Genomic DNA, 70603 nt, shown 5'->3' on the forward strand with positions numbered 1-70603 from the left:
CGCAAGCAAGAGGAGGCAGCCGGACGATATATTTGTCGCACCAAATATTGTTCATTATTATTTTTGTTTGTTTTAGTTGTACGAGATACATATGTTACTCAATCCATTCCAAATTGTAAGTCGTTTGACTTTTTTAATATCAAGTTTGACCACTCGTCTTATTCAAAGTTTTATACAAAATATTACTTTTTTTTTGTTGTGTATTGGTTTATTAATAAAAGTTCTTCGAGAGTGACTTAAATTTGACTATATTTGTACAAATTTTTTGAATAAGACGAGTGGTTAAATTTGGGATAAAAAAAGTCAAACGACTTACAATTTAGAATTTGGGATGGAGGGAGTACGATGTTTCGGATTGGCTATGTAACCATTTGTCCTCTGACCATCGAGTTACTACTATGTGCGTCATTCAAGCGACTTTGGAGACCACTGTAAGTATGCCATCCGAGTCATCCATGTCCACCTCCTCCTTGTCCTTGATCGCACCCTCCGCCGCACCGACGACAAAGTGCTCATCCTTTCGTGATAGCTCCAAGACATGCCGGAGCATGTCCTTCACCTCCAAGTCCGACGAGCCACCCTTGGTCACCGCGGCCACCATACTGTGGGCGAGCTCCTTCGCCTTGGCCCGCCGCGCCGCACCCGCTGGCCGCCCCTCGTCCATCAGCTCGGCCACCACCCTCTCCACATCGTCTCTCCCGACCTGCGGGTCTCCGGGATTCAGGAGCATCGCGTGCGTGGCCGGTACCTTCACGCCGGCGCGGACGCCGACGCCGAGCACGTCCACGACCAGCGCCTCGTTCAGGAACTGGTCGGCGAACTGCGGCCAGGTCAGCAGCGGCACGCCGTTGGAGATGGCCTCGAGCGTCGAGTTCCACCCGCAGTGCGTCAAGAAGCCGCCGACGGCGGGGTGCGACAGGATGGTCATCTGCGGCGCCCACCCGCGGATGACGAGGCCGTAGTCCTTGACGCGGGCCTCGAACTCCCCATCCAGTCCGGCGGTCTCTTTCGTCGACCAGACGAACGGCCGGCGCGACGCCTCCAGGCCGGCGGCGAGCTCGGCGACCTGCGTTGGGAACAGGCGGGCGATGCTGCCGAAGTTGACGTAGAGCACAGACGCCGCCGGCCGCGCGTCGAGCCAGGACACGATGTGCTCGGCGTTCATCGCCGCGCGGTTGCCTCGACCCGCCGTCGTGACCGCGTCGGTGTCGGTGAGGCAGAGCGGCCCGACTTCCCACACCTTCCGGCCGAGCGCCGCCGCGTAGCTCTTCACGAACGCGCTCTCCAAGGCCGAGCACGTGTTCACGAGCAGGCCGTCGGCGGTAGCCTCGGCTTCCAGCGTCTCCCGCCGGAACCTCTCCATCCCTGGCCACTGAAAGAACCCGAGCGACGTCGCCCTGTTGACAACCGTGCGCACTGGGAAGTCCGGCACCTCCAACGGCTCCAAGTCGCCGGCGGCGCGGTCGTACGCGCCGTGCTTGGCGAGGTTGTGCACGGCGAGGAGGTAGAACGTGGACGGCCCGTGGAGGACCAACCGCAGGACGCCGACGCGCCGCGCGACGCCCGCCGTCCAGGGGCCCAACGAGTCTGCGACGAGGCAGTCGGGCCGCCGGGGCAGCGACCGGAGGTACGCCTCGAGCGGCGCGGCGAGAAGCCACATGGCGTGGTAGAACGGGACGATGAGGGACATGTCCGTCACCATGTCGACGCTCTCGCAGCCCTCGGGCAGGCCCAGCGCGGGTCCCGGGAAGGCGAGCTCGGCGAACGCGACGGCCAGCCCCGCCCGCGCGGCGTGCTCCAGGAAGGGCCTGTTGCGCGCGGCGTTCACGGGCGTCAGCACGACGGTGACGCGCGCGCCGTGGCCGGCGATGAGGCGCGCCAGGTCGAGCATGGGGAGCAAGTGGCCCTGCGCCATGACTGGAACCAGCACGAAGTGGAGCTCCGCCGCCATTGCTGTCGTGTTACCCGTCGTTGTCATTGTCAGGACTGCTGCTATTGTTTGTGTGTGGTGTAAAACTCATTCACTAGTTACCCAGCAGCAAGACAAGTTCATGCTAAATACCCAAGGCCTTGTTTAGTTTCCACCGAAATCCAAAAAGTTTTCAAGATTCCCCGTTACATTGAATCTTGCGACATATGTATGAAACACTAAATATAGACGAAAACAAAAACTAATTACACAGTTTGTCTGTAAATCGTAAGACGAATCTTTTTGACCCTAGTTAGTCTATGATTGGACAATATTTGCCACAAACAAACGAAAGTGCTACAGTAGCGAAATCAAAAAAATTTCGCATCTAAACAAGGCCCAAGCTTTTTTTACAAATCTCTGATTTGATCTAACGTGGGCGTGGGCATACTTTTCAATGTGCACTACTTTGTACTTTCGATTTGACCCTAAGCGAATATCATAAACGATCAATAATTCAATAGTAGAATTTAGCTTAGTTTTATTATTGATATATCTAATCCTGAATTTCAAATTATAGTAGACTTTAGCTCTACGCTAAGCCAAGCTTCTCTAATTTTGACTAAGTTTTTAGGAAAAATCAATCACTTAGTATCTACAAGTTCAAATATGCAATAGCAAGACATGTTTTGCAGAGAATTTATGAAATCAATTTTATGCAGAAGACTCTATGCTTTTTTCCATAAAACTTGTCAAAATTAGAGAAGTTCAACATCACAAAAGTAAGAATGAACTGTAGTTTGAACCGGACAGTTAAGTAAATTACTTTATATTTGTTTATAAATATACTATTGCAGTCAAGCATGTCTAACTTTAGCCATTAATTCAAAAGGGAATATCTACATAATGCCAATGTTTTGTTTCTAGTTTCAAAGGCCCTGATTTTTTATCTTGACTTTTTAGCCATGCGATGTTTTGGAGCGTCAAGAACACAAGCACACAACTTTGACTATTATTAGTTTCATAAAGACATGGCAATGTATTATTACATTTTTATTGTTTCATAGACAACATAAACTAGATAGCATTGTGTTGGAAACGATGCCTAGGTAGTAGGTAGTGTCATCCGGATAAAAAATCTTTCTTCTCTCTTTTTAGTATTTGTTTGATAGCTCGTAAACATGCACCTTATTCAATGAAAATGAAGTGCACTGAGGTTGGACTTACTTACTAAACTAAAAAAAGAATAGGAACTTTTGCATAAATAAATGTAATTTCAGATGTAAATAAAATTGCGATTGAATAGTACTCCCTCCGTTACAAATTATAACCAAATTATAGATTACTTTGGATTTTCTAAATACATAGTTTTTGTTATGCGCCTACTTATACGCTATGTCTAGATGCACCTAGAAAAATCAAACTAACTTATAATTTGAAACGACATAACCCTTAAGGCACTTTTTTCCTTAAAAACACCCTTTTGGGGAGCAAATCATAACACAATATAACTTCGGTCTATAGGACTCTAAAATTCATATGTTTTGGTGAAATTTTGGTTTTTCCATTGAAAACAAGATATTTGGGTTGGTCATTGAAATCATATAGTTGAATTTGTCATCCAAGATTATCTGATAATACAGTAAATTATATTTTTCTCAATTTTAAATAAAAATTTATGACCAAGATTGTATATACTCCGTTTGAGACTAAAGTGTCCTAAACGTTATGCACTCATGGGCAAATTTAGTTTGTGTTTGAAAATTAGAGATGTCGTAATGAGCAAATGCTGTGCGCAGACGACTAGAGGCGGGAAAGGAAGGGGGAAAAAAGGCACGTTAGGGTAATGGCGTGTGCAAACGCCTGTTTAGTTCGTTGTGGAAAAAATTTCGCAACACTGTAGCACTTTCGTTTGTTTGTGGTAATTATTGTCCAACCATGGACTAACTAGGCTCAAAAGATTCGTCTCATAAATTTCGATCAAACTTTGTAATTAGTTTTTATTTTCGTCTATATTTAATATTCCATGCATGCGTTTAAAGATTCGATGTGACGGAAAATCTTGAAAAATTTTGAGGGTTTTGGAGTGCAAGTAAACAAGGCCTAACAGAAACCAAGAAGCATCTTGCCATCCATCATCCATGCACTTTGTAGCCACGGGAAAAAAAGGTTGGTCCAGCAAAGTGAAGTGATTCTTACATTTGAGGGGAAAAAAAAAGTAATTCGTGGCCAAAAAGCATCTAGCCAACATTCGCATAAAAAAAAAACCAACGGTGATGGTGAGTCGGTGACGTGCCGCATCATTGGCCGCTAGGGCACGGCACGGCAGTACTGCCAGGCCGAGGCCGTCGGCCGTCCGTCCAATGGCGGCAAGCCACCAACGGCGACGGGCCGAAGGTGATGATGCTCATGAGTTGAAACTTCGCTGCCTCCTGGCGCATCTCAGTGCAGATAGGTACTTTCTGGAAAGGGAAGATTGCCTCAACGATAGCGCACAAATCCCCGGGCTGGGGGCGTGGCCAAGCCTGAAAATAATTAGAAAAAAATAATTACCTTAATTGGCTGCTTTGGGATTTGTGAAGTTTTTAGTTTTTGATACTATAATATTTTCATTCGTAACTTACAATTATTATCCAACCATAGACTAATTAGACTCAAAAGATTCATCTCGCAAATTATAGCCAAACTGTATAATTAGTTATTTTTTTTATCTATGTTTAGGAATCTTTAAAAGTTTTTGGATTTTGGAGTGAACTAAACAAGACTTGTTTTTATCTCCTGTTGGTAACAGACAATAACACTAGGCCTTGTTTAGTTCCGAAAAGTGAAAACTTTTCGGTACTGTAGCACTTTCGTTTGTTTGTGACAAATATTATCTAATCATGGACTAACTAGGATCAGAAGATTCGTCTCTTGATTTACAGCTAAACTGTGTAATTAGTTTTTGTTTTCATCTATATTTAATGTTTCATGCATGTGCCACAAGATTCGATGTGACGGAGAATCTTGAAAACTTTTTGGTTTTTAGGGTGAACTAAACAAGGCCTCGATGGATCTCTTTGTACGACTCATTCATGGTCCTTATAGAAACCCCTGCCGTCATCATATCAGAATGTGACTTTGTAGTCTTCGATATGCCTTCCAGATGGAACTTTTAAAATGACATCAAGTTGGGACTGACTTGTAGTCTTCCACGATGTTGTTCGCTTAAACTTATCAGCCGAATCTGCTAGCCATTCTACAGTGTTTTTCTCTTACAACGAATCAGTGAATAGTATTTTCTATCATCGAACAAGATTTTTTTTAGAGATTTTTTACAGTGCTTGGAAGGAACGTTAATCTTTTTTGCGGCAGCAATTAATTATAACGATTCTAATTAGAGGATAGATTAGTACTTTTGGTACGGTACAAATTGTCAACTCCGTAACCCACTTCAACCAAGGCACAAACCGCTCGTTACCCGTATATTCGCGAGATCTGCGTCGGCCTCCCAGCTCGCTGCCTGCCTTGCCGCCTCCCAGTCCCAGGCCCAGCCCACCGCCTCGCAGCGCAGGTCATCGGCACGCCGCCTCCCAGGTCGCCGGGTCACCGCCAATTGAGTCGGCACTGTGCTCACCAGTCACCACCATGTGGCCCGCCTCGGCGCCCGGCCTCCACCCGCCGTCTCGCCGCCTCTCCGGCCGGCTCGCCCCGCCCTCACCAGCACCACGGTCCTCCGTACGGTGATAGGGTCGCCACGCCACCCGCCTCAGCGCTGCCCGCACGCGCCTCCTAGGTCACCACTGCCCGCCCGCTGCTCCAGTGTACACAGGTTCAATATCTCCCATGGACTGATCCTATGCTCCTGGCTTTGTGATCTGAGAGACATAGCAGTTAAGATTTTGTTTTTGGTGTGAAATCATCTAACACTTTATGTGTTTTTTTTCTTTCTGTGAAATTAGCCTACGCTATATGAATTTACTCTCTAGCCTGTCCTTTAGCTGGTGGCTGTTAAATTTGATGACAAAGAAGGTAGCAAACAAGAAATGCAAACCAATGATGACATGTGTGTTACTGTTTAAACCGGTTGCACAATACATGTGTATGCAATGCAGCTGCATATTTTGCACAGTTCAGGCTCTGTTGTCCATATTTACTTGTAGTTGTCACTTGCCTGTATGCTGCAGCTGGTGGTCTGATCGTATATATAGTTTAATCTTTCATGGAAAAGATTGCATTTCCTTTTTTATCTAGATTGAGTTTCAGACATATATACTAGGTTACTAGGTTCCGTAACTAAATTGTTCAGTCAAAATTGTGGAGCTGGACTTTATTCAGTCAAAACTCAAAACTACTGAGTTAACAGATTTCCTTTTCTCCAAGTAATGTTCATGCTGGCTACCATATGTTAGATTGTTTTGCTATTTGATTGAGATACCTAATGAATCTTGTCATGTTTACTATCGAGTGGTTCTGACCAGTTTACATTATGCAGGAAAAAACGGTTGATCTGAGCGAAGAGGCTCTACTAAATTAGCATCAAATTGTCAGCAAGACGTTCCGTAGCGAGGAAGAAGGGTATGGGTTTTACAACAGCTAAGCACTTGATAGAGGGTTTACTGTGAGGAGATGCTACGTGGAAAGAGACACGACAACAAAGAAATTATGTCTAAGGAAATTTCTGTGCGATCGTCAGGGGTTCCATGAAGCTAGGCACATGAACAAAGCGATTAAGAAGAGAAAGCCACAGAATTTGAGTCATTGGGGGTGTCTAGCCAAAATGCTGATTAAACTCAACAAGGATATAGGACAGTGAAGAGTTTAGAAAATTTCTATACGTTCTATAGAAGAGGTTGAGAGGAAATGGGACGAATTTTTAGAAAGGAACAAAATTTCAAGCAAGCACGAGTGTCTGCATCAAATGTACCAGATTAGGAACCTATGGTGTGCTGCATATCAGGTGGACCGATGTTTCTTAGGCTTGAGGAGCAACCAACGCAGTGAAAGTCTTAATTCAAAACTGCATAGAAATCTGGATAGGAAGATGATGCTATTAGATATGTATGAACACTATGAGCATTGCTTGGCCAATCTGCGTCGAAATGAGACATATATAGATGCTCCAGCATCTTAGTCTATTTCATTCAGGGAAAAGCAAGCTGATCCTATGGCGAAACATGTTGCTGAAGTTTTTACACCTAAAGTATTTGCATTGGTGAAGGAAAAATGGATTCTGTAGGAAATTATGTTATTTGGGACATACAAGATGGATGTGACAGCACACCATATGGCATTAGTGTGAAGAACAGAAGGGAGTGGAAGTTCCAGGTTCATTGTGAAATCAATGATGAGTCCACAATAAGTCTGATTCGGTGCTTTTGTTGTAAGCTGGAACGCGATGGCATACCTTGTGGTCACATCTTCTGTGTCTTGAAAGTATTGCGTGCAGAATGAATTCCAAGTTGCTGTGTGCTTAGTAGGTGGTCCATGATTGTATATTCTGTTTTTGTATGCCTTAACCATAGTTATAACTTTATATGCATATATCTATATTCTGTGAAGTAGTCATCTTATAGTTTCATCGACACTTTCTGTAAATCATGAGTTTGGGCCTTGTCCTTCCAGTAATTTTCACTTGTCCATTTGCAAACTGCCTATGCTATACCTTACTAAATCCATTTGCAAACTGCCTTATTAAATCCAGTTTTGAGACCAACTTACATAATCTTTCTTAGTCAGATTTGTTTCGTTCAAAGCTAGTCTTAATTAGGAATTCTCAGACATGCTATTAGTTAACCTTCCTTTTTCCTTTTCAGTTCTACCAGCCTTTCTTCCTCTGGAGTCCAGGCTATGTGATTCCTGGAGCTATGGAGGACCTGGAGCCCACTGAAGATTGCTACCTTCCTCTATTGCAAGCCATGTAGCGATCCTACTGCCTAAATTTGTTTTGTGTGCTTCCTCATAATTTAGTGGACAATTCAATCCTTGATGTAAGATATGCAACCGAACTTGTAAATATCATGTCAATTTCAGTGTGATTCACCTGGCAGCTAAACTAAACTGTGTTCTGCTTTATGCTTGTGCATGTATGCCCTGGTAATTAGTAAGTCTAAACTTCTTAATGCAAAACTAAACTATGTTCATATCCTTTATGCTTGTGCCTGTATGCTCTGGTAATTAGTAAGTCTAAAGTTCTTGATGCAACATACGTCCAAAGCAGAAAGAATGCAACCCTCAAGTGCAGCAGAATTACCTGATACACCTACTTGGTGTGTTATATTTAGTCCCATGGCCAAAATATCAGCGCCGCATGTGAGCACAATATCTGCCACGGTAGGATCTCCAAATGTTTGTTGATAACATGAACTCGGTAAACAAGAAGCAAAGTGATGCTCTGCTTAAGCATCACCTAACTTTGTATTATCTCAATCGCGGTACTTGCCAGCTCATCTGCAGAGCTTTTGTGAAACTACTTACTTACCCGATAACTAAGGACTATGTAATGCAACATAGAAATTAAAAAGAGAACCCTCACATTTGCCTCAGCTGCAGGGCCCATATTTCCATTAATCGAATACACAAGCCAAGAATAAAGAAGCCAGACAAGCTAAACCACAAGAGAGATATACGAGATAGGTGCATCCAGTGTACCAGCTCATAGTAGTAGACAACTCTAACACTACAGGTCATTGTGTAAATGAATCTTCAATTGACAGATGCAACAACAACAGATAATCTTAAGAATTGAAAGCTCAGCATTAACCGAGGTGGATGCCTGCGGCTGAAGTTTGGGCAATAGACCACGGGCGCTTGCTTGCTCGTGTACACTTGCAGGCTAAAACTTGAGCCGACGACTCGAGCTGGAGCAGCAGCAGCTGCCGCTCACCTTGGATACGACCTCGAGGCCTGGAGCAATTGCCGCCGGAGCTGGTGGACCAAAGCTCGTGCACTAGTCAGCCCTCGCATGCTATGAGGGAGGGAGGTGCAGGGCCTGCCCACCGGGGGCCACACGCTGGTGAGCACCACCTTGCCGCTAGCCCAGGTCGCTGGCTCACCACGCGCCTCGCCGCCTCCTAGATCGTCGGCTCGCCGCCCGACTGCCTCGCTGCAAGTTGCATCAGCGCCCCCCTTCACCACCACGTCACCCTAGGGTGGGCGACCGCCTCGCCGGCTCTCTGGGTCGTCGCTCACCGGTCAGCTCCGCGCGTTAGGAGAGGGATGCAGGTGCGGGGCTTGCCCACCGGGGGCTGCGCATCAGTGAGATCCCGTGTCGCCGCCAGCCACTAGGGGCCACGCGCCAGTCACCACACATGCCCAAAGAGGAAGGGAGGTGCGGGGCCTGCCCACCGGGGGCCGTGCGTCATCGAGCCCCCACACTAGCCACCAGGGGCCACGCGCCGATGACCACCCGCGCCCGCCAGGAGCTTAGAGAGACGATGAGAGACAGAGATCGCACATGCGGATTTGAGAAGCAGCTCCTGTTCGTGTGTGGATGAGAAGTAAGCTCCTATTTCTGTGCGGATGAGAAGCAGACTTCATTTTTCTGATTCAAAGAAGCGACAGTGGAGATGTCAAAAATACTGTTATACCCTTCTTATTTATTTATTTATTTATAGACTAGTTCCGAATCCACTTATTCTTTGGTTTTGACCCACAACTTAAGTTCCTTCCATCTGGTTCTTTCTATTTTTAAACCATTGGATGTAACAAAACGGATGGCTCTCATTTATTCCAAGCGTAGTAAAATTTCTCCAAACTTCATATAAACAATCAATTAATGTGAAGCCTATTTGATGACTGAGCTGAAATGTTCAGTTCACAGAAAGTCTGACAGCTCGTAACAAAATATATATTTCTTTCATTGCACTTACCATTTAGTAAATGTCTCAGTACATTATAACATAACTCAGTTGGCCAAATTATTCACTTGTTATACATTTCTGGCAGATACTTTCAACTACTCTTTGCTAATTCAATTGCAGCCAAATTAAGTAATCTTGAACTCTTCCCTTAAATAATCTTTATGTCCACCAATATAACAAGAGTGAACTGCAGAACACTTTTCCACCAATAACACTTTTTGACCAAGACTACATATTCAGACCTAAATTTTCTCCATGGGTCCCACTGGTGAAAATGAAAGACTGAACAAGTGCCTGGAAAAACAGGCAGCACATTGAGTATCTTCCTTTGCATACCAGCTATGTATTGTCTTAATGAATTGGAGTCAACGGGTTGAGCCACGTCGCCCCCAATTCGCGTCCAATAAATTGGTGCCCCTCCCTTCTCGCAAAAAAAGCCTCCCATGCCCGACCTCCCCCTCTCCTCTCGCACCACGCTACCGCCGTCGTTGCCCTAGCCCGCGCCTCCCCTTCCTCTCCCTCTCTATCTCTCCCTTGATGTGGCGGCACAACAACAAACCCAAGTGGTGGCCGCCCCCAGGCCGCATGGGCGCATGCTGCAGCGCCAGTGGGCAATGCCGGTGGCTGTGATTGTCGGTCGCCCCCTGCTCTCCCTGGGTGGCCTCCTGTATGCATACGCGCGGTTCCTACTCGACTGCCACGTATTCAATTAAAATGTTGTGCTAACTGCCTTTCAGTTAAGTACATGTTCCCAGACAAGGTACTTTTGAATATCTAAAGTCTTTGCCCGTGGTGTAATAAAAATTCCTCAAAGAAAAGGTGACAGGATTAGAAGTAATGAACCATATCAATTCACAAAAACGGATAAGGGGGTGTGCATCCATAAATTAATATTTGTAAGCATGCAGAGGCAAGCTATTTGTACACATAATTCTTTTTGTTATTTTCACACAATACTATTTTTTCCACAGCATGCTGTAACATTTAAGTCTGCAACAGTGTTGATATATTTTCAAGAACTTGTATATAATCTTAGCGACAGTTAGGTTGTGATAAAAATGATATGTTTTTTGTGATTGCCTTTCATGTGATGTATATATTGCAGGGGTGCATGTGTGATAATTAATACTAGAATGGTTCTAGTGCTCCTATCACCTGGAGATAAGGGTCCTCCCATTAATTTGTGATATTTCATAAATCAGTTCTCTCCTATTGCAATAAATCTTTCTCCAGTTATAAAATAATGATAGGCTTCAAATCATGTATTCTTTTACTTTATGGAAACAAAAGAACAGAAACCTATGGAACTTATCAATGAACATGTTCATGCACAATTGGTCCACTACAGTTTGATTATTAGCGGCTTCTTTTTATTTATTCTCTGTATATTCGGTTCATTCCTTGGATTAGGATGCAGAGCATTGATAAGGTTTTGTTTGCCTTTTCAGGCTGAGCACTGTATTCTTTGCAGATTCTTTTACGGAGTGAAGATAAAGGTACAAATTTTCAGTTTACCATCTTTTCAGTTTTCTCAGCCTAAGTGAACCAAGTTGTACTGTTAGAGTACGTAAGAGACCTATTGAGCCTGGGCTGGTGCCATAGCCCATTAGTATTAGGGTTAATTAAAGATAAGGGTCGCTTGCTTAGGGGTCATGTAAGCCTTGCTTGTAAGTCAAGTAAACCACTCTATAAGAAGAGGAGATGCATCAATCTAATCAAGTAAGAGATTAGAAGGAAATCCCTTCTCTCTTGCCGGCCGTGGGCAGAGCTCCACGACCGGCGTTCCCAGCGCCCAAACCCCCCTCTCTCTCATAGCCTCCTCCCTATAAACAGTATCCGCAGTACTGTAGCGCAGGTACTGTTCACGCCATCAACCGCCGCTCCTTAGATCACAATCCATCTTCCTCGATCCCCAGCAGCCACATAAAATGTACACATAAATATAAATCTGTATGCTATTTTTTAGATATAGTGCTACATAAGCTTACACATGAATGTGAATCTCTATGTAGACTACTAAAAGAAAATTTCTTTGGTGCGATTATAATTTTTTCTCTCTACCCAATGGAGCGATTATTGAGCAAAACTTGAATATGGCTCCTATTGATTTTTTTTTTTGTATAGGGATATTTTACGAGCCATATTTGAAAACCAATATATGAAGTATAATGAAACAGAAAGGACAAACTGTAATAGAAATTGAAGACAAATAGTATTTTAAAAGTAGCCATTGCTGTTCCATTTTTATAGCTTCCTCACCGTTGAAAACAAACAAGATCTTACGAGTAGCCATTGATGTTCCATTTTTTAAAGATTCCTTAGCTAATCTTGCTAGTGCTATTGGGTGCTTTAGGGTTCACTGATGGTTGTTATGCTACCATTACCATGGTTAGAAGATTAGATAGAGCACTGAAATTTGTACAGTCATTGTACTCTTTCAGGATTACATATTTTTTATAGTTTTCCTTTAGTCTCTGTTTTCTTTAGTGAGCCTCGTCTCAGCTTTCTCAGCTCTCCAGACATTGCAGACATTGTTTTCTCAACTCTCCAGATATTGCAGTCTCTGTTACCATGCGTGCGATATTAATGCTTACAGGCTATCTAGTATTCATAGAAAACTTTGCTAGGCTAAAAAAATACTTCACCCTTTGTGTTATTAATTGGGAAGATAAGACTTCAGGCAATAATATTGAACTGGTGCCTTCTGAGACATTATAGGGTGTATACTTCATTCTTCAACTGTAGAGGTCTCTACTGAATAATATTGGTGCCTACTGTATGGTGTATAGTTCATTCTTATTTTTAAATTGCCATATTTATTTCAAGATAATAGTTATGTACTGTCTGATTCTTCTTATTGCACATTTGTCATATTTTCACTTTGTCAATTTGTGTAGAAAAGCAAATATGTTTTGAAACTCAATTCGAATGAATTTTTTCCTAGCCTTTCAGTATAATGACTAATTCTAACAATCATATAGATATAAAGAAGATAGAAGACCACTATGGTAGAGAGAGAACCACAACTGTGGTAGCTGCAGATAAACTTCCACAGACCTACACAGCGGAAAACACAGAAGAAATGAGGGTCATGAAAACTCGGATGTTAAGTCAGCTTCTATATAGGTGTCATCCAGTTCGTCACTAAGGCGAGTTTGTCTACCCATTTTGATTTGGATGTTTGAGAGGTCCTCGCTGATTTGGATGTTCGTCTTTGCTAATCACACACTAGGTTGTGTATTGTACCTACTCAATGTATAGTTTGTTTTAGACTCATGTTGATTGGAACTCTGCTGAACTGAACTATATTTTGATTTGTTGTGCACGACCGGAACAAATTAATACGCACAGCTTAGATATTGAATTTTCAATGGACACAGATAATATTCCTAATTTGCATGGAAATTTATAGGCTGAGACAAATTTTATGCATACCTACTTATATATTAGGGTGGCTCAATATGGTGCGTACTCTAATTATATACATTAGCGGTATATCTAATGATGTACCGTATAAATCTTAGCTGTACATACCTAAGATGCCCACTTATGGTCGTGCGCAAATGCGCGCGGTTTATCCTAGTTTTAATATATAAATGATCGGACATCGAAGTCGCGTTATGTTTGGGTTAGGTTTTAAATAACACAAAAGATCTTTCGACGGGCAAAAGTCTGAACCCGACACCGCCATGTGTGGATCTATATATTATACATGGTGCGGGCACATCCACAAAAATATCAAAAAATAGTGATTATGATCAAAATTTTATCATATTCACGCCCACATGGTAAAATTCTACATACTCACGAGGCAAGCGTATCCCCCCTCATATTTGCTCTAGCTCCGCCACTAGACACCGCCCCGAAATTTTAGGCTCAAGACCATAGGCCACAAGAATTTTAGATGACGATGAGTTTAGGACTTCCGTTTGTATTTGACAATTATTATCTAACATGGACTAACTAGGTTCAAAAGATCTGTCTTGCAAATTAAGGACAAACTGTGTAATTAGTTATTTTTTATCTATATTTAATACTTCATATATGCATCTAAAGATTCGATATAATTATAAATCTTGTAAACTTTTGGAATTTTGAAGACATTTAAACAAGGCCTTCAATGACACTGTTAGTCTAACCCAAGCACTACACTGCTGTATCCCAACATCCAAAGCGAACACTACTATCGATTCATATATGTGTTTGCGCCTCCTCATCTTCTTTTTTTACAAGTAACCACATTCATTGATTAACAGCAAGAACTATTACAGAGTTTATGGTTACATATTGAAGCGTCATAAAAACTGGGCACTCTTGTACATGCCGAGGGTTAGTACAAACCCCTGAGAAATTAATATGATTGATATGGAAAACAGTAAGAACCTATCTAGCCAGTAAATCTGTCATTTGATTTTGGGATCTTCTAATCTTGTGAATGGAAGAGCTTATGCCTGCTAAGAGGGAACTGATCATTTGAGTATACGGTTTAATTCTCCAATCAGGAGGGTTGGAGAGGTCGGCTCCATTTAAGAAATGGACCAACTGCTGATTATCAGACAATAAAGTTGCATCCTGTAGATCCAATATTTATAGCAACACTGTTGCTAGCATTATAGCTGCTGATTCCGCCATCACCTTGATGAAAATGCTTAATGGGGAGACATCTGTGTATTGATGATGAAAACTCCAATCCTCATATGGAAGAGAACAAAGACGTTGTCAATGCACTCATTCGTGCAAGTACCCTGTTCTCTGATGAAGATCTTCCACTTCAAATGTTGTTATATTAATACTCAAATATAATACACCTTTTTATTTTCCGTAAAACCGCAATGGTTATAAAAAGAAATAAAAATTAATATAATGTTATCTTTTAGCGCCCCAGGAGCTAGTGAACATTACTAGCTACTTGCTCTATAATATAATAAATAAAAGTTAATAAATAATCATCAATATTACCTAAAACTTTATTTGGAACCAAGACGCCAAGACTTATTATACATATGAATCTAACTGCACTTATAATTATTAAACCTCATTAAGCTCCTCCCCCTTGAATTCGTAGTCGTCGCTCTTCCTGACCACGACGAGGAGCGGCTCCTTCTTCCTGGTGGCGAGGCCGAAGCACTCGTCGAGGTTGACGTCCTCGGCAGCGACGCCGGGCGGCAGCGCCCACTCGAAGTGGTACAGCAGGCTGGCCAGCGACACCTGCACGGTGGCCAGCGCGAAGGTGTACCCGGGGCACCCCCTCCGGCCGCCGCCGAACGGCAGCAGCTTGTAGTCCGGGTCCTTGAGGTCGATCTCGCCGCCGCCGTTCTCGAACCGCTCCGGCAGGTACTCCAGCGGGCTGTCCCAGATCTCCGGGTCCCGGCCCATGGCGAAGGTGTTGATGAAGACGCGGGTCTTGGCCGGGATGTCGTAGCCGCCCAGCGTGCAGGGCGCCACCGACTCCCGCGGCACCAGCAGCGGCACCGCCGGGTGCAGCCGGAAGGTCTCCTTGATGATGGCGCGCATGTAGTGGAGCTCGCCGACGTCCGCCTCCTCCACGCGTCCCTTGCCACCGACGACGCGCCGCACCTCCTCCTGCGCCTTCCTCAGGACGCGCGGGTGCCGGACCAGCTCCGTCATCACCCACTCCAGCGTCGCGAACGTCGTGTCGGTGCCGGCGACGAACATGTCCAGGACGAGCGCCTTGAGGTTGTCGTCGGTGAGTGGGACCTCCAGTTCCGGTGACTTCTGGACTCGGAGCAGCACGTCAACGAAGTCCTCGTCACGGTCGCCGGGGATGCGCTGGCGCTTGCCGCTGATGTGCTCGTCCACGATCTCGTCGCAGACCGCGCGGAGGTCGGCGAGGCAGCGCTTGAGGCGGCGGCGGAGGCCGGTGACGGTGCTGGCGACGGGCTCGAGCTCCGGGAAGAAGTCGCCGATGGTGAACCCGGCGAAGAGGTCCTGCGCCTCGGCGAGGACGGCGCCGAGCTTGTCGCCGTCGCCGTGCGGGAACCGGCGCCCGAACGCGACGCGGCAGAGCACGTCGTTGGCCAGGTTGAGGAAGCACTCGCTCAGGTCCACGGGCCGGTCCGGGGAGGTGTTGTCCTTGGTGAGGTGCGCCAGGAGGCGGCGGAGCTCCTTGACCCGGACGGCGCCGTAGGTGGCGACGCGGCGCGCAGAGAGCAGCTCGGAGACCACCACCCGACGCGCCATGCGGTGGTAGGGACCCGCCGGCGCGAAGGTCACGTCGGAGCACCCGAAGGACAGGAAGTGGCCCGACAGGAGGTGCGGCCGCGACGCCAGCGCCGGGTCGTTGGTGGTCAGCGCGGCGCGAGCCAGCTCCGGCTTGGAGATCACCACGGCAGGAACGCTGCCCAGCCGGAGGCGGAGCAGAGGCGCCTTCATGGCCCGTGCCAGCTCCGCCATAGTGTGGTGGGGCATCTCGGAAAGCAGGTGGAGGTGCCCGATGACGGGCCACCCCGGCGGCGCCGGAGGCAACCGCTGCGGCGACCGACGGCGCCTCGTCGTGTAGTAGACATACGCGGCGGAGAGCGCCACCAAGAGGAGGAGGAGGTTGAGCTCCATGGCGTCCATCAGTGGCGGCTTCGGTCAAGTTTGGCTTGCATGTTGTGTGCTAGCTTGGCTGGCTTGTGTTGGTAAAAATGCATGTGTGGTGGTGCTTATATAATCTAATAAATAGGTTAATAGGTAAAAGTGTACTTACCACATTGACTTGGAGTAGGTGAGCAAGTGAGACTGCGTGTTTGAACAACAGTTTGTGTGGAGATGCTTGGACTGACTGCTTGTCTGGTACCACTACATTGTGTACTCTCTTCATCCCTAGATGTATACGGTTTTCATTTTTTAAAAAATAAATTTAATTAAATATAAATTAAAAATAATAATATTTATGATACATAATTAGTATCATTAGATAGATATTTGAATCTAGATTTTTAATAAATTTATTTAGAGATAAAAATATTATATATTTTTTTTATAAATTAAGTTAAAGTTATCGGCATATAATTTATGGTGACAAACATTTAGGGACAGATGAAGTACATTTGTTAGAGAGGTCGTGTTAGAAAAATTGCACATGTGTAAGTTGTGAAGCGAATGTGTGTAGCCAGGCCCCAGGCAATGCCGTGTCTAACTTGTGTAACTAATGTAACGCCGTATGCCCGTATCTAACTTGTGTAAGTTGTCAAGCGAAAAATGTTGGCCCTAATAAGTGAATATCATAAACGACCAATAATTCAATAGCAAAATTTAGCTTAGTTTTATTACTGATATATGTATATATAATCCTGAATTTCAAATTATAGTAGACTTTAGCTCTATGCTAAGCCAAGCTTCTCTAATTTTGACTAAGTTTTTAGGATAATGTATTAGTATCTACAAGTTCAAGTATGCAACAGGAAGCATGTTTTGCAGAGAATTTATGAAATTAATTTCATGCAGTAGAATCTGTGCACTTTTCTATAGAATTTGTCAAAATTAGAGAAGCTTGACTTAAAAAAAATAGAATGAACTGTAGTTTGAACCGGACAGTTAAGTGAATTACTTTATATTTGTTTATAAATATAGTATGACAGGCAAGCATATCTAAGGCTTTGTTTACTTCGCGAAAATTTTTAGCTTTGGCTATTGTAACACTTTCGTTTATTGTATTTGGTAATTATTGTCCAATCATAGACTAACTAGGCTCAAAAGATTCGTCTCGCAAATTACAGTACAATTAGTTTTTTTATCTATATATAATGTTCCATGCATTCGTCCAAAGATTTGATGTGTTGAAAATTTTTGGAAATTAAACCAGACCTAACTTTAGCCATTAATTCAAAAGGGAGTTCCTACATAACGCCAATGCTCTCTTCAAAAAAAAAAAACATAACGCCAATGCTTTGTTTCTAGTTTCAAATTGAGTTCGTGGCTAACCACACCTATATTTCTTGATCCGAGATTACCCAGTAATTAATCATGAGCAAATTAAAGTGTATGCGCAAGAAAGGAAAGAAAAAAAAAACGCACGTTAGGGTAATGGCGCGTGCAAAAATCAACGGCCACGTTTCCTAAAAAAAATCAACAGCCACGAACACAAGAAGCATCTAGCGATCCATCATCCTTGCACTTTGTAGCCACGGAAAAAAATTGTTCCAGCAAAGTGATTCTTAGTCACATTTGAGGAAAAAAAAAGTAATTGCTGGCCAAAAAGCATCTAGCCAACATTCGGTGACGTGCCACAATGCCGCATCATTGGCCGCCGGGCACGGCACGGCACTAGTGGCAGGCCTCGGCCGCCGGCCGTCGGTCCAATGGCGGCAAGCCACCGGCGGCGACGGGGCGAAGGTGATGTTCATGAGTTGATCGTTCGTGCAAATCAGCTACAGAGATGATTTCAAAATTTTCGCGACCATCCATAGGTGACGTTGTGTCCTCCACATTCATGGCCTTGTTTAGATGCAAAAAGTTTTTGGATTTCGCTACTGTACCACTTTCGTTTGTTTGTGGCAAATATTGTCCAATCATGAACTAAATAGAATCAAAAGATTCGTCTCGTGATTTACAGTTAAACTGTGTAATTAGTTTTTGTTTTTATTTATATTTAATACTTTATGCATGTGCCGTAAGATTCGATGTGACGGAAAATCTTGAAAATTTTTTGGTTTTGGGGTGAACTAAACAAGGCCCATGTGGAATTTCAGATGCAAATGAATGCGTTGCACAGAACTAGAACGAACATGTTCACATCGATTTCAGGCAAAGTTTGCCTTTTTAATCTCATAATATATAAACATGACTGGGTTTGTACTTGAAATTTTGAGAAATTTTGTATGGATGTACTTCCTCGTTCCAAAAAAAGAGTGTAATTTTAGATTTGAACCAAATCATTCTTTTTAAAAAAGATGAGTGGTTTGGTTCACATAGACATTTATGAAGTTTTTCTTTGGCACAAGTCCAGAGGAGTTTTATTGATTGCAGAAACATATCTTTTCTACTTTATTCTCGTACCATACAGTACGGAAGAGGAGGCATCATAGACATAAACTGTTTTTCTGTTGTTATAAAAGAGATTCAATGTTTTATATGAACTTGCTTTTATCTCCTATTGGTAGCAGATAATAACAATCAATGGATCTCTTTGTATGACTTATTTATGGTCTAGAAACCACTACTGTCATCATATCTCTGCCCTGAAAAAGAAAGTGTGACATCCGGCCTTGTTTAGTTCCGAAAAGTGAAAAGTTTTCGGTACTGTAGCACTTTCGTTTGTTTGTGACAAATATTATCCAATCATGGACTAACTATGATCAAAAGATTCGTCTCGTGATTTACAGCTAAACTGTGTAATTAGTTTTTGTTTTCGTCTATATTTAATGTTTTATGCATGTGTCACAAGATTCGATGTGACGAGAAATCTTGAAAACTTTTTGGTTTTCAGGGTAAACTAAACAAGGCCGTAATCTTCCGCATGCCTTCCACATGGAACTTTTAAAATGACATCAAGTTGGGACTGACTGCAGATGACAATTGAAGTAGTAAACAGAAAACCTATCATACCTCACGTTTATATCCTTATCGAAGTTTCTCTTGATGGCTCACATCAAACTTTATATAAACAATCAGTTAATGTGAAGCCTGTTTGATGACTGAGCTGAAATGTTCAGTTCATAGAAAGTCTGCCAGTTTGTGCCAAAATATATATTACTTTCATTGTATTTACCATTTAGTAAATGTCTCAGTACATTATAACACAACTCAGTTGGCCAACTTATTCACCTGTTATGCATTTCTGGCAGATACTTCCAACTACTCTCTGCTAATTCAACTGCAGCCGGATGAAGTAATCTTCAATTCTTCACTTAAATAATCTTTATTTATGTCCACCAATATAACAAGAGCGAACTGCAGAATAATTTTCCACCAATAACACTTTTTGACCAAGACTACAGATTCAGACCTAAGTTTCCTCCATGGGTCCGACCGGTGAAAATGAAAGACTGAAAGACAAAGCAGTTGCCTGGAAAAACAAGCAGCACTTTGAATATCTTCATTTCAATACACAGCTATGTATTTTCTTATTGAACTGGAGTCAATGGGTCAATGTTTTCAAGAAAAATTGATGAGAAAGTTGCATTCCACCAACCAAAACAGTTCATGTATTTATCAAGAGGCACAAGTTTCTTCTCCATACCTGTGTTTGAGTCAAGACCAAACAGGTAGCCATGAATGTCCGAGATGATACTCCAAAGCCACATTTCGTCTTGGTTCCGTTCATGGCGCAAGGCCACACCATTCCCATGATTGACATGGCTCATCTCCTTGCAAAACATGGTGCCATGGTCAGCTTCATCACCACCCCTGCCAACGCATCTCGGATAGAGTCCACCATTGACAGGGCAAGAGAGCTGAACCTTCCAATCCACTTTGTAGCCCTCAAGCTCCACTGCGTTGAGGTAGGACTACCCGAAGGCTGCGAGAGTGTTGACAAAGTCCTAGGTAAAGAGCAGGTCAAGATGCTTGTCGACGCCTACAGCATGTTATACAAGCCCCTCGTGTCATATCTCCATGCCCAGAGCAACCCTCCTTCCTGCATAATATCAGACCTGTGCCAGCCATGGACAGGGGATGTTGCAAGGGATCTTGGCATCCCCAGGTTGATGTTTAATGGCTTCTGTGCCTTCTCCTCCCTCTGCAGGTATTAACTACTACTTGTCCATTAGTTAACCATTTTTCTTCTTGCTTTCCTTCACATATACAAATGCGGTAATGTTTTAGGTACATCATCCATCAGGAGAAGATTTTTGAGGATATATCTGATGACAATAGGCTAATTGTGCTCCCTGGGTTTCCTCATTGCCTTGAGGTAACAAAGGCAAGATCTCCTAGGAACTTTAACTCGCCAGGGTTTGAGCAATTCAGTGCGAAAATCCTATAGAGGAGGAACGGAGAGCTGATGGTGTGGTCACAAATAGCTTCGATGAGCTTGAACCATTGTACCATGAGGCCTACCAGATGAAAATAGGCAAGAAAGTTTGGTCCCTTGGGCCAATGTTCCTCTGCAATACTGACATGGATGCAATGGAATCCAGGGGTGATAAGACATCAGTTGATGGGAAGCATTGCTTGCAATGGCTTGACTCCATGAAACCTGGGTCGGTTCTTTATGTCAGTTTTGGAAGCATGGCTCGTACTATGTTTTCACAGATCGAAGAGATCGCATTGGGCTTAGAGGCTTCAAAGAGACCATTTCTTGTTTTATCTCCCTAGCCGGAACTGATCGAGGGTCATCTTACAGCAATGTAAAGCACCTGATTGAGTATGCAATGACTAGGGCCGGGAGATAAAACAAGAAGTTCAGTGATATGCCCCTATTCTTGTACCATCTCTTCGTACAGTTTTTATTACTCCATCTGTCCCTGAAAGCTTCAATTCCTAGAGTTGTCTTAAGTCAAACTTTTTAAACTTTGACCGAATTTCTAGAATACCAAATTAATACCATTAGATTTATCATAGAATAAGATACTCATTTTATGTCATAGATATTGATGCTCTTTTCTATAAAGTTGGTCAAACTTAAAAAAAAGTTTAATTTGCACGGATTCTAGGAATTGAAGCTTTCAGGGGTAGAGGGAGTATGCGTTAAAAAGGGAACAAGTATTTATCCATATTCCATGTATTGTACTGCACAACATGCTGAGAATTTTACATGCCATTCTTGCTGAAGACCATTACTGTACTGTACTTGAAACAGTTGCCTCTTGTTAGATCCAACAGGCACTACACTCTAAGAATTTTAACTATTCTAGCACTTCAGCAACAACCATATTGTTTGGTATTTATATTAGACTTTACATCATAAAATTATTTCTGTATTTTGCTGCATACTAGTAGATCTAGTCACTATTTACTAGGACGTGTTGTTGTCCTGTAGGGATGGTTTACAATTGGTTGCATCAGAAATTGACAAAATGCAAAGAAACTCTAGCACCTAGTGGTAAGCCGGTAAAGCACCTGCACATACATATCTTATTATGTAAAGCGGCACATAAAAAATTATTGAAGAGTAACATAAGGCACTTGAAGAACATATCTTGTTATGTAATAAGGCAGCACAGTGATTGTAACATATTATTAGGAGAATAATCCAGACTCAAAATCATGTAATAAAAGATAAGAGTAGGAAAAGGATTTACCTCATTTTCCTGAGAACTGGAAATTTTCCAATCTTCAAAGGACTCTGCAGATCATTTTTTTCACTCATTAAGAGGAAGAAGCAAGTTACAAACTACATCCTCCCAGAAGTAAACCTAAGAGAATCATAGGCCACTCGTCTCTAAGGTTTATATTACATAAAGCATATCCGCAAACTGTGCAGATCATTGAGAATATGTCTTTCTAACAATCAGCACAAGTTTACCATATGAAGCAAACATGGACTTTAAACATTTTGATCATAAATAACTCTAATAATCCAGAAAAGTTTATCATAAGAACATTTTTTTGATATCTCACTGGTAACTATAACGATGGGGATTGACAAAGGTAAACTACAGATGTGTGAACTTGAATATGTGAAACTGTACATAATAAATGCTAATTAATCTTGGAGCCCCAAAACTGTGTAAACTTGCTTGGGGACCCGTGTCATGTGTCTTGCAGACCAAAAAATTTGGGAAGCATCTAAACACCTACTTGAATGTAAAGTTTACAGCCAAAAGTTTTGGGATGTAAAGATTTGGGATCTAAACAGGCCATCAGTCTACACAATGGTCCCTCCTTGAAGCGAATAGAACCCAGAAGTGCAGGTCATCAAAGCACCAATGAAGCTCCATGAACATACGAACAGTAAGTACAATGCTAATGCACCTAGACACTGAGCATCCCACATGGGTTTACCGGTACATGTGCATCCACCCAATCCTTCTCATTGAAACCATTGCACAAGCAAAGCTTGCTAGTACCACTCAAGCTCAGGCCTAGTACAACAGAGTGGCATTGTCCTCCGCACCTCCGTCCACTTTTCAGCCATCCAACCATCAATCATCGTCATCCATGGATAACGACCTCCATAGAAGTTGCCGTGTGCCGTGCCATGCCGCTGCCGATTCAAGGTAGCTGTGCCAGCCATTGGCGGTGCATCAATATGTTCCCGCACGGTGTCCATCTCTTCCATATGTATCAACGACCCGTCGCTCATGGCAGCCTGCCCCCATCATCTCGCTTAGCATGCACGGCGCGAGGGACCGCGCGCGGTGGGGAAATCTGCCGAACAGGTCCCGGGCACACGGCGCTGTAGCCGCGACGCCGCCAGCCGTGGCGTCGTCCTTGCGATGAGGAGAGGGAGACCAGCAGAATTCTTTGGATCAATCACAGACCCGAGTTACGCTAGCAATGAGGCAATGATTGATCCGGTAAACAACAGGCACACCTGAACTCTCACAGTAACGCAGCAGCAGCAGGGCTGGACGATGCAGTAGCCTTTGGGTTGTTGCTGTGGCAACTGGCAAACACCAGCAGCCAGCAGGGGACCGGCGGGACCTCACCTTCTTGCTCCTCCTGCTGGTGTTTGCTTGGGTTTTTTATTGGATGCTTGCGATTTGTTAGCAGCTGATTTGATAGTAATAAGTGCTCCCTTTGTATGTTGTGGTTAACGAGTGCTGACTGCTGACAGCCTCAGACTTCAACTAGGCTTAGTTCCATTTTTTTTTTGCAAAACTGACACTGTTACACTTTCGTTTGTATTTAATATATTGCATAATTATGGACTAACTAAGTTCAAAAGATTCGTCTCGCAAATTACATGTAAATTATATAATTAGTTAGCTTTTTTTATCTATATTTAATGTTCCATGCATGTACCGTAAGATTCGATGTGACCAGGAATTTAACAAATTTTGCAAATTTTTTTGAAAAACTAAACAAGGCCCTAGTATATATGTCTTGTCTGCGACTTTCACCTATGGCTTTTAGACAAACAAACAGGCTCTTCGTGATCGAGTATGATGGGAAATCCTATACTCGAGAAAGCAAACCTAGTAAGCTACTGTGAAAAGGTGACAAAGCCGGTGACCAAACAAGAGTAACAGCCAAATCAACGGTACCTGACCAGATTTACCACCTATCGGAAAAGTTGCTCGGCTTTTGGTCCAATTTTATCGTGTCAGTGCCATTGGAGCCGGCCTGCGTTTTGGTACAGTTTTGGCCTGTGCAATGAGTACCAAACCTCGTGCAGAAATGGCATGCATGCAGGAGTAGAGGGGGATCGGCCGATGGACACGCCACATGCCTTTTGACGTTTCTTGTGGCAGCCAGATGGCCAGACCTTTTCGTGATGAAATGGCTTTTAACTGTGAATGAATATAAAATAAATTTATAAAGCTTGTTCGAGGAACTCAGGTTTGTTTCGAGGACTTTTCTTAAAACCAGCCCGACAATATTGTTCGGTAATTTGTTGTATGGCGGATTCAGCACATGAACTCAAGCGAACAGGGATCAAAATAAACAGTTAGGTTGTGGTGTTAAATAGATGCATTATAAAACATGCGAGACTATCTCTTAAGTCCATGCTAGTTTCTTACTTTTTTCGATATTTAGCGATTAGAAAGTTGTTTCAGCTAGCTCTAAACTACAGTTCTAGAGACAACCTAAGAACTACTCCCTCCGTCCCAAAATAAGTGTTGTTTTCGCTTCCCGAGAAATAACTTTAACTAAATATATAGTAAAAAATATTAATATTTATAATACATAATTAATATCATTGGAAAGATCTTTAAGTCTAGTTTTTTAACAAATTTATTTAGAGATATAAATATTGCACGTATTTTCTACAAATCGAGTCAAACTTGTGGCACAAAAACCTAAAACGATACTCTTTTTGGGACAGAGGGAGTATAACTTTAAGTGATGAAAACCGGAGGAATGCTGTAATTTTGTTAAAGCAACTCTAGTTGTGTGCTATTAGGGACAGAAATCTTGAATTACGTTATTATTATTACTTGTGATTTGTTAAAAATGTTGTAGCTTTTTACATGACTCTTATACCAAGTAATCTCTTTATTCTAAATTATATGACGTTTTACTTTTTCTAGGTATATTATTTTACTATATATCTAAACATATTGTATATCTAAATATACAACAAAACTACGTATTTAGAAAAGGAAGTACTTTTACTCGGGTTGAGGAATGGTGAATGAAAATTACTCTATAGTTTTCTAGTCTAGTAGCATCTACGAAAAATAAGTTGCTCTAGTACAAATGAGGAATCGCAGGTCTATAGCGGACAAAGAAGAGCTTTAGCCACATTGAAGGGGAAAAGAAAAAAGAAAATCTATCAAGCGTAAGGTCTTATTTAGTTCCCAAAAGGTTTTGCAAAATTTTTCATATTTTTCTTCACATCGAATCTTACGGCACATGCATTGAGTATTAAATATAGATAAAAGAAATAACTAATTGTATAGTTTACATATAATTTACGATACGGATCTTTTAAGCCTAGTTAGTCTATTGATCAATATTTGTCAAATACAAACTAAAGTGTTATATTGTCCATTTACAATTTTTTTAAAACTAAACAACGCCTAAAGGAGTGGGAACAGTGGCCAGTGCGCACCGGTGATGATGACTTTTGCATCATCGCCATCGCAGGTCGGCCCGATCCGGCTGTGTCCACCATCTCCGGTTGGTTGGACCAGTGAACTATAGCTAACTGTATGAGGATATATAGCACTCATCAGCATTTCGATTCACATCGCGTCGTGGTAAGAAAAAGAAAACTATTGTAACCTTTTTCAGCACGCTATCGCAGTTACAATAGGCGAAAAGTGTATATTACTCCTAAGTGTTATATGAAACTATAAGTGGATCCATTATTGATGATGGATCCAGCCAGACAGGCCTATTTACATGCTCTTATTATGAGCTCGGTCCGCCACTGTTAACAAGGGGTTAGACCCACATGACGAGAAATATTGACCATGAATGATGCATTCATCTTATGTGTCCATCAATAATATGCATTGTACTGGCAAAATATGTTCAATGTCAATAAATGAAACTGTTAAAAAATCTACTAAGAAAATCATAATGTGTTGGTGTTACGCATGAAAAAAATAAGGGTAAAATAGTCTTTTTCCCATCAAGTTAACAACATTAGAGTTCAGATCTAACGGTAGTGCTACGTAGGGAACTAAAATAAAGCCAGTGCTATATTGGGGAACTTTTATCTTTTGGTGCTAAAATAAGAAATTGCATCATTTTTAAAACCTAAATAGGGAATTTTTTTTCTAGGTTCGTCATTAATCAGTCCAATAATCCTATCAAAATCTAACTTATTTCCCATTTTTAATCTTAAAGGTGAGAAATGCTCCTTTTATTACCTGCATGAGACTCGACCAAAACTGAGTCTCCAAGTCTTCTGGCGACCTAAGTAATGATCTTATTATATAAGTACTCCATTTTAAGTAGGCCGGTATTGCCAATTGCCATAGGACATTCTCACCTAACGACTTAAAAAGTCATTTACTCAAAAGACCAATGTTTTGAATCTCGAAATTCAAAATTCCTAATCCTTCTATATGCTTTGGACTGCATAGAATCATTTGGCTAGGTGGTATTTTTTTTTATGCTTATCACATTGCCAGATAGTCTGGATCTATAGTAAGCTAACTTTGTGAACACACTTTAGGAGCTTCAAAGAAGGAAAACATAAACATAGGAAGGTTTGAGAGGACTCAATAAATTAAAACCAACCTATCTAAGTCTCCCACTACTAAGCTTTTTTCTAAAATCTTTCTTCCACCACCAACCACTATTGGTTAGAAATCTTATGGTGGTGCGTAGGAATTCTCAAATATCTTAATGGACGAGATCCCATTTTACACCCCAAAAGTTTGATGCACTCATTCGTGAAAGATTGTGCCTCACCATAAAAAAATAAGCTTTTTCCCTACTGATCCCCTTCAAAAAAAAATAAGCTTTTATGAAAATTGTTTTTGAGGCCCAGTAATTGCACTAAAGCACATAGTTCTAACTTCAAGTTTTTTTTTTTGCCTCCTCTAAATCATGTTCCAAAACGAGAATAATGTCATATGCATACTGGAGAATCAATAGACCCCACTGACCAAGTGAGGAACAACTCCTATCTTTATCTCCAGTGATAAAGATTGCCAGCATATCCACCACTAAATTAAAGTGCTACTAAATTAAAAAGGAACAATAATAGAGGATCATCTTATATATCGTAAACCTTTTTTAGTTTGAAAATAATGTCTAATTTCGTAATTCACCTTCACAACTACACTTTCTTTATAGCATCTCCAAAAAATTAACCAAATTTACTGATTTAGCTAATCTCTAAAATAAATTTGATAAAAAAAATACTAGAATGTTTCAACAGACTCCGTAAAACCAAAAGGCTACATAGCTAGTGAGGTAGGCCATCTAAAAGTAAAGAGCGTATGAGGTGGGATGGAGAGCTACTAAATTTAGTAAGTCATTTACAGAGTCTATTGGAGATATTTTTATTCTCATAATATCCAAATTATATTTACAAAACGATTAGGCTAATTTGTTTTGAGACGCTCTTACTAACAATATTTTCAATCAGAAACCCTTTATTCTTGGCGCTTGTTGCAAGAAATTAAAGACCAATTCACCTTGACATACAAAGGGCAGGCAGGGAGCCGTTACACTTCTCTGAACTATGGTACCACTACTCCAGCAACGTATCCCTGTTGCACATGGATATCCGCTGCCGGCCGGCTGCGTAGCTCCACTCCATGTCACTCTACTCTGTTGATTGCCATGCTCGATGTGCTACCACCACTACAAGTAGCATTATGGCGCATTCCCACCCATGAAGCATAGCTCGCAGTCGCAGCCAACCAAAGAAACGCCGGCGACCGGCCGGCGGCGGGGCACCATGATCACGATGGCGTCCCTGTCCCCTCGAGCTACAACTACAACCACGCGCGCCGCCGTCGAGCCCACCACCGCCCACAGTGCCTTCCCGGAGCCACGGCTCTCCTATTCATCCCCGTCCGCCGCCACCCCTTCGCGCGCCAGCGACGACTCGTGCGTGGTCAACGACGTCGACGCCTTCGCGCGCACCATCGCCGCCATCCGTTCCAAGCCGCCCGCGGCGGCCGCCGCCTCCGGGTCCGGGAGCAGCAGCAGCCTCGCCTCCGTGCTGTCGCACTACGCAGCGCGGTGGCTCCCGGACGCCGCGTCGTCCCCGTCCGGCCGCTTCCTCCTCCCGCCGGAGAGCCCCACCGCCGCGTGGCTCAAGAAGCGGCTCCTCCTCGAGTCCCTCGTGGCCGCGCTCCCGCCCGACGACGACGGCGACGGCGACGGCGGCGACAAGGACGGCGGCGGCAAGAGCGACGGCATCACGTGCGACTTCCTGCTCCGGCTGCTCCGCGCGGGGAGCACGGTGGGCGCGGACGCGGCGCTGCTCGGGGACCTGGAGGCCCGCGCGGCGCGGCGGCTGGACCAGGCCTCCCTGGGCGCCGTGATGATCCCGGCGTTCGGCGGGCTGCCGGCGCGCGGCGCGCCGGCGACGCTGCTGGACGTGCCGCTCGTGCTCCGCCTCGTGCGCGGGTTCCTGCGGGAGGGCCGCCGCGCCAAGGCCGGCGGCGCGGGCGCGGCCGCGGCCAGGGTGGCCAGGCTCGTCGACGCGTACCTGGCGGAGGCCGCGCTGGAGGCCGGGCTCCGGCCGGCCGAGTTCGAGGAGCTGGCGCGCGCGGTGCCGGCGCACGCCCGCGCGGCCGACGACGGGCTGTACCGCGCCGTCGACACCTACCTCAAGGTGAGTGCACTGCACTGCACTTGTGCTGCTTAAATTAGTCTTCCATGTGCAGGGCATGCATGGGAGCAATCATAGTTATCTCTTTGTTGTTAATTAATAACCATGATCATCATCTTTCGCTTGGTTCACTAATATGATCCGTACATTTTATTATCATGGGTTTCATAGAGAAAAAAACAGTGTCTATCCATTCACTCTTGATTTTTGTTCTTTTTTTTCTATAGTTTACGTTGTAACTCTAGTAATGGTGTGTTTCAAACACTCCAATAGAGTAACATGTTTATAATAAGTAGAATGTTCTATACATTAACATAAAGAAAACACCGTGCTCATGAGTAATAAGTAATGAGAAGGATGATGACGAGATGTTGAATTGCTCATGGCCAAACAAATCATCATTCATCAAGCGTGGCAAGTCGGCAAGTCGCATGGCACGCGCACAAACAAAATCAAAGGCCAAAAAGGCGAAGAAGGGGGTGTTGGTAGTGTGCGCGTGATTGGCGCGCGAATATCCATGCAGAGGCGACGGCGTAGTACGCATGCATGCTGCTACACCATGACCATGCCTGGGCCCTTGGGTGCCCTGGCCGGGTACTGTATGGCACGGAGCACAGGCACATGTGTCTGTGCGTTTGACCACAGTGGCAGTACAGTAGCCCTATCAAACTGGACCGAATCATCAAAAACTCGTCAGAAAGCTAAGTGTCGACTTGATATGCATGATTAGGCGAAATGTTAGTAGCTGCGTCTGATTTTTTTTTTTTTTAACTTCAGAAGAAAACCGGCACCAAAATACTCTGATCGAACTAGTACTAGTTCTCAATGGACAGGAGGACACACCCATGATCTTATAGAAACTGTTTTGTACTCCATCCGTCCATACAAAGATAACTATAGAATTTATACCAATCAAACTAGTTTAAATTTGATTATACCAATCAAACGAGTAGTATTAATGTTTGTGTCTTCAATAAGATCGATTTAGTGCAAAAATATATTTCACAGTTAATCTAATAATACTTATTTGTATCATACATGCATGTTTATTTTTATATAATTTTCATTAAATTTCAAATTGTTTGAATTCTCATAGAAAATAGGAATTGCAATTTTTTTTATGGAGTACTCCGTAGTAGTGTCATATGTGTAGATATCCTGCCTAGTCACATCAAGATCAGGGGTGCTGTCTTTTTGGCTTCTCAATGTCTGCAAGCTATATATATGCATTGCTACAATGCGATCCTCTGATAGAGATCACGTGAGCAGCCTCAATCTACAAAACAAGAGAATCATCTGCCGCTGCACATGGATGTATATATGCATGTGGTGCTCTAGCTGGTAGTAGTACATATCAGCTGGATCACTGCTCGCCCTCCTGCTAGTATCTTTTCTCTTCGACGACCTAGCGCTCCTGTTTCCAATTACATCAGAGAGAAAATAAAACAGTTTAGGTCTGCTTACAAAAGTTGGTGTGTCTTTCTTTTTTTAATGGTATGTGAATTATGCCAGTACAATCAGCTCAACCTAAATAGACAGCTATTGTGTGCATGCGATTAAGAAAGGTAAAAGCCAATAAGCCATACATCCGCACAGGCACTATATATACGATGTGAATGAACTCAGGAGGTCAGATTATAACATAAGTGATGATGTGGCACCACGAAGGTTCTGCATCTCTAAAACCCAAAGGAAGAAGGATAAGAGTGATGTTCCTCAGATTATGACATAAGTGATGTGGCACCAACGAAGGTGTTCTGCAACTCTAAACCCAAAGGAAGAAGGATAAGAGTGACCTCAGACCCAAGGACAAAAGAGGAGAGGAATGGATAGGCGGGGCAGAGATAAAGGGACAGGAAAATCTTTTATATTAGATATAGACATAAATACAAATAGTTACTATTGGAACCTCTAGGTTTTTTATTTCAATGCTAGCTTATATTCTAAATAGTAAATAGTCGATCACTGGCCGTTTAGTTATTATTCGGACTAAACATACACTTAAACAAGTAAAACAACCGCTTAAACTGGCTACATGACTGATGAAAATGACATACTCTCATAGTCTCATGTTTAAACGGTGTGCAAATAGGCTAAAACAACCATTTATTTAAACAGATAATGGCTCCCACGTTTGGCTCGGAGCGAATAAATTTAAATAAGGTTTGGTCAACCCGTATCCAAAATAGCTAATTTGTTATCAATTTGTTCGCTTGACCGATAAACCATGGCTGGAAGTACTGTTCGCTGATTTGTTAAATACTGTTGAATGGCTGGCAAATTCGGCATAAACTCAAGCGATAAATTATATGTTCCGTTACAGAGTACAGGCTTATTTGCTAATTAGTGTAAAAAAATAGGCTTTTTTGTCGTAATGTACTCATATCCAAGGAAGAGAAAAATGGGATGACAACACATGCATGATCCATTGATCCGATAATCCCTGTGGATTTCGACATTTTTAATTCGATGGATATTATGATGACGTGGTGCACGCGTGCAGGCACACCCACGCGCGACCAAGGAGGAGCGGCGGTCGCTGTGCCGGCTGATCGACGCGCGCAAGCTGTCGGCGGAGGCGGCCGCGCACGCCGTGCAGAACGACCGCCTGCCGGTGCGCTGCCTCGTGCAGGTGCTCTTCCTATCGTCGTCGTCGGAGCACAGCAGCAAGCTCATCGCCGGCCACCACCGCCTCACCGAGTGGACCGGCGGCTCCTTCCGCGACCCACAACAGATCATCAGCAGGAGCCCCGCCGCCGCCGCCGCCGCTTCCCTCGACCTCCCCGCCTACAGCGCTGCCGTCGCCGCCGGTGGCAGCGCGCGGTGCCCGTCCAAGCGCGAGGCCGCCGTCGCGGCGGCGGCGCAGCACCACGAGCTGCGCCGCCTCCGCGAGGACGTCGCGCGCCTCCAGGTATATAGCGTACCACTTGCACTTCCGTTCTGTGCGTGCGTGCATGCCATGACCATGAGCCAGACGACGGGAACGTGCGCCGACGATGATGATGATGCCCTCCATCCTCCAACGCATGCAGGTGCAGTGCCAGGTGCTGCAGGCGCAGGTGGACCGGCTGGGCTCGGAGAGCGGCCGGCGGGGGCGGGGGCGGGGGCTGTTCAGGTGGGGCGCCGCGTTCCTGTTCGGCGGCGGCGCACCGGGCACGGGCGCCGGCGCGACGTCGAGGGTGGACGACTCCGACAGCGGCGGCGTGGACAGGACGCCGCTCAGCGAAGGGAAGCTGCAGGGCCGAGGCACGCCGACGGTGTCAACAAGGTGGCGCAGGTCTCACTCGTGAAGCCTGCCAACATCGTCGACGTGTACCCATCGTTTTTTTTAAGCAACTGAAAGTGTACTGTTCATTTTATTGTTGGTTTGCTCATGTGTTCCTTGAAATCGTCCACGATCCACACGACGACCACGAGCTGACGAGCCTGTGCCCTTTGCCCTGGGCATGATGGTGTCTGCCCCGCATATTATCTAGTACACTGATTGTGATTGGTTAACTATTGCTGCTTGTTTCTTGTTGTGTTTGAAGTAATATAAAGCGTCTTTGTCTGGATTGCCACACTGGTCTGTTCTCTTGCCTTTTTCCCTTTTCAACGGTAATAAGACGTGTGCTTTTTTATCAAGAGATCTTGTTCCCATTTTTGCCTATTTCTTAACCCAATAAGACATGTGCTTGTGATGTAATTTGTGCAAGTTTGAGCTTAATTTTTAAAATTCGAGACTTATTTTGTTATTGACTAGGAAGGATATTTGAAATTCTAAAACAAGTTTTATCATTATTTATTGAGTTGCTAAATGAATTTAGTAAGGTACATGAAAAAAATTTGGTTCCGCATTTTTTTAAATAAAATTTTAGGTCCACCATGAATAGGGCTCAATGGCCCAGCCGAAACAGAATCCATCAACCCAAATTCATCAAGTAGTAGTTATACTTGAGCAAATTCATTTAGCTCATCGGTCTGGCCTGAGTCTGGCGGCTTTTAGCCCGCTTATAAACCTTACTAGATAGAGCCTAGGCAAAGATCTCGCTGCCCCAAAAAATTCTTAGTTCAAACCCGGCTCAAAATACTATTTTAACTAAAAAAAACTACTTTTTCTCCTTCAACTTTCACGAAAGTTCGCTTTTCTTCCCTCAACTCTAAAACTAGCCAAACCACCTTCCTTAACTTTTTAAACCGTGCATTTTACCTCCCTAGAGTGGTTTCAAAGGCAGTTTTGCTACAGTGAATGATGGTTTGCTATAGCGACAGTGGTTTTGTCTTTTTCTTTTTTAATTATTTCGGCCGAATCTTTGAAAAATCATAGTAAATCATAGAAAAAAATCATAAAATAAAAAAAAAATCCAATTTTATTAGACTCCAATGAGCATATCTACACAGTAAACATATAATATGGTATGCTTTAGTGCAAAGCTTTTGCTATAAAGGTTTTATCTTTATCTTATTGATTTGGCTGAATCTTTGAAAAATTATAGTAAGTCATAAAAAAATTATAAAATATAAAATCTAATTTTATTGGACTCTACATGAGTATATATACACCATGAACATACAATATGGCTATGATTTAGTCTGACAAAATAGTTATAGAAGCTGCAACTATGAATTATTTCAATTAATTACAGAAAAGCATATATCTACATCTACAACAAAAAATATATACTAAAGCATACCATATTATATATTTACTGTGTAGATATGCTCATGTGGAGTCTAACAAAACTGGATTTTCTATTTTATGATTTTTCCTGTAATTTACTATGAATTTTCAAATATTTAGCTGAAATGAATAAAAAAGAAAAAGACAAAACCTCTACAGCAAAAAAATTGTACTAAATATATAATATTATATGTTTATTGTGTAGGTCTACTTATGTGGAGTCCAAAAAAATTAATTTTTCTAAAATATGATTTTTCTGTGACTTACTATGATTTTTCAAATATTTAGCCGAAATAATTAAAAAAGAAAAAAAATATATAAAACACCGTAATTGTAGCAAAACTACCGTTTACTGTAGCAAAACCGCCTTCGAAATCATTCCAGAGAGGTAAAATACACGGTTTGAAAAGTTGAGAAAGGTGATTTGCTTGGTTTTGGAGTTGAGGGAGGAAAAGCGGACTTTCGTCAAAATTGAGGGAGAAAAAGTAAACTTTTTTCTTTTAACTATATTTTACACTATAAAATGTACGGGCGGCCCACCCAAGTCCGGACCCGGCCTGAGGCCGGCCCAAAAAATGGGGCCCGACTTGCCCAGTGGAATGGTTATGGGTGGGATTTTTTTGTCCAAAATAACCGGCTTTTTTTGGCCCGGCCCACAAAATGCTCAAGTATAGTAGTAGTGACTTGAGAAATACATCCCGGGAAACACATTCCATACATCTGGGCTGAGCACAATTCTCGGGTTGATGATGAATACATTTTTTGGCAAGAAAAGGTAAGAGACTTGAGTGACAATGAACAAGAAAGCACAGATTGTGGCCTCGCTTGCTAAAAATAGGGGGGCTCTCACCTCTAGCTAGGAGGAAGCAGCCACCGGTAAATCCCAAGGGCGGCTTTGCCGGAGATGGTAGGACGCGGGATGGAATGTAGGTTGCCAAAGCACAATACACGAACTCAAGAAAGAAGAGTCAGTTGGACATTCCTCGGTCTAGCCGCGACCTGAAACAACACCCTTATTCACGAATTCTTTATTTATGGATTCAGCTAGTTTAGCTAGTACTTCATCCATTTCAAACTGCAATACGTTTAGGCTTTTCTACATTTTTTATTTGAAGTGTTATAAATTTTAATTTTAAATTTTAAAATCTATAAACTTATAAAAAATATTTTGGGGCGCTAAATAATTTTAATTTAAAAACTTTTTAACTCCAAAGCTGTAGATCACGTTGTTTCCTACAATTTTGATAGAAAGTTTATCTTCATTTGAGTTCATAAAAATAAATTATGAGTTATTTTTTAATATTGAGTTTTTAAATTCGTCTTGAGTTTAGGGACCAGAATGACACAACTGAACAAGTTTGATAATCTATATAGGAGATTTTTAAGTTTTTTTTGAAGAATCAAAATTTTAAGTTTAGGGACCTGGATGACACAATCGAATAAGTTTAGATACCTAAACAAGTCATTTTACGAGTTTAAGGACTGGGATGACACATTCAAACAAGTTTAGGGACCGTTGATGGACTTTACTCTTTTATTTAGATATATCCTACTTATTTTGATACATAGTTCAAACTAATTATGTAGAAAAGACAAAATTCCTTTCGTTTTGAACCGAAGGAATAGTTTCTTAGGTGGCGGGCCCCCTCCCACCATCTCTTCCTCGTCCAACTGCAGCATCTCCAGCGCCGACGTATCCGTGCCGAGCACCTTGTGCTTGAGCTCCATGTACTCCGGCCACGTCACGGCCCGGAACGCGGCCTTCCTCCTCCCCGGCAGCAGAGCCGACGCGAGCGGCGCCACCTTCATGCCGTCCGGCGGGCCGAGGAAGTAGGGCACGGAGATCCGGTCGCGCTCCCTGTTCACGACGGCGCGGTGGAGCGCGCTCCGGTAGCGGCCGTTGGTGAGCACCTGGAAGAGGTCGCCGAGCACGACGACGAACGCGCCCGGCGGCGCCGGCACCGTCACCCACCTGTCCGGCCCGCGGCGGAGCAGCTGCAGCCCCGGCACGCCGGCGCTCTGCGTGATGAGCGTGATGAAGCCCGAGTCCGTGTGCGGCGCCAGCCCCATGGCGCGCTCCGGTTCCGGGCACTTGGGGTACCTATAATTAATCCACGTCATCCACTGCCACTTATTACTAATACGTATAGTACGACAAGAAAAACGTTCGGTCAGAGATTCGTCTCTTGACGTACAGGATCGGGTGCATCATCGCCGTCAAGTTGTCTCGGATCTTCCGCTCCGTCGTCGTCGTCTCGCCGCCGGCGATCTGGTCGTCGTCGGTGAGGCCGCCGCCGAGCGCCATGAAGAATAGGTCGAGCAGCCTGCCGCCGAGAGCCCTCATCTCTCTGTCGTACTCCTCCATCACGTCGCTGGGCGCGCGCATGCATGCATGCACATGCAGATGCAGGTCAACGTGGGGTAGTGTAGCACGCGTGACGTACCAAACTGGAGTACGTACGTACCAGAAGCGGAGGTAGTCGTCGCCGGCGTCGGGCCAGACGCGGCGGAACTCGTCGCGGACGGCGGCGGCGGGGAACGTGTACGCCTCGGACCACATGAGCTTGGAGAAGCGGAGCGCCAGGGGCGGCATGCCGTAGCCGGCGGCGGCGGCGGCGGCGGCACGGCGGCGACGGGCAGCGCGGGCCTTGTCGGGAGCCGGGAGCGCGAACAGGCGCGCGACCTGCGCCTCGGCGCGCGCCGCCACGCCCCGCGGCACGCCGTGGCCGACGAGCAGGAACGCGCCCCACTCCTCGGCGGCGCGCGCCACTGCCCGCGCCGCCGCGTCGGCGTCGTCCGGGCCGCCCATGCCCATGTCCACCACCGGGACCGCGTCGCGGCCAGCGGACTCCACCGACGGGTGCTCGTTCACCCCCGGCCACGCGTGCGTCTCCGGCACGCTCGCCGCGGACCCCAACTCGAAGAGGCCGCCGGATGCGGCGGCCGGCGTCGAGGCTGACGACGACGACGACGGCATCATCGGCTTCCAAGAACTCGGCACGTCGTAAATACTATGTGTGAGCAATGAGATCATTCATGTGTGAGCGTCTGAGCGAGCGATCAACGCAAGGGAAGGGAAGCAATTCATGGGGGCGAGTGACAACTGTGCCAGCATGTTCTGTGGAGTGTACGAGCAACGTTTCTGCCACGTAAGCGGTGCAGCACGCGTGGCATGCAAAAGACAAGAACGGCTGACACTTGTTTGGGCGCTGGCAGATTTCAGTTTCATTTTATTTCAACATTTTGTGAGATGCAGCTTCAGCTTTTGATGCATGAGAAATAGCTGGAGGGTGATGAAAACCATGAACAAGTGATCAGCGGCCATCGCGTGGAGTGCTCGGCTACCCCATCTTAGACCAAGGATGATAAGATGATGTATGCAGGCTTTATAAGGTGCCGCATCATATTTAGTCTCTCTATTTTGAATTATGAGATGGTCTGATTTAGATACATTGTTTTATAATATATCTGAATATAATGTAAATCTAAATGCATAGCAAGAACTATGCATCTAGAAAAACGTTTTATAATTTGGAACGGAGGAAGTACATTCAAATGGGGGAGAGTGGAAGCTGGAAAGGAGAAATAAGTGAAGCGCGATCAAGCTTATGCACGGGCTTGAAGAATCTTTGTAAAAGAGTAAGGTGGGTCAGATATTAATGGTGTGTAATATAGATCAGTAACCAACTATACTAGTGAAATTTTAGAGGTTGTAATGATGGTATGGGTAGTATATGGCCTGTAATCGGCCATGTTATTAGTTATGCTCTAAGAAACAGAGGAGAGAATGAGAGGACAGAGAGAAGGCGAGGAAAATAACCTACGTGCACCAAATAAGCAAGGGTTAATTTGTAGAGCTTCTAGAAATGAGCAAAATTTTCAGTTTTATATTTGGGGGGTCAAACCTACTACTATGTAATGATCGAGTTCAAAGGGCAAAAAATAAATGTACTTCCTTTTAGAAAACCGTACTCTTAATAGTAATCATTGTGGACTAGGATGGAAGAAAATAATCTTTGTTCATTTCGTTGATAAGTCATAGCAGAAAGTATTGTTCGCTGATTTGCTGTGAGAGAAAAATACTGCTGAATGGCTGATAGATTCTGCTGAATGTGTGTGCCATATAGCTAAGAGCCTCTTTTCTGTGGGCTACTACAATGGTTGCATGAATTCGGAAAACATTAGTTTTCTTCAATTCGAGTCACTAGCTCATCATATGTCTCATCAAAAGTGTTAGGGATAATAAAATTTCAAAGAAATTGACTCCTGAAGCCACCTTGTTTGACAGTTTCAGAGAAGTTCCTCAAGGCCTTGCCCATGAAGAAATGAAGATTCTAGAAAAATGACTCATGGAGTCTCTTAATTTCACTAAGTCTAGAAAGGAGAAGAATTGGAGAATGTTAACGTAATCCTTTGCCATTGTCCCATTTCAAGCGTAGAAACGAGAAGAATTGAAGAATTCCACCATCCATTGATTCGCATTGCGGGCATGGAGATTAAAGGGAAAGCTAGTCTATCCACAATTATATCATATATTAATGCATAGTTAAGCTAAGATGAGGCTAATCTGTCACTCAAAAAAAAGATGCTGCTGCTAATCTGTCATAAATACAGACTTAATAATTCTATAAATCTGCCAGCAGGGTTTGTATATGGCTGGTGACAGCCGAAATTGCATAAGTTTCTGTCGTTTACTTGCATTCGATAAAAACAATCATATATGGTTTTGTTCTTTCCAACTCTCTTCTCTTCGAGTAACTTGCAATGGATAATCCATAGATCGACAAGGGTAAGATAAAACTGCTTCGGGTTTGTCCAAGTGAGATATATGGCATAATTAAGTGCACAATGTTCCACATCTTACGGGCACCTCCAGTGTGAAGATCGAACTGAACTGACACACTTGGATTCTGTGGATAAAAGTTCGATCGCTCTAGTGCTAAATCGATGAATTTAACATGCATCACGATAAACAAACCCAAAAGCAGTTCTCTTCTCTTCTCCGGCATGCGTCCGTAGCTTGCATGCATGCTAGCAGCCGCTTATTTTATTCCCTTTGATCTGAACCATCTGCAGCAGTCGATTTGAAGAGTGACAATCATGGTTTTTTTTTTTTAAGATCAGGAGGGGCAAGAAGCACCTACTGCAGCATGTATTGAAAATAAAACCCAAGTAAAATTACATAAAAAACGGTGGTAGAGTGAGCAAAGAAAAAGGGCTAGGGAACTAAAAAGGGAAAACTGAAAAAAAGAAATGACCAAACTAAAGGCCTCCAAGTTAAGGTAGATTGTCTATCCATTCTTGGATTCTGGAGAAGTATTTACTCTTTACCCTGCATAGGAACTCAGCTCTGAAAATTGTTTTACACCCTTGAACAGAAGGTGGGATATGTGGGTGTTTCTGCTCATCCAGATTGCCCAGCAAAAAAGAATGATGCTTTCCATAAAGAAACTCTGGTTGATCTGTGCTCTGAGGAATTCTAGGTTTTGCATTGGTTGCATCCCAGAATTGACAGATAGGTTGATGGATTGCCAAGCTTCAAATGCAAATTGGCAGCCGATAAATAAGTGTTCAATTGATTCTTCGACAATAAATAAGTGTTCTCTTATAACAAATCAACAAACAATACTTTCAGTCACGGCTTTTCAACCATGCATCTATGATATTTATATGAGTCAAACTATATGAAATTTGGCCAAGTTTATTATAAAAATATATTCTACAATTAATCTTATAATACTTATTGTGTAAGGAGTGCTACTATTTTTAATATAACTTTAGTCAAAGTTTAGATTTTTTGACTTCTCGAGAAGCAAGAATTCACATTCTTTTATGGACAGAGTGAGTAACAAATAACAAAGGCATAAATGGTGTCCTGCTTCTTTACACCTCTAGGCTCGTGAATCAAATTTTTTTCGTTGTCCCCCTTTTTTTTCCTGCATCCTAAAGAAAGACAAAAAAAAAAGGTAAATCTTCATCATCTCAATAGTGCAGTAATTTCAGTTTGATACACATGCGTCACACTAAATTCATCTGACCAATATGCATACAACAGATTTACAGCATTTCACAAAGCATTCTCAAATGCAAATAAAGATGCACACACAACACGATTACACATCCAGACACTAATGCATTTTTAGTGTACGTGCATATAAGTACAGCATTTTATTTGTGTACGGGACAGCTAGCATTGAGGCAGCATCTCCACGATGATGGATGCCCATGCATGCCGTCTAAGCTGAACTAGCAGCAGCAGCAGATGGCCTCGAGGCAGCACTCACAGGTCTCGTAGCAGCAGAAGCAGCAGCACGCTGTGAACAGGCTAAAAAGAAGAACAAAGCTCCCATTGTTAACTGAAGTTACGTAATTAGCCAACAACTTAGTCACAGTCTGAAGTAAAACCTAAATCATTAGCTCTACTGAAACTGAAAGTCGAGAGGATAATTGTTCCAATAGAAGCGATGTGAATGAAGGACAACATCACATCTAGATGAAGGCAAATGTCACATGAAAATGACCAGCAACCACCAAATTGACATTTCCCATTTGATCACATGAGCCAAAGGCACTACAGTGTAAGGTGACTTGTGGCCTTGTGGGTTGGACCTCGCTGTCATCGATTTATAGCCTAGTAGGGGCCTTGAAAATGACAGCCGATGGACCCTTCCTCTGTTTGGATCATGATAGGCTAGGACAGATGCTAAACGAAAGGATGAATCGATGTGTCGAAATAAAGACTCCAAAGAAGAAGAAAGGTAGCATGTCATGGACTCACATGATCGAAAAGGAGTGTAGCACCTAACTGGAGACAGAGATTTTTGTTTTGAACAAGAGGAAAGCTCATGACAAAAATTTAAAAAATATTCGATGATTGAGCTTATTCCCTCCCTCAGGAAGAAGATTTGAAGTGGTTTTCTTAGGGGAACTGTATGTTTCCTTCCATCCAAGGTTTGCTTTCGAAGGGATATCTTCCTAGTTCATGTTTACTCAATTGTTCTGGAAACCCCAAACCATACATGCTTTTCTCTTTTGAAAACTCAAGCCACTTTTCAAAAACATGAGCATAGTATTCTGTAAATTGTTGCTGAATACCAGTTTCCAATTCCTAAGCAGGTATGCCTAACTCAATATCAAAGCAGAAAACTAGACACTGTGAATATTTGATTTCTACGAAGAGTATAAGGTGTAATTTGCATATGACTTCCAAGTTTGATCTTTCCAATGTATAAGTGCGCATGTTAGGCTGATTTTATGACACAGAAATCTTCTTTGTAGTATTCTCCACACTTTACAGTATTCAGAGAAATATTGGCGACTGGTTGAATCCATATACTTGTGAATTATTCTCCACACTTTTTTTTTATCCAACTAAACCAACCAATATTCTGAAACTTCACTCCAGTGACCTTTTAATATCAAGTCTCGATATAAGATTCTTCCTTCTTTTGTTTTCCAAAGGAATGAAGACAAGTTTCAGAGTTCAAAGCGTTTTTAATTTTCATCATGGTAAATATGTTAAAAAACACTACAAGAAAAAAGAAGACATATATAGCAGAGTAAGTGTAATCGAGAAGAACAGAAACAACAGAAAGGTTAGCGAGTACCATGCATATAGGCAGCCCTTCTCCTCATGGCGCTTCTGAACATGACCGTAGTAGGACATGTCCTGCGCACTGGGAGGATTATACATCTTGCTCACTATATGGAGATCGCCGTTCAAGTATCTCCAATTTGCAAGGACAGAAGAGAAAGGGATCTAAAGAAAGCAGGGAGCTGCACAGAGGGTCTGTTAGTTGTCTGTGTGGAGCCTTCAGCCTTCTTTATAGGGTTTTCAGCTCCAGCTAGCATATGACCCTTTTTCCAGGCACCATCCCAGTGCCCTGCGGGGTAAGGAAAACTTGACCATGAAAGCAATATTTTGTGCCAAGTGCTTATATTAATCAACCATGCTTTGTTATTTTTATAAGCGAAAAAATCAATTAATGGTACGAAACATGATTGTTTATAGTTTATAGAATATCTAAAGTGAAGTCGTGTTCTAGAAAAAATAAAGCGCATTATAACCAGCGTAACTATTTCAGGATTCAGAATTTAAATTTTTCAGATGCTTAGAGATACTTTTCTTTAGGATTGGAAATACTTTAATTGAAGTAGTAACTATTAAACCTAAATTTCCAAGCAAACCCTTCACGAATAGCTAAATCTCTTCAGTCGATAGCCAGACAGGTCACATCAGAATTGGATGGAAACAAATCCACACAGATGGAAGGATGAACAGCCTTCCTCGTGAGTATATCCATCTGGCTGAAAGTCTGCACTAGGATCATAGCTGGATGGAAAATGATGATCTGATTTTCTAGTGAAGTGTGGTCCCTCCCACATTCACTGACAGGTGGTTACACGAGGGACCATGCTTGTTATCTGGACCAACTGCCATTTCATTTAAGAGTGCAACATCCACTGATCTGCAATGACAAAGCAAGGATGAAAGTCGCGCTGGAGAGTTTTAGGAATCACATCTAGAAAAGTATCTCTAAGAGTTACTTTTTATGGGTGAGCAATATGTATGAACCTAAAATTAGATCAAGATCAAAGATTTCTGACACCTGTATTAAAACCTATCTCTATACAATAATTAACTCGATGTTTTTTACTTAATGCAGATTTACCCATCCAATATTAACTGGTGGTCTGGTGCTATTCTGGTAACTCACCTTCGCTGAAGATGAAGCTGGAGAATGGATCTTGATATGAGCCTGGAGAGTGAAATTTGAGTACTCCCAAGTCCCAACCTTAAACATGCTTGAGTTAGAAAATTCACGATTTCATACTTCCTAACTTAGGGGGTGTTTGGGACTGCTCTGCTCTATGTTTTTCAGCTCCGCTCCATGTTTTTTAGCCAAACGGTTTCAGCTCCATGCACTCAGTTCGAGAAAAAAGAGTAGAGTTGTGAGAGCACCTAGAGGTACTCCACGAACTCCAGTTTTTTGTGGAGCTACTCCACAACGGAGTTTATGGAGCAGAGTTCGTGGAACAGTTCCAAACACCCCCTTAATTAGATAAAAGTTATTAAACTAGGGCTCGGTAAACTATTAGTGACATAAATGGTTTTTTTTCAGTTAAATCTAGTGAAGGCACCATATTTTGAGCTAAAACCAATACTCTAGTTTCATGAGAAACAAGAGTGGAAAGTCCGCAATTTGAGCATTTATGATTCGTTAGCCTAGTTTTACCATCCTAACTAAATTCGCTTTTAGCTTGGTAGGCCCCAAATCTATTATGGCAGAATCTGGATGACATTTACCATGTTGAATACCTTTAGGCTTTATCACTGTTCACTGCTATTTTGTACCTAAAAATTGCATGGTTATTTCCTCGTGTCATGGACCAAGGGCAAAGAAGTGATGGTGGAAATATTAGTTAGGAAGAACTGCTCATGTCATGAATTGACAGGACTTACAATTTCCATGAACAATTCTAGTTGTGAGATTTCTGATCCCTTACAAGTAGAAAAGGAAATAAAAAACATTTTACTTATCAAATCGTGAAAAGTGGTATGTTCAGCCATCAATCCTGACATTTTTGTAGATAAATCAGAACCCAAAAGATTAAAAAAAAAACACACATCAATATGTGCATGATATCAGCTATTCAGCTCCAGTGGAAATTTTCCAAGGAAACACTTTTTCACCCCCTCCTGCCAAGTAGAACTGGGCATTATGTTGGGACAGAAAGATATGACCATAACTTGAGAGTACACCAAAGAATCAAGCATTCATTGTCAAACCAGCAACTATTAATTACAGACTTGGCACAAGGGGCTTACAAAGGCAACAAAATTCCTTGCGCAACACCAAACACCCATACCTAGCTAACAATCAAGCAGTATGAATTACATCTGAGACCATGATTAATCATGTCATAGTGGGAGCTACCAGAGGAGCAGATGTAGGAGGAACTGCAAACCCAATGTCTCCGGTTACTGGATGAAATGCAGCATTCCTCTCAAGGTGCTCCCATACAAGCCTTCTTCGCTCCTCAGATGCAGCTCGCTTCTTTTCCTCCTCTTGGAAATTGGTTTGACAAGCCAACAGCAATCTCTCATCCATGTCTAAGAACATTTTCCTGACATTCATTGTAACATTTAGAACTGACTGGTTCCAGTGCCAACGGGCATTCCTCTCCAGAGCTGGATAGATGATCGGCAGGATCACTTGACGATTTTGGGAGATCAGGTCGAACAAATGTTCATTATTCCACAGGAATAAGGCCCTTTCAGCAACCTGTTACAAACAAAGAACATTTCTAAGTTTCTGCTAGACTTTAGTGTTCAAATTATAAAAGTAGCGACTGGTTTTGCCATATTGTTGCATCGTGTTTAGAGATGTTATGCTGTGCAAAGCATCCTCCAAAGCACTTCTCCAATGGATAGCTAGAAAAACAAAATTGCTTATAGATTAAACTTTCTGGGGAATTTACTTGGGATTATTATCATTTGATTTTGAGCCTAGTACATCATAGCTACACCCAATATGAGGCTATTTGTGATCAAAATAGAAAAAATCATTTCCTACAAAATAAGAAAGATATGTTCCTGAACCTGCACATTAATCACATCATAAATTTTAAAAGGTAAAAAGGCTCTGTATTGCTAATCTTACAAGTTGGATCACCAATGCCCTTCTTTCTCATAAAATTCCTCTTGAATGTTTTACCCTCTAGGGAGCAACTAAGAAGCTTTGGGCTTCGGGCTTCCTAGTTGTCCACTAGAGGGTAAAATATATTTATGTTGCATTCCCAATTTGGGATGTACTGCTATTATGTACCATTTTTCTTTTCAAGTTAGGTGTGGCCCAAATATAAAACCTTGTGGATTGAAATGACTACGAAATTTTCCTCACCACAGCTTGATGCTTCATAAATTCTAATTGGCTAACTCAGCCATGTTGTCCTGTTTTTGTTTCTTGATAAAATACCCCACACATGCATGCAAAACAAGTAGTGAAAATCTCATTTAGATCTAACTATCAATACTTCACAATTTCTAGTCTTCCAAAGGAAAACAGACAGAGATGAGATTAACCCCTTGGCTACTAGTTTTTTTCTTCTACCTAAGGCTAGCCGCCATAGTGGACATACTTGTCAACAAGATACACTAAATAAACATATACAAACACTATCCGATGTTCAAAAGACAGGCTCAAATCAGTATTCAAGGAAGAAATTTTACCTGAAAATGGGAGCTATTCAGGCACTGCGCGATCCTGCGGAACAAAGGAACCACACACTTCTGGAAATCTGCCATTTCTGTCAGCTCCAGCACCTCCTCCAACTCGCCTAAGAACATCATCTCCTTCTGACTGTTCGTCACCGGCCAGTACTTCAGAAGGCCTCTGATAACAGTCCCTGTGAGCTTTGGTTCCTTCTCAATAAACTGTGTAATGCAGTATGTCAACTGTGGCAAATATACTCCAACTGTCTTTGGTTTGTGAAGTGGAATCAACGCCTTCCATAGAAACAACTTATGCTCCTCCTTCAATGGCTTTGCAAAGCCACTAATCACACTCCCAAACACCTCCAGTAGCTCGGCAATCCCATTGTGGTGATCTGTCTCGAACACAAACCTATAGAAGATGTTGCTCACAGCCTTGCGAATGAAGGGGCGATTGCCCATAAATTTCCCATATATCCTGTGCAGCACTGTCTTCAAGCATTCCCTCTCCCTAGGATCATCAGAATCGAAGAGGTCAAGAAGCCTAGAGATGAAGGAGTTGTCCATGTACTTCCTAGCAACCTTGACATCGACGACCGGGGACATGACGAACCGTAGGAGCAATTCATACACGACCTGGAGGTGGTACCACGAGGGGTCAAAGAACGGCTCGTCCTCGTCGGCGGCGGCACTGGCACCAGAGCGGAGCTTGGGCGGGAAGACCCTGAAGAGGTTGATGGCGAACATGCGGACGCAGGCCGACAGCATCGCCTCCGTGAGGGGCTCCTCGGCCGCAGAGACGCAGTCGACGAGGGACACGAGCACCTGCCGCTTCCTCTCCACCTCCGGCGAGTCCCTCCCCCGCTCGGCGGCGAAGTCGAACACCACGCAGCAGACGTTGAGCTTGCGGAGGAACACGTCCTCCCTGGTCTCCGCCCCGGACGGCGCGGGGAAGGCCGCCGGCGACGAAGCGCTCAGCTCCGCCTCCGCCCCATTGGCGGCGCCACGCGACGACGGGGACTTCGCCGGCGGCGAGCCCCCGCCCCCGGCCCCGCTGGATTTGGGGGACTTCCGCGAGATCTTGCCAAGAAACTGCTTCCACATGACGGCAGGAGACCGGCGGCGCCCACCGCTAGCATCAAAGACCCCGGTTTCAGGAACCCATGCCCGGCCGAGCCACGGACAACTACCGACCACCCGCTACCGACTCCACGAAAACTGAGCGGCGAATCTTGCACGGCAAAGAACCCGTGCGGCGGCCGGACCAGCGAAGCGGAAGCGCTAGGGAAAATATCCCGCGGTGGCTGGTATGGAAGGGGCTCAGATCCGGAGGCGACGCGCGGCGGCCGCCACCATGGATGGGATCTCGGGGAGAGGAGAGGAGAGGAGGGGGGGCAGAAAGCGCAGAGCTTTTGGAGTTTTGGGCGGACTCGCAGTGTGGGGGAGCTCGAGTTTACAGCTTGGTGTCGGGTCGGCGTACGGAAGACGACGAGGGTGGTCTGCTCTGCTCCACCCATCTCATTCTCAGCCGTCAATCTCCGTGGAGCGTGATGTATCGACCGTTGGAATGTGTCCACTTAGGTTTGAATTTTACGAAGAAATGTCTTACTGCCGAACATGGTTTACCTCAAACCGACTAGAAAATTTGAGCACAAGCCTTGTTTAGTTGCAGCCCAAATCTAAAAACTTTTTAAATTTTTCATCCCATCGAATTTTACGACACATGTATAAAGCACTAAATATAGATAAAAAATAACTAATTGTAAAGTTTATCTGTAATTTGCAAGGCGAATCTTTTGAACCTGGTTAGTCAATAGGTGGACAATAATTGTCAAATACTCCCTCCGTCCCAAATTATAAGTCATTCCAAGAATCTTGAAAAGTCAAAGTTTTTCAAGTTTGACCAAATTTATATAGCAAAACAATAACATTTTTGGTACCAACCAAGTATCATTAGATTCTTTATTAGTTATATTTTCATAGTGTACCTATTTTATGACATAAATCTTTATATTTCTTTCTATATTTTTTATCAAACTTGAAAATGCTTTGACTCTCCAAGATTCTTGGAATGACTGTGTGTTTTCTTCTTGTGCTAATGGGTTTGTTTTCCTGAGCTTATGTTCGGCTTGTAAAACACGGCAGCTGAATGACTAAGCCAACAGGATGAATTTATCTTTCAAATCTACCAACCATTCAGTAGTGTTTTTCTCTTCCAACAAATCAACGAACTCTTTGTAAATAAACAACGGAAATGCCAACCTTTTTTTTTCTTTTCCTTCCTTTACTTTAAGACAAAAAGGAATGAAAAGAAATGTTAGCCCTACATAAAACTGAGGCCTTGTTTAGATATACCCAAAAACCCAAAATTTTACAAGATTCTCCATCATATCGAATCTAGCGGCACTTGCATTAAACATTAAATATAAATAAAAAAGATAACTAATTGCACAGTTTACCTATAAATCACGATACGAATCTTTTAAGCTTAGTTACTCTATAATTAGACAATGTTTGTTAAATAAAAAAGAAAGTGTTACAGTATCAAAATCCAAAAAATTTTTAGATCTAAACAAGGCTTAATGTAAAGAAAAAGTTTACCACCAAAACGACAAGGCATCATGGACAGAACGTAGACATGGCTGCCACACCTATGCCCTAGCCACACTTGAGATTGAGAGGTCCTTTTATTTGATTTGTTTTTACATACTAATAGTTTATAATTTGTTTATTTATATCCTCGGAAGATAGGGAATGAAGCAGCATTGAGTTGCAGCTGTTGTTGGTCCATCGCTGCCGAACCGAGGCCTTTAGGCCGATACACCCAAAAATCCAAAACTTTACAAGATTCTCCATCACATCGAGTCTTGCGGCACATACATGGAACATTAAATATAAATAAAAAAGATAACTAATTATACAGTTTATTTGTAAATCACGAGACGAATCTTTTAAGTCTAGTTGCTTCATAATTAGATAATGTTTGTCAAATAAAAACAAAAGTGTTACAGTGTCAAAATCCAAAAAGTTTTTGGATCTAAACAAGGCCTTAGTTCATTCCGAAATCCAAAAAGTTTTCAAGATTCCTCGTCACATCGAATCTTGCGGTATATGTATGAAGCATTAAATATAGACGAAAACAAAAACTAATTACACAGTTAAATCGCGAGACGAATCTTTTGATCCTAGTTAGTTCATAATTAGACAATATTTGTCAAATAAAAACGAAAGTGATACAGTAGCAAAATCCGAAATTTTTTCGCAACTAAGGCCCGAGCAAAGCGGCGACGACAGCCAGCCCATTTCGACAGCTCACGCACGACCGCACAAAGCGAAAAAGGAGACAAAAGAAAAGAGGAATGAGCCGGGCCCGGCCCCGTGTTCTTGTGCCCTGCTGCGTCAAAAGCCAAATAATCTCTGGCCTTGTTTAGTTCCGAAAAAATTTGCAAAATCAACACTATAGCACTTTCATTTGTATTTGACAAATATTGTCCAATCATGGACTAACTAGGCTCAAAAGATTTTCGTCAATTTCGACCAAACTGTGCAATTAGTTTTTATTTTCGTCTATATTTAATACTCCATGCATGCGTCTAAAGATTCGATGTGACGGGAAATGTTAAAAATTTTACAAAATTTTCTGGGAACTAAACAAGGCCTCTGTTCATCCATCATGGCTGCTGACGTGGTAACCTGCATTCCGATAAGAAAAACAACAGAACACGAGGCCTGCAGCCTGATCTGCTTGATCAGCATCAGGCCCAGCAGCTCAGCACCGGAGTGGAATCTGTTTTCAGGGCACAAAGGCCTTGTTTAGTTCACCTAAAAATCAAAAAAATTTCAAGATTCTTCGTCACATCGAATGTTACGGAGTATTAAATATAGACGAAAGTAAAAATTAATTGCACAGTTTGCCTGTAAATCGCGAAATGAATCTTTTAAGCCTAGTTAATCTATGATTAAATAATAATTACCAAATAAAAACAAAAATGCTACAGTACCCAAAACCAATAAAAAATGAACTACATGGCCAAAAGTCGGTTTTTTTTTTTTCTGAAAGATGCAGCTCACCATGCATCATGTTTATGCAGAAAACAAGCTTGACAGTATGATGTTTATGCAGAAAGGCTTCAGCAGCACGCGCAAGGCCTGGTGCTCACGGGTCACGACATGTATGATGTATCCTTCACGCAGCGGCAATCACGATGTACATGTACACGACGCGGCCGACGCTGGCAACCTACCAGCCAAATGCACTACTACTATCTTCGTTTTGAGCCAACACCCAACACTTCAGGGCACAGTACAGTAGTAGTATTAGCTTCGATCAGAACTTGGTAAATCGGTATATATATGATCATAAATGAGATGTGGCTTTCTATACTGAGATATCGAACAGAGAGTCGACCAAGAGCGAAAAACACATGCTGAAAAGCCAAGCGGACCATACAATTTTTACAGCGTCCAAGACACAAAACTTGGAGCAAAAACCATTACACGACGCGCACGAGACCTACCCATGCCAGACGCCTTACCTGCATTGCGCATCACATGACATGATACGACGAGCTAGCAAAGCAACAGGCAAGAACAGGTGGGGAGCTCCATGTACCTGATGGCCTTATTCCCCGTATGACAAATAATATATGTGTGATATACTCAAAAGCATAAAAATCTTGCACATCTATATGACAACTATATATATACACCACGAACCCGGTGGCGCTACAGGCGGCTCCCAACCTTTTCTCAACTCATCAAAAGCATGCTGAAACCAAAACAGAAAGTAGAAGTCGATGGCTGTACACGTTTCTCTCTGATGCATGAAGAGCCTCACTGCCTCAGCAAGCAAAAGAGGCCATTTTCCCTTTGAAGCGGTGGACATGCTTCATTCAGCAGCTCTTGGTGCTGCAGAGAGTAGGAAATATTATTAGACTCGTCCAGTAAAACTGCTGGAGGCGATTGTGTGGTAGCGAATCACTACAACAGCTATGCAGAACGAGGTTCAGAAGATTGATATAGTACGAACCTAAGTTAACCACCTCAGAGCTTTTCATCAGACGGAGACGCTGGCAGGTTTCCACAAACATTCTGTAGTCAGAAATAGAGCAGGAAGGTCAGAATCAGAATCATCTAGGATGACTTGCTGGACTCAAAGTCTCCAACTTTGAGGGAATATTTTGCCCCCAAAAAAAATATATAGGAGTAGGCGTAAAGAACATATCCCTCAACCTCAAGCCATCTCAATGTTCCTGTGATGCTCTGGTTTGTTGAAATCTAACTAAAGAATGTACATGGAAAAGTAACAACTAGGTTCGAGGTATGCTCCAACTCCCTAGACAGGAATCTGATCTCCTAGACCTATGCAAGTAACATATAGCTGGAATCTAATGTTTGTCAAAAGCTATTGTGTACAGCAAAATAAATGATAGAGTACAAACAACGAAAACCATCAATTGTAACCTTAACTAAAAGGTTATGCCAAAAACAAGCAAACAGTGCAACCTCATCCAAAGGCCAAAGCAGTTTCAATCAACTTGATTCCTTCTTTTTATATCTATGCACATCCTGTTCTAATTGTGGTGAGACAAATACATCAAATCTATTCAAGGAGTCAGTTACTTAAGAAATAAGAGTAGGAAAGTTTGTTGAGCCTACTTATGTAAGAAAAACATATGATGCAAAAGAATCAGAAGAGGGGACTCCCATCATTAGGCTACTGGCGGCCACCGGATAAAAAAATTCAAATGGGGGCACCAGCCCAAATTGTAAACCGTCATGAGCAGTTTCCCATTGTCTGCCCACCCTTAGAAAGCTGAATAAATTGAGTTAAGCATGTGTTTGAAGCTTAGTCTCAGCAAATAAAGGGAAACAGATTGCATTTAGAATACAAACTAGTAACTAATGTTGATTACATTTCCTACCTGCTATTCACTTGTTTCTGCTCTTATTAGGTTATCAGGTTCAGGGCAATGCACTCATATGCCAGTGGAATTGGGTACAGAGTACATACAATACCAGATTTACAGGCCTTATCAGCTATCACACTGCCAACAATTTCAGCTCGAATATTTTGAGGCGGGACTCTAAAGATGTATCCCAAGAGGCTCCAAGATCCACAAGCCAAATTAAACTACAAGACAAGAATGCTAAATTCTATAGTTTATGGATTCAAGACCAACAGATACCGGTAAGGTCCAACCAATAACACAAGTGATATCTTGTAGCAGTGAGAAAAAATGGCCCATATCATGATTCCCTAGCCAGCAGTGGTCAGTAGAACACTTTGCCCACAACCAATCAAAATTTCCAATTTATCGGATTAAGCCTTATTTACGAGAGTGTCCTATACTGCCACCAACCAGATCGATCATTAAATGAACTTAATTTAACAACTTTTTCCGCAAACGCGCCTTGCACATGTTTCATTAAGGGGTAATTTCACTGTAAAAAAAAAAACTCAAATTAGCCTCCAAAAAGACACAGAAAAAACTATGGATTCCAGATTTCACATGTCACCACACTCTGATCCAACACTGCAGCAATCCATGAACCTAATTATGAGTTTATCTAGATGAACTTAAACGATTTGATCTTTATATTTGCAGCAGCAGATGTGAATTGTGATAATAGCACCCCGATTGAAAACTGACCTCCAGGGGACGTCCCCGACGAGCATCCAGTCGCCGTCCTTGTCCTCGTACGTGGGCACGTACTCTGCCCCGCTGACGACGTCGACGAGCGCCATCTCGTCGTTCCCCACCCGGCCTGCATAGCATATTTGCAGCCATCCATCATGCTCGATCAGGCAACAAGCAACAAGACACGGGAGAGAAAGTGAAGTTCCGACGGTGCAGGGTGCACACACACTTACGGCGGACGGTGAAGTGGGAGGTGAACTTGTCCTGGAGCGCGGCGAGCAGCTGGTCGTAGCCCGCGTAGGCCTCGAGGTCCACCTTGCGCTGGTACGGCGCGCCGGCCACGGCCACCTTGACGAACTTCCCCCTGCTGGGGAGCGCGGCGTTCCGCCGGTTCCGGCTCACCGGCGGCCACCCCACCACCTGCGCCCTTCATCACCAACCAACCAACCAACCCACCCGAAGGAACGAATCAGGCCCAAATTAAATCGAATCGACCGCGCGAAATTAACGAGCGTCGGCGTCGGTGCCTCGCGCGCGAGCGAGCGAGCGTACGTACTTGGGGGCGGGCGGTGCCTCGTTGGAGGCAGAGGCCCGCGGGGAGCAGCGGCCGGCGACTGGGGTGGAGGTGGAGGCGGCGCGCTTGCGGACGTCGGAGTCGGAGCCCGGGAGGCGGAGCGTGAGGGCGAGCGCGGTGTCCTCGAAGTCGAGCCCCGACGAGGACGCCGCGGAGGAGGACGACTCCGCCGTGGAGCTCCGCGCCGGGCCTTCCGACATTGGGCTTGGTCGGGTCGCGGTCGCGTGCGGCGGCCTCTCGTTTCCGTCGGTGAACGAGGCGGGGGAGCGGGACGGAGCAGGCGGGAGGAGGAGGAGAAAGTGGTTATAGTAGGTAGGCGGGGTGGTGTGTGTGTTTAATCCGTGCGGCGACGGCTAGTCGGGTCGCGCGACACGTGGCGCCCCGGGCGGGCTGGATGGTGGTTTTCGTGTGGGGCCATGCTGCCGGTTGGCCACCGTGCCGCTCAGCTCAAAACCGCTGCCGGCGAGCTGCAGCGCCGGGCGGTGGCGTGCTTGACCCGGGAGCGGGAAGGAGGACGGAGAAGGGGGGACCGGGTCGGGTCGGGTCGAGGGGACAGGCGATAAAGCGTGGCTGTACCGGGCTGTCGGGAACCTGTCTGTCCCCCGGTGCTTGACTTCCGCTGCATGCGATGCGATTTGCCGGCGTGGGACCGGACCGGATCGCTTGCCGGCCGCACCCGCACGCTTTGCACGAGGGATGAGGAGGGCACGGTGGGTGGATAGGATAGGGCCTTGTTTCGGTACCGTAGCAATTTCGTTTGTTTGTGATAAATATTATCCAATTATGGACTACTAACTAGGATCAAAAGATTCGTCTCGCGATTTCCAGCTAAACTGTGTAATTAGTTTTTGCTTTCGTCTATATCTAATGCTTCATGTGCGTGCCGTAAGATTCGATGTGACGGAGAATCTTGAAAACTTTTTGCTTTTTAGGTGAACTAAACAAGGCCTAGCTAGCGCTGCGCAGCGCACGGACCCGGAAAGTGGACCCAGCAGCAGAGACCCGTGTTCGTGGGTCCCAGGACGCCACGCTGGACAAGGATCCATCCACGATCCACCGTGTTTCCTTGCTTGCACCACTGCTGCAGGTCCACGGCATACCACGGTCCACGATTTGCTGGATTTAGGGGATGTTTGGTTGCTAGCCACAATTTGCTACATTTTACTTTAGGCAAGTTTGACTAAGTTGTCAAATGTTTGATTGACAACTAAGCTTAAGCATGATTTTTTTAGGCTTCACATGTCATAGATTTAAAAAATATGATAAAATTTCTTTAAGCATAGCAAAGTGTGGCAACCAATTTGCTAGCCATGTTTTTTGTGACTTGCCACACTTACCTAGTTGTGGTAGATTATGGCTAGCAACCAAAGACCGATCGGCTCGCGGTACCCGTGCCTCCCGACCACAATGCGTGCTAACGCGCCGCTCTCGCACCTCCTCCCGGATTTTCGTACTTCCTGTGTTCCGCATGTCCTCTGTGCATAATATATTAATAGATTAAGTCCACTTTTAGCATCTCAACTATTGGTCGAGTTTAATTTTAGCCCTCAACTACAAAACGTCTGTTTTTTACCCTCAACTATCAAAACTGGTAACTTTTAGCACCCGGAGAGAGGACAGGGCGGTTTTGAGCCACTTTGAGCGGTTTTTCCTTTTTCTTTTATATGGTTAAATCTGTGAATTTCATAGTGAATTGTTTGAGCATGGTAAATTTATCAATTTTTTTGGGTAGCCTTGTCATGATGTTTTCTATGAAGGAAAAATATGAAACTACAAAAATTAGTAGTGTTATTATGCTAAAAAAATTAGCTCTTTTAATTAATAAATGTATGTTCTAATTTTTGTAGGATAATATATATATCCTATGATCATGAAATTTTTTGCATAGCTGTTTTATACTAAGATAGACCTTCACAAAAAGTTTGAGATTAATTTGATGATGTTTTCTTATATTCCTAATTTATATGCTTTATTAATGACATATAAATTAGGGACATGAGCAAACATCATTAAATTAATCTTAAACTTTTTTCTGAAGGTCTATGTTAGTAAAAAACAGTTACACAAAAAGTTTCATGATCATAGGATATATATATTATCCTACAAAAATCATAGAAAATATATTTATTAATTAAAATAGCTAATTTTTTAGCATCTAAAAAATTACTTAATTTTATAGTTTCATAGTTTTTTCTGCATAGAGAACATCATGACAAGGCTACCCAAAAAATTTGATGAATTTACCATGCTCAAACAATTCACTATAAAATTCAAAGTTTTAACCATAGAAAAGAAAAAGGGAAAACCGCTCAAAGTCGCTCAAAACCGCCCAGTCCTCTCTCCGGATGCTAAAAGTTACCGGTTTTGATAGTTGAGGGTGAAAAACCGATGGTTTTATAGTTGAGGACTAAAATTAAACTCGGCCAATAGTTAAGGGGCTAAAAGTGGACTTAATCCTATATTAATATACTCTACTATCTAATATAAACGTGGCGCACAGTTAAGAGCACATGTCGTTACGGGACTGATGACGATTTCAATTGCCACGCACCGGCCACGGCACAGGTCCTTGTCTGCTAAAAGAAAACGCCGAGCTCTCAATGTGCACCCTCCTCATCGGTGCGGGTCACCCTTGCCAGTTGCCACTACTTCGGTTCGGTTGGATACCTTATTTTTATATAAATTTGGTTTCTTAGAAGGGAACATATCTAGTGCAAACCACAATATCTGTGAAAACCTGTGTAAATTATAGCAAAAAAAAGTTATCTAAATTCATAAAAAAATCACATATGTAGATGATTTGATAATACACAACATTGTAAAATATCTTGTCCAAACTTAACCTTTGTTTGTGAGATATAAAAATAACAAATTTCAAGCCAGAAAGGTGTCTACAGAATTTGCTAGAAATTTGTTATTTTTATATCTCACAAATGAATTCGAGTTTGGATAAGATATTTTACAAGGTTGTGTATCATTATATCATCTACATGTGTGATTTTTTGGTGAATTTAGATGACTTTTTTGTCATGGTTTGCACAGGTTTTCACGGAGGTTGTGGTTTGCACTAGATATGATGCCGATTAGTTTTTGTAAGCAATCGATAATGAGGAAATTCGGTTTTTTTACTCTCGATTCGGTTTCAGTATTTACCGAAAATACTAAATTGTTCACATAAACATGTAAAAGCATGTTCGAAAGCTAACTTTGACATAATTTGGAAATGATTTTATAGAAAATAGTAGTGCCAAATACATACATATACAAGTCCACAAGATTATATGAGTAGAGTACCATATATAAAAATATAATATACTAAAATAATGCTATTAATAATATAACTAAACTCAAAATCAGCATATTTCGATAAATTCAGTTCTCTAAGATATAGTACCAATTTACTGAAGTAAATTTGGTTCCTGAGAATAGAAACCGAATAATATACCGAAAAATTCGGTTTCGATACTTTCAACTCGATATTTCCGGTTTGATTCTTAGTTCTTGGTTTTTTTTCCCAGAGTGAACTCATGGGCACCTTCGATTTAGCGGCCTTTTTTTGTCTTCCACTACCGGTAGCAGTTTCAGCAGCCTGATTTTTTTTTCAAAAAAAAGAAACTCTAGGTGTACTCCACGAAGAAATCATACACTCCTACGAAGATATCAAATCGAACAGCATTGCTGATTCCCTGGCCTGTCGGTTGGAGTAATCGAGCACTTACGTGCCCAGTTGTTTATTTCAACGATTAAAAATGCTATATGCAGGAGTACTGTATTGACTGCTGGTAGGCAAACAGAGCTGACGATACGATGATGGCGTAGCTGCGTGGGATAGGATATTATAATTAATTAACTAATTAATTAATATATTTTAGATATATAATACCCATTTTGCCTAACGGTACGTGGAATTTTTAATTAAAAGAAAAACACCTCTCTTCATCGTATGTCTATAATAATCTACCATATCATCAACCAGTGGCGAAGAGAAGCACAGACGTGGGCTGCACCGGTGAGGAAGAGCCCGGGTGTGGGCGTGGCTACACCAGCAAGGAGGAGCTCAAGGCCGATGGCGATGTAGAGGTCCGATGCCTACACACTTATAACTAGATGTGACCCCGACAACTACGCGGGCCTTGCCGCACCGCCTGTTGAGGGCTTGATTGTAAGCCGCTACGCAGTTGCCGACCACCGTGTAAGCCTTGCCGCGCCGCCTGTTGAGAGCTTGACTATAAGCCGCTACGCAGTTGCCGACCACCGTGTAAGTCTTGCCACGCCAACCACCGAGCAAGGGGAAAGCAGACGAGCCACTCAAGCACCGCGCACCACGTCACCCCGCCATGTTGTCCATGGAGGGCGTGACCGGTTGCTACACCACGGGCAGAGCTCGACCGCAAGCCATCCCGCCACATCCTCTCCGCTCTTGGCCGCCTCTATGTCGAGATGCATAGAGCTCCTATTGCGATGCAAGATGCAGATATACGTGGAGAGAAAAATAAAGGTACAAGGGGAAAGAAAAAAACGAGACAATTACATGTGGTTCCTATACTAAGTAGATGAAAAAGGGGCAAGATCCACCACTACCTTTATTTAGGATTTGCTTGTGAGCCACTATAAATGATCGTAATTCTTTCTGAGCCACTCGAAAAATTTAGTGGACTTCAATACAACACCTCCAAATATTTTTTGCCCTCCACGCCACTGTCGTTAGATTAGGCTCTAACGATGTCAAACCGCGGGAGTGAAAAGTCAAAAATACCCTAAGGTGTAAATATGTTGTTAATTTTTTGAGCGTCTTAATGACTTCAAATGGAAAAACTCAAATCTAAAAAGTTGTAGATCTCGTTGAGATCTAAATTTTCGGAAAAAGTCTACATCACCCCCTGAACTATGGGGTGATGTATACTTTACCCCCTGAACTATGAAACGGTCTAATTTAGCTCCTGAACTATATAAAACCGTTCAAATTACCCCCTAGGCGGTTTTTTACGGCAGTTTTGCTACAATAACCGTGGCTTTGACTTTTTCTTTTTTCTATTTATTTTCGCCGAATCTTTGAAAAATCATAGTAAATCATAAAATAGAATATCTAATTTTGTTGGACTCCACATGAGTAGATCTACACAATGAATATATAATATGGTATAGTTTAGTACAAATTTCATACTCATTTGATCATATATAACTTAGTTATAGATTTATTCAAGTTAAAGCTTGTTAAATATAAATAAATCTATAACTAAGTTATATGTATGAAATATTTACTATAGCTCAAACATAGAATAATTAGTCCACCATAAAAATTTCACCACAATTGGATCATAGAAGCTGCAACTATGAATTATTACAATTAATTACAGATAAAACATGATTTTTCTAACTAATTTAAAGCTATAGAGAAAATTGTACTAAAGTATACCATATTATATATTCATTGCATAGATCTACTCATGCGGAGTCCAACAAAATTAGATTTTCTATTTTGTGATTTTTCTGTGATTTACTATAATTTTTCAAATATTATATGAAAACAAATAGAAAAAAAGAAAAGTCAAAACCACAGTTACTGTAGCAAACCAATGGTTACTGTAGCAAAACCGTCATCAAAAACCGCTTGAGGGTGATTTGAACGCTTTTGGATAGTTCAGGGGTAAATCAGATCGTTTCATAGTTCGGGGGTGAAAGGATCAAGATGCCCAAGAGGGGGGGGTGAATTGGGCTTCTCTAAAAATTTAAGCAACCTATAAGCTCCAATTCAACCCCTTGTGCCTAGTGTGACTAGAGAGCTACCGGATAAAAGTTTTGCAACCTAGTTCCAATCCTATTCTAGCATGTCAATTCTAAGAATGTAAAAGCACAAAGTAAATCCTAGAAAGTAAAGGAGTAGTGGAAGAAAGTGTTCGGCGATGTTTTGTCGAGGTATCGGAGAGTCGCCACTGTCCACTAGTCCTCGTTGGAGCACCCGCGCAAGGGTCTTGCTCTCCCTTGGTCCGCGCAAGGACCAAGTGCTCTCTACGGGCTAATTCTTCGACACTCCGTCGTGGTGAATCGCCCAAAACCGCTCACAAGCTTGACACGAGCCACCCACAAGAACTCCGGGCGGTCTTCGTACCTCCAATCACCACCGAACCGTCTAGGTGATGGTGATCACCAAGAGTAACAAGGAAAGAACTCTCACTTGACCCAAACAAGGCTCTAGAGAGTGGTGGATGCACACTTGACTCTTGGAAATCACTAGAGAAGGATTCTCTCAAGAAATCACTCAAATCTCAATCTTCTCTAGGCTCTTGCTAGTGTCTTGCTCCACAACAAGTTTCTCTGATGTTCAAATGGACAAGAGACCTCTCATGGACGAGGTGGAGGAGTATAAATACACCCCACGAAGTCCAAAGGTCAGCCAACCATTTTCCACTAAAAACGGGGTCACCGGACGCTGTTGATGTTGCACCGGACGCTCTGCACCGAGCGTCCGGTGACACTTCAACGGCTAACTGTACTTGGTCTGACAGGTCACCGGATGCTACGACTCAGCGTCCGGTGGCACCGTCCGGTGCTCCGGGGAGTTTTACAAACTCCCTGAGTATGGGACCGGACGCTACCCGGTGCGTCCGGTGCTAGCGTCCGGTGCTCAGGGCAGGTTTACAACCTCCCTGGGTGTGGGACCGGACGCTGCCCGGTGAGTCCGGTGCCAGCGTCCGGTGCCTAACCCTAAGCACCAAACTTTTCCAACGGCTAAGGACCTCACCGGACGCACTCACAGAGCATCCGGTGCAGCGTCCGATGCCTACTTAGGCACCCTAACTTCGTTGAAACGCGATCGTTCCAAAACGAAGTTGGTTCCTCTCGATCTAAGGACTATCTCTGAGCTACCTAGTGCTAGGTTTACCAAATGTGCACCACACCTAAACCTAAAGCCTTGCCTAAGTCAAGCTACTAGATCAAAGCCCCTCTTAATAGTACGGTCAAAGGAAAACAAAGTCCTAAACTACTCTAAGTGCCCTTCTTCACCATATGGCACTTAGACCTAGTCTAGTCTTGACGATGTCCATCCATCCTTTGAAAACTGAAACGATTTCCACTATTAAGTAGGCATGTACATCCCTGTTCATCGAGTACTTATTACCATGACCTCACAAATGACTTTGCCTCTGTAAAACACACGTTAGTCATAGTAATCAACATTGTCATTAATCACCTAAATCATTAGGGGCCTAGATTCTCTTTCAATCTCCCCCTTTTTGGTGATTGATGACAATAACCTTGAGTATGAAAGAAAATGAGGTTTTCAAATGACTTGGTTTCTATAAGCATGATACAATAAGAGCAAAGGGGTTAGACATACTTATATCAACCAAGTCTACCATCCTGCATCCAAATATGTGAGAAGTATACAACAAGATATAATCACAAAAGGCTCATAGTACATCGGAGTAAAACGCGGAAGCAAAGGTAATTTGAGCCAAACACATGACATAGAGATATCACAAATAAGCATAAACCATGTCTCACAACCATAAAAGTATATCTCACAAGCATAAGAGTATCTCACACAAGTGCAATGCATAAACGTAAACATGATGTATGATGAAGTAGCACACAAAAGAGTATATCAAAATAACAACCCTCTTTAGCTCTAGCTCTCTAGCTCCCCCTAACTCTCATACTCACAATTCTCTCCCCTTTGGCATCAAACGCCAAAAATCTACGAAGACGGAGGTGGAGGCGGAGCAGTGGAGTCCCTTGGTACGGCCTGAAAGCGAGCTGCATCGTCAGAACCATCGGCCATCGAGTCGGAGGAGGTGGAGTGACCCTCTGAAGCTGCACGTGCTGGCGAAGCGGTCTGGGTCGGCTCTAAAGGTGCTGAAGCTGTCACAGGTTGTGCAGGCTGCTCAAGTCCTGCTGACGAGGCTGCCACGGACTCGGTCGCTGTAGCTGACGTCTCTGGCACGGTAGAAGAAGGTGCTAGCTGCTCAGACGAAGCTACTGACGACGACAGACACTCAGTAGTGGTAACTGGGACCGTAAAGGCTGCAGAAGCCTACAGGGGTGGAGGCGTAGGGTCACCAGTCAGAGCATTGTATGAGAAGCTGATGTGCTGGCCTGCCGACGAGTCCAACACAAGCTGTGACGCTGTCGCTGACTGAGGTGTGAATCTAGAGCGGAGAGGCGAAAACTGAGGTACCTGCTCAAAGCCAGACGAGATAGCACCCTGGGAAACCTGGTGCTGTGGCGTCGAGAATGGCTGACTCTAAGCGGATAGCTGAAGAGGCTGCTATGACTGACTCTGCAGCGCTGGAGTAGACGGCCTGACTGACGATGTGCCTAGAATCTGAATCTGTGGAAGCTGAATCCCGGAGCAGGCCATAAGAGCGGCCATCATCCCAATTTTTTACTTTTTAGCCTTTGTTTTGAAAAAAAAATACATATTTAGCCTCCTCTAAAACTTAAACTCATGTTTGGACCCAGTGGGTCGGCGCCAGGACTCGTGGCTCCGAGGTTACACATCTCGGCGCCATAGATCTTGGCTCCGAGGTGGTTACTTGCGTACAAAGTGCAGCATATGTGGCGATGATGTGGCTGGTACCTCGGAGCCACAGATCTTGGCTCCGAGCTCGGAGTCACAGATCTTGGCGCCGAGCTCGGAGCCAAGATCTATGGCTCCGAGCTCTGATTTAAGAATCACCCCTCAGCTTCCCTACCCGACCATGATCTTATTGTTATACCTCCTTCTTGGGTTCTTGCTCTCCTCTACCCATCCAACCTCTACTAATCCATAAATTTAGGCTTTACAACTTGGATTTGATCCGTAGATCTTTGCTAGCAAGGTAATCTCAGTTCCTCCTTATTTTTTACGTATTGATTTGGTATATATTACTTGTATTTTACAACCCTAAATATATTTAGTCTTGACAATGGTTATTTACTTTTGTATTATGTTACTAGCTTTCCTACGCTTTAGCATTCTACCGTTACATAATACAAAAAAAATAACCACTGTCAAGACTAAATATATTTAAGGTTGTAAAATACAAGTAATATATACCAAATTAATACGTAAAAAATAAGGAAGGAACTGAGATTACCTTGCTAGCAAAGATCTACGGATCAAATCTAAGTTTTTAACGCTAAATTTATAGATTAGTAGAGATTGGGCGGGTAGAGGAGAGCAAGAACCCAAGAAGGAGGTATAACAATAAGACCACGGTCGGACAGAGAAGCTAAGGCTTGATTCTTAAATTAGATCTCGGAGCCACAGATCTTGGCACCGAGCTCGGCGCCAAGATCTGTGGCTCCGAGGTACCAGCCACGTCATCGCCACGTATGCTGCCACATCTACGTGAGTAACCACCTCGGAGCCAAGATCTGTGGCGCCGAGATGTGTAACCTCGGAGCCATGAGTCTTGGCGCTGACCCACTGGGTCCAAACATGCGTTTAAGTTCCAGAGGGGGCTAAATGTGAAATTTTTTCAAAAAAGGGCTAATAAATAAAAAATTAGGGGCCATCGTCGCCGTCTGTTGTGCCTGAAAACCTAGGAACTGCCTTTGAAGCTCATCCTGTCTGGCCTGAATAGCTGCATTGATAGCAGCTTGATCTCTGTCCCTCCTGGCTTGCTCCTCAGCTGCTCTGCGCTGATCTGCTCTCATCCCCTCTAAAATAGCTAGCAGTGCGGGGTCTGTAGCACTCGAGGAGCCTCCTGCCTCGTGGTCGTGCGTCCTCGGAGGAAGGTCTGGTACAGTAAGACGATAATCATCGTCCGAGCTGTCTGAGGCAAAGTCAAACTCCTGCTCAGCCTCTGCATCTGCAAACGCCCCAATGGCGATGTCCTGCTCCTCCTCAGTCTCTGGTACTGCCCCTGAACTGTGAGTGCCCCTAGGAGAAGGTGGGGGCACCAGGCCATGTGCTGCTGGAGGAGGTGGTGGAGCTCGGAGGTCGGTATGTGCTCTCAGCATCTGCCTAGGGTCGTAGTGGGGGAACACCATGTCTGAGTCTGACAACTCTCTCTACAGGTGAGCTGGAAGGGGTACGGGCCTAGCACGAAGAATAATCATGGTGATCCAGTGTGCATACGGCAACTAACGCCGTCCCCTGAAGCTCTCTGGAATAGTGTCCTCAATCTCTGAGACTATTAGATCCCACAAGTCAAAAGGAGTCTTCGAGATGAGGTGAGCTACCAACCACTACTGGATCCTGGTGAAACCGTCCCTGTAACCTGTCCTGGGAAAAAGTGTCTTCCTCAACACAAAGTCAAGGATCCTGGCTGGGCGTGTCAGATCTCCCACTGTCGTGCTGGAGCCCTCTCCAAACGGCTAACGAAAACAGGGAGCCACAAACTCAACAGGTGGCATCTCACCACCGTGAGGACGACGAGGGGGCTCGAAGTTCCCGTAGCACAGCTGGTGAATCCTGGTGGGGTAGGCTCTCAAACCAAGGACCTCTCTGGCACTCTGTGCTGTCACCCTGTAGTCTGTCCCTGCCAGTGCGTAGTGGATATAGCTGTGATCCGGAGAAACCCACACTGAAGCATAGAACTCTCTGACCCACTCCTCACAGTAAGTACCAGGGAGAGCAAGTAACTCTGGGAGACCATGGAGATATGTGAAGTACTGCTTGATGTCTGCACCAACCACATTTCCCAGTATCTCAAGGTCAAGCACCCTGTGCTCCCTGAATTGAGCCTGTGAGCAAACTAGTGCCTCGTATATATCCTCCTGAACCACTGTGTAGAACCTGGCACTAGCTCTCGGATCCCTGGCAGCTGGAAACCAAGAAGGAAACGGAACGAACCGCAGCTGCTGGATCTCCCGAGCTGACACCTGAGTGTAGTCCCTGTGTATCCTCACTGGTGCCTAATGAGGAGCTGGAGTACCTCGAGCTGGTGTAGAGCGAGCAGCGGAGGTAGACTGACCCAGCGTACCAGTCCGAGGGATGGCCTGAGTATGAGCGCGAGTCGACCTCCTGAGGAGCTGCTCCTGCTGCTGAGCCTCTATCGGGCCCTCTGCCTAGGCCTCTGCCTCTATGTCTGTGTCCGGGTCCTGCTAAGCTGGGTCTCGAACCGCAATCCTGACACGCTGACCTCCTAGCATGACGGTGCCAAGAGGGGATCCGTGGAGTGCCTTTGCCTCAAGAACTGCACGCCTCTGACGTGGCGTGAGATCGGCCCCAATCCTCAGGGCACGTGAACGTCCACCCCTTTCAGCTGCCTTAGCCGCTGCAGCTAGTGCCTCTGCCACCTCTGCCTCTCAATCGTTGGCCTTCCTTTTCTTAGTGGCTAGCTTCTTTCCCTTGCCCTTCTCTACCGCTGACAGGCGACGGGGAGGGTCACCTCCACCATCACCTCCTGGTGAACCACCAGCGCTGGGTGCCGGACCACTGACATTCTTGCAACGAGCCATCGCAAGAATCACTGCCTGAACAACTGCCGACAACTAACAAACTGGCACGAGAGATCAACGAGCTGCAAGAGATAGAATAGATAGGGCATACATAAGCAAACATAATAGCTAGAGATGAGAAAAACCTATAGATCGCAAGATTAGATAAAGAACGAGCGCGAACTACTTACGATCCGATGACGGGACGCGTTCCGGATGAAATATCGTGATCGAAATCCATCAGAGAACACAAGATGCTACAGGGATAGAACGAATCGAACTGTCGTCAAAAACAACAATTTAATCCATTCAAACATTTAAGCGAACACCTTGTGAGCAGGGGGCCAAGAACTCACCCAAAAACTTGAATCCACGCGAGATGGGAGATCTGTGCGTGAAGACGAGGGAGGGGAGAAGCCCTCGAGGAGATCTGGCCGCAAGGGAGGACGCGAGTTTGCCGGAGAAGGGAGAGGATCTCGGCGGCAGCGGATCGGCGGCGGTTCTAGGGCACAGGCGCGGCGACTTCAAGAAAGAAGAGAAAGAAAACGTCGAGCCGAAACCCCGGGGCGCGGGTTATATGCGCCCGCCGCGGGGTCACCCGACGCTCTTAATGTGGCACCGAACGCGTCCGGTGACCACCGGTCTCATGCGCAGAGAGGATTTCAAAACGGCAGACCACCGGACGATGGCCACCGGACGCTGGCCTTAGCGTCCGGTGAAAGCCCTAGTTTGGTTTTGGATAATTGATGAAACCCTAAGTGCTAACCTCTATACTAAGTGTGTGTAGACTTAATGAGGTTGGTACATGCCAGGTGATGGAGCAAGTGATGATCATGGTGATGATGGTGATGACCACAAGATGATCAAGTGCTCAACTTGGAAAAGAAGAAAGAGAAAAACAAAACCCTATGGAGATCAAGGCAAAGGTATTGCTTAGGGTTTTGGTTTTGGTGATCAAGACACCATAGAGGGTGTGATCACATTTAGGATAGATAGCCGTACTATAAAGAGGGGAATTCTTTGGCTAAGCGGTTATCAAGTGCCACTAGGTGTCTTTGCTCATGTGCATGCATTTAGAACCTAGTGAGCTAACTTAACTCCTTCGAAGAAAATGTTTGTGAAAATGCTAACACACGTGCACAAGTTGGTTTACACTTTGTGGTGTTGGCACACTTTGAGAAGGAGGTGGAGTTTGGAAGGTAGAGAGAGGATGGGTTCCTCTCTCCCCCCCACCGAGCTTGCGAGGCGAGATTCGGCGCTTTTGAGAAAATGAAGTGCATATTCTCTATTGCGTCGGTGGGAAAATTGGAGAAGTCGCGGGAGTGTTTCTCGCTGAGGAACACTCACCGGACGCTGACTCAGAAGCACCGGACGCTGTTCCTGTGCGTCCGGTGAGTAGGCAGCCAGACTCGGTTAGGTTAGGCACCGGACGATAGGCACCGGACGCAGCTTGGAGCGTCCGGTGGTTAGCGTCCGGTGTGCGGGCGTTTTTGCGACCCTCTCTGCGCATGGGTCCGGTGAGCACCGGACGCTACCGGTGCTTCGCGTCCGGTGACCCGCTGGTTTGCGGAACTCTCTGCGCATGAATCCGGTGTGCACCGGACGCGTCTGGTGCTAACTCGCTCAGCGTCCGGTGCACTGCAGGTGACCGTTAGACTCTGACACAAGCGTTTCAAAAGGCGACACGTGGCTGACGTTGGAGCACCGGACGCTGAGTCTGAGCGTCCGGTGCCCCTTTAAGAGCGTCCGGTGACCCTGCAGTTTGCCCAGCGAAAAGAGCCAACGGCTCTATTTGCTTGAGTGGCTATAAATACGTGTTTGGCTGGCTTGGGGCTTACTCTCTTGGCATTCTTGACTACTAGACATCCTTGTGAGCCTAAGCAAACACCTCCCACTCATCTCCTTCATAGATTATACATCTTTGTGAGATTGAGAGTGATTCCAAGTGCATTTGCTTGAGTGATTGCATTTAGTGGCACTTGGGGATCGTTCTAGCTGCGGTTTTCTTGTTACTCTTGGTGGTTGCCACCACCTAGACGACTTGGAGCAGCGGAGGAGGATTGGCACGAGTTGGTGATTGTTCGTGGCCATCTCCCGGTGATTGTGAGAGGTTTGTGCCTACCTCGGCGGAGTGCCAAAGGCAACATTAGTGGATTGCTCGTGTCATTGAGTTACCTCACTTGTGGGTAGGTTCTTGTGGTGTCCTAGTGAGGACGAGGTTCGTGCTACACCTCTTAGCCACCGAACCACCAAGTGTTGGTCGACACAACGGGGACGTAGCGTGCCGGCAAGCACGTGAACCTCGGGAGAAAATTGTGTGTCTCCATTGTGATTGTACTTTGGATTTCTCCCAGTGATTGGACTTCATATTATTGATTGGTTCATCCCCTCTACGCGGTGGTATAAAGTTCAAACACTCTCTCTTACTTTCTTGCAAACTAGAGTAGCTTACTTCTTGTATAGAAACTTTAGGTAGCTCTCTAGTGTAAGTAGAGACTTAGCTCTTGTGTGCATAGTGATCATAGCAACTAGAATTGTTGGGTAGGTGGCTTGCAAACACCCCTTTAGAGCTAGCTTTGTTATTTACTAACCTCTTGCTCTAGTGTTTTTGTAGAATTTTTAAATAGGCTATTCATCCCCCCTCTAGCCATATTAGGACCTTTCAAGTGGTATCAGAGCCGTGGTCACCGTTTTGTGAAGGCTTAACAACCTCGGTGCTCAAATTATGGCTCAAATAGTGTTCAACCATGTTGGGGGCAAACCACCGTTCTTTGATGGCACAAGTTCCTTTGACTATTGGAAGAGAAGATGAAAATGTATCTTGGATCAATAAATGATAGAGTGTGGGAAGTCACCGAAAATGACTTTGTGATTCTTGATCCGGCTAACCCCACCGACAATGAGAGAGCAAACAAGCAATGCAATACAATGGCTCTCAACACAATCTATAATGGTATTGATTCAAAGGTATTTGAAGAAGTCAAAGATCTTGAGAGAGCAAGTGAAGTGTGGACAAGGCTAGAAGAAACATATGAGGGCACTACAACGGTAAAAAGTGCCAAGTTGTATATGCTCAAGGACAAGCTATCCAACTTCAAGATGAAGGATGATGAGTCTATTCCGGAGATGTTCTATAGGCTTCAAGTCATCATCAATGATCTCAAGGGCCTTGGTGAGAAAGTCAAAGATGAGGACTTCATTCACAAGTTCTTGATGTGCTTGCCCAAGAGGTTCAAGACATTGAGAACAATCATTTTTAGAGGTGGATTGACCGGTGTATCTCCCAATGAGGTACTTGGAGATGTCATGACCGAAGACCAATACATTGATAATGATGATGATGAGGTCATGAAGAAGGATGATGATGACAAGAAGAAGAAGAGTGTAGCATTCAAAGCTAGCTCTTCATCCAAGAGCAAGAACAAGGGCAAAGCCAAGAAGGAAGAATCAAGTGATGAGGAGTGCTCCAATGATGATAGTGATGATGAAGCACTAGCACTCTTCGTTCGCAAGTTTGGCAAGATGATGAAGAAGAAGGGCTATCACACAAGAAAGAGAAGAAATCACTTCAAGAACAAGGAGCATGTGAGGCTATGCTACAAGTGCAAGAGCCCCGATCATATTATGGCGGATTGTCCTTATAATAGTGACAATGATGAGCATGACAAGAAGAACAAGAAGGAGAAGAAAGAAAAGAAAGAGAAGAAGATGGTCTTCAAGAAGAAGAAGAAGGGTGGATCCTATGTTGTGACATGGGATAGTGATGCTTCTTCGGATGATGATTCTAGTGATGATGACAAGGCATCCAAGAAGAAGGCACTTGCAAGCATTGCTATCAACAAGCCATCACTCTTCGACACTCCCTCATGCTTCATGGCCAAGGGCCACAAGGTACAATATGATGAGAGTGAAAGTGAAATTGAACATGAACATAATAGTGATAGTGATGATGAAAATGAATTCACTAATGGACAACTCATGGACGTGCTAGAACAAGCCGATTCACTTATTCAATCTAAAAATAAGAAGTGCAAATAATTGGCCAAGAAGTTAAAAGCTCTTGAGCAATCCTTTGATGAGCTCAATGCTAATCATGAGAGGCTAGTGGAAGCCCATGATAAGCTTGGCAAGGCTCACACTAAGCTTGAGAAAGCTCACTCCTTGTTGTTAGAAGAAAACAAGGAAAATGTTGTTGTATCATGTGATGTGGGCACAACATGTGACTTAATTAAAGAATCACCCAACCCACCTATTGTTGTTGCCACTAACTCTTCATGTAGGTCTTCATCCACCACCACTAACTCTACCTCTAATTCTAGTGTTGGTGTCACTTGTGATACCTCACTAAAGGTTGAGAATGAGACTCTCAAGAGAGAGGTGGATGAGCTCACTCACGCCCTAGGCAAAGCCTATGGTGGTGAGGCCCGCTTGCTAAAGTGCTTGGGTAGCCAAAGGTTTTCTCTCAACAAAGAGGGATTAGGCTATACCCCCAAGAAGGGCAAGAAAGCCTTTGCAACTCACAAGCCTAGCTTTGTGAAGAGCAATGGTCGGTATTGCAACAAATGCAAGAAAGTTGGGCACCTAGAGCTTAATTGCAACAAAATGAACAAGAACAAGAAAAATGCTAATGCATCTTAAATTCCTTTTGATTCTTGTTATGTGCTTACCAAGGGTGAGAAGGGTGTGCATGCTAGGTTTGTTGGTACACCAATTGTGGGTCCAAAGAAGAAGGCCATTTGGGTACCAAAAAGCTTAGTCACTAACCTCCAAGGACCCAAACAAGTATGGGTACCTAAGAAACATTGATTTGTTTTGTAGGTAAACTATAAAGCCGGAGGAAGGCATTGGGTGCTTGATAGTGGGTGCACACAACACATGACCGGTGATTCAAGAATGTTCAATTCAATCAATCCAAATGATGACAATGGTGTTGATAGTATCACATTTGGTGACAATGGCAAAGGCAAGGTCAAAGGGCTTGGTAAAATTGCTATATCTAATGATTTGAGCATTTCCAATGTGCTACTAGTAGAGAGCTTGAACTTCAACTTGCTATCCATAGCTCAACTTTGTGATCTTGGTTTCAAATGCATATTTGGAGTTGATGATGTAGAAATCATAAGTGTAGATGGCTCAAACTTGATATTCAAAGGCTTTAGATATGAGAATCTATACTTGGTTGATTTCAATGCTAGTGAAGCTCAATTGTCAACATGCTTGCTCACTAAATCTAGCATGGGTTGGTTATGGCATAGAAGGCTTGGTCATGTTGGAATGAAACAATTAAACAAGTTAGTCAAACATGATCTGGTTAGAGGCTTGAAAGATGTTACATTTGAGAAAGACAAGCTTTGTAGTGCATGTCAAGCCGGAAAGCAAGTTGGCAACACTCATCCAAAGAAAAGCATCATGAGTACATGCAAGGCATTTGAGTTGTTGCACATGGACTTGTTTGGACCAACCACATACACAAGCATTGGTGGAAACAAATATGAATTTGTGATAGTGGATGATTTCACAAGATACACATGGGTATTCTTTCTTAGTGACAAGAGTGATGCTTTTGCAACCTTCAAATCATTTGTCAAGAGAATACACAATGAGTTTGAAACAAATATCAAGAAAGTGAGAAGTGACAATGGAAGTGAATTCAAGAACACAAGAGTTGATGAGCTTTGTGATGAATTTGGTATTAGGCATCAATTCTCGACCAAGTATACTCCACAATCAAATGGTCTTGTTGAGAGGAAGAATAGAACCTTAATTGACATGGCAAGATCAATGTTGAGTGAATACAATGTGAGTCATTCTTTTTGGGCCGAAGCAATCAACACGGCTTGCTACTATAGCAACCGACTCTATTGTCACCCAATGATGGAGAAGACACCATATGAGCTCTTGAATGGAAGAAAGCCCAACATTGCATACTTTCGGGTTTTTGGTTGCAAATGCTACATATTGAAGAAAGGCACTAGATTGAGTAAATTTGAAAAGAAATGTGATGAAGGATTCTTGCTTGGTTACTCAACTACTAGCAAAGCTTATAGAGTGTGGAATTTGGCTAGTGGTACTCTTGAGGAGGTGCATGATGTTGAGTTTGATGAAACCAATGGCTCTCAAGAGGAAGAGGAGAATCTAGATGATGTGAGAGGCACTCAATTGGCCGATGCAATGAAGAATATGGATATTGGTGATTTAAGGCCAAGAGAGGTGATTGATGCTGAAGATGACAAAGATCAAGTGCTTCCTACCTCTAATGTGCAAGCTAGTGGTTCTCATGATCAAAATCAAGCTAGTACAAGTGGTACACAAGTGCAAGATCAACAAGCTAGTACATCATCTCATGATCAACCAAGTGCAAGCAATCAAGTGCAAATACTCCAACCAACAAACATTGCAAGAGATCATCCATTGGATCATATCATTGGTGATATTCAAAGAGGAGTGCAAACTAGATCAAGACTAGCATCATTTTGTGAGCATTTCTCCTTTGTGTCTCATATTGAGCCAAAGAAGATTGATGAAGCATTGAGAGATGTTGATTGGGTTAATGCTATGCATGAAGAGCTTAACAATTTCAAGAGAAATCAAGTATGGGAATTAGTTGAGAGGCCTAGTGATCACAATGTTATTGGTACTAGATGGGTCTTTCGCAACAAGCAAGATCAAGATGGGATAGTTGTAAGGAACAAAGCAAGATTAGTAGCACAAGGCTATACTCAAGTTGAAGGTCTTGACTTTGGTGAAACATATGCCCCGGTTGCAAGATTGGAAGCAATTAGGATCTTGTTAGCCTATGCTTGTGCTCATAACATCAAGTTATACCAAATGGATGTCAAAAGTGCGTTTCTCAATGGCTATATCAATGAAGAAGTCTATGTTGAGCAACCTCCCGGTTTTGAAGATGACAAGAAACCCAACCATGTTTACAAGCTAAGAAAGGCATTGTATGGTTTGAAGCAAGCACCTAGAGCATGGTATGAGAGATTGAGAGATTTCTTACTCTCTAAAGGTTTCAAGATGGGCAAGGTTGATACCACTCTCTTCACCAAGAAGATCGGCAAGGACTTGTTTGTGTTGCAAATATATGTTGATGATATCATATTTGGATCAACCAACCAAGAATTTTGTGAGGAGTTTGGCAACATGATGGCTAATGAGTTTGAGATGTCAATGATTGGAGAACTTAGCTACTTCCTTGGTCTTCAAATCAAGCAATTGAAGAATGGCACATTTGTGAGTCAAGGCAAGTATATAAAAGACATGCTCAAGAAGTTTGGAATGGATGATGCAAAGTCAATTAGCACTCCAATGGGAACAAATGGAAGTCTAGATAATGACACAAGTGGAAATATGGTGGATCAAAAGTTATATCGGTCTATGATTGGAAGCCTACTCTATGTGACCGTATCAAGACCGGATGTCATGTTTAGTGTATGCATGTGTGCAAGATTTCAAGCCTCACCAAGAGAAAGTAATTTGAAAGCAACTAAGAGAATATTGAGGTACTTGAAGCATACACAAAATGTTGGTTTGTGGTATCCCAAAGGTGCAAAGTTTGAACTTGTTGGATATTCCGATTCGGACTATACGG

At 43.7% G+C, this 70603-nt stretch overlaps 6 protein-coding genes, 2 long non-coding RNA genes and 1 pseudogene across 9 annotated transcripts; 3 read left to right on the forward strand and 6 right to left on the reverse strand.

Moving 5' to 3' along the window:
• LOC8072714 (UDP-glycosyltransferase 73E1) lies at positions 280-1998 on the reverse strand. The gene has a single exon (XM_002440655.2). It carries the CDS (start codon positions 1976-1978, stop codon positions 410-412), a length of 1569 nt encoding a protein of 522 aa, XP_002440700.2. The 5' UTR covers positions 1979-1998; the 3' UTR covers positions 280-409.
• Positions 5492-8072, forward strand: LOC110430085. 2 transcript variants are annotated; one of them, XR_002447294.1, is made up of 3 exons: positions 5492-5720; positions 6384-7364; positions 7705-8072. It is a non-coding gene; the product is annotated as an uncharacterized LOC110430085 (long non-coding RNA). The 2 variants fall into 2 exon arrangements; XR_002447293.1 differs by lacking the exon at positions 7705-8072 and having other exon boundaries at positions 6384-7449.
• LOC8080956 (cytochrome P450 71A1) lies at positions 14515-16514 on the reverse strand. The gene has a single exon (XM_002440656.2). The coding sequence runs from the start codon at positions 16330-16332 to the stop codon at positions 14779-14781; it is 1554 nt and encodes a 517-aa protein (XP_002440701.1). The 5' UTR covers positions 16333-16514; the 3' UTR covers positions 14515-14778.
• Positions 19947-21106, forward strand: LOC8072716 (annotated as a pseudogene).
• LOC8080957 (coleoptile phototropism protein 1) lies at positions 27602-32180 on the forward strand. Its single transcript, XM_021448048.1, has 3 exons — positions 27602-28552; positions 31053-31460; positions 31582-32180. The coding sequence occupies exons 1-3, from the start codon at positions 27602-27604 to the stop codon at positions 31837-31839; spliced, it is 1617 nt and encodes a 538-aa protein (XP_021303723.1). The 3' UTR covers positions 31840-32180.
• On the reverse strand, positions 34785-36186 carry LOC8080958 (gibberellin 3-beta-dioxygenase 2-3). Its single transcript, XM_021448050.1, has 3 exons — positions 35675-36186; positions 35405-35581; positions 34785-35310 (listed from the first exon to the last, which is right to left on the reverse strand). Exons 1-3 carry the CDS (start codon positions 36184-36186, stop codon positions 34785-34787), a joined length of 1215 nt encoding a protein of 404 aa, XP_021303725.1.
• LOC8072717 lies at positions 39171-41084 on the reverse strand. Its single transcript, XR_002447908.1, has 2 exons — positions 40817-41084; positions 39171-39534 (listed from the first exon to the last, which is right to left on the reverse strand). It is a non-coding gene; the product is annotated as an uncharacterized LOC8072717 (long non-coding RNA).
• Positions 42880-45894, reverse strand: LOC8072718 (serine/threonine protein phosphatase 2A 57 kDa regulatory subunit B' kappa isoform). The gene is made up of 2 exons (XM_002440659.2): positions 44443-45894; positions 42880-43495 (listed from the first exon to the last, which is right to left on the reverse strand). The coding sequence occupies exons 1-2, from the start codon at positions 45526-45528 to the stop codon at positions 43127-43129; spliced, it is 1455 nt and encodes a 484-aa protein (XP_002440704.1). The 5' UTR covers positions 45529-45894; the 3' UTR covers positions 42880-43126.
• Positions 48777-52149, reverse strand: LOC8072719 (auxin-responsive protein IAA15). The gene is made up of 5 exons (XM_002440660.2): positions 51622-52149; positions 51299-51492; positions 51078-51192; positions 49454-49515; positions 48777-49332 (listed from the first exon to the last, which is right to left on the reverse strand). Exons 1-5 carry the CDS (start codon positions 51837-51839, stop codon positions 49313-49315), a joined length of 609 nt encoding a protein of 202 aa, XP_002440705.1. The 5' UTR covers positions 51840-52149; the 3' UTR covers positions 48777-49312.

This window comes from Sorghum bicolor, chromosome 9 (genome assembly GCF_000003195.3).
Source record: "Sorghum bicolor cultivar BTx623 chromosome 9, Sorghum_bicolor_NCBIv3, whole genome shotgun sequence".
Classification (NCBI taxonomy): Eukaryota; Viridiplantae; Streptophyta; class Magnoliopsida; order Poales; family Poaceae; genus Sorghum; species Sorghum bicolor.

What these genes read in the sequence shown, in the direction of transcription:
- LOC8072714 (XM_002440655.2), bottom strand. Translation starts at nt 1,978, where the DNA reads ATGACAACGACGGGTAACACGACAGCAATGGCGGCGGAGCTCCACTTC.
- LOC8080956 (XM_002440656.2), bottom strand. Translation starts at nt 16,332, where the DNA reads ATGGACGCCATGGAGCTCAACCTCCTCCTCCTCTTGGTGGCGCTCTCC.
- LOC8080957 (XM_021448048.1), top strand. Translation starts at nt 27,602, where the DNA reads ATGAAGCATAGCTCGCAGTCGCAGCCAACCAAAGAAACGCCGGCGACC. An exon ending in CCGTCGACACCTACCTCAAG is followed by an intron (nt 28,553 to 31,052) that starts GTGAGTGCACTG and finishes GCACGCGTGCAG; the next exon opens with GCACACCCACGCGCGACCAA. An exon ending in AGGACGTCGCGCGCCTCCAG is followed by an intron (nt 31,461 to 31,581) that starts GTATATAGCGTA and finishes CAACGCATGCAG; the next exon opens with GTGCAGTGCCAGGTGCTGCA.
- LOC8080958 (XM_021448050.1), bottom strand. Translation starts at nt 36,186, where the DNA reads ATGCCGTCGTCGTCGTCGTCAGCCTCGACGCCGGCCGCCGCATCCGGC. An exon ending in GACGACTACCTCCGCTTCTG is followed by an intron (nt 35,582 to 35,674) that starts GTACGTACGTAC and finishes GCGCGCGCCCAG; the next exon opens with CGACGTGATGGAGGAGTACG. An exon ending in GCGATGATGCACCCGATCCT is followed by an intron (nt 35,311 to 35,404) that starts GTACGTCAAGAG and finishes GATTAATTATAG; the next exon opens with GTACCCCAAGTGCCCGGAAC.
- LOC8072718 (XM_002440659.2), bottom strand. Translation starts at nt 45,528, where the DNA reads ATGTGGAAGCAGTTTCTTGGCAAGATCTCGCGGAAGTCCCCCAAATCC. An exon ending in TGAATAGCTCCCATTTTCAG is followed by an intron (nt 43,496 to 44,442) that starts GTAAAATTTCTT and finishes TGTTTGTAACAG; the next exon opens with GTTGCTGAAAGGGCCTTATT.
- LOC8072719 (XM_002440660.2), bottom strand. Translation starts at nt 51,839, where the DNA reads ATGTCGGAAGGCCCGGCGCGGAGCTCCACGGCGGAGTCGTCCTCCTCC. An exon ending in GAGGCACCGCCCGCCCCCAA is followed by an intron (nt 51,493 to 51,621) that starts GTACGTACGCTC and finishes TTGGTGATGAAG; the next exon opens with GGCGCAGGTGGTGGGGTGGC. An exon ending in CTCTGAGGTGGTTAACTTAG is followed by an intron (nt 49,333 to 49,453) that starts GTTCGTACTATA and finishes TACTCTCTGCAG; the next exon opens with CACCAAGAGCTGCTGAATGA.